This window comes from Zingiber officinale, chromosome 5A, assembly GCF_018446385.1.
Source record: "Zingiber officinale cultivar Zhangliang chromosome 5A, Zo_v1.1, whole genome shotgun sequence".
Lineage (NCBI taxonomy): Eukaryota > Viridiplantae > Streptophyta > Magnoliopsida > Zingiberales > Zingiberaceae > Zingiber > Zingiber officinale.
In genome coordinates, this window is record NC_055994.1 from 126,135,580 (window position 1) to 126,207,668 (window position 72,089).

The window sequence follows — 72,089 nt, forward strand, 5'->3', positions numbered from 1 at the left end:
GCACCATGTTCTAGACTCCCGAGCCGTTTAGTCGAGTTATAAGCGAGCTTGCCCTCGCGCTTATATTCCAGACTCCTGAGCCGTTCAACTAGGTTATAAGTGAACTTACTCTCATGCTTATATTCCAGACGTCTAAGCCGTTCGACCGAGTTATAAGCGAGCTTGCCCTCGCGCTTATATTACAGGCTCTCCGAGCCGCTCGATCGGGTTATAAGTGAGCTTGCCTTCACGCTTATATTTCAGATTCCCGAGCCATTTGGCTGAGTTATAAGCAAGCTTGTTGTCGCTCTTATATTCTAAACTCGCGAGCAACCAACCAGATTATAAGCAAGTATGCTCTCGCGACATGTCCTAGACTCTCGAGTAGCCAATAGAGTTATAAGCGAGCATGTTCTCGCGCCATGTCCTACACTCCTGAGCAGCAAACCGGGTTATAAACGAGCATGCTCTCGTGCTATGTGTCAGACTCCCCAGCAGCCAATCGGGTTATAAGCGAGCATGCTCTTGGACTATGTCCCAAACTCCTGAGCAACCAATCGGGTTATAAGCGAACACCCTTTCGCTCCATGTCCCAAACTTTCGAGCAACCAACCAGGTTATAAGCGAGCATGTTCTCGCAATATATTCTAGACTCCCGAATAGCCACCGGGTTAAAAGCAAGCATTCCCTCGCGCCATGTCCCAAACTATCGAGCAGTCAACTGAGTTATAAGCGAGCATGTTCTCGCGCTATATTCCAAACTCCCGAGATGTTAACCAGGTTATAAGCGACTCTCACACCATTTCTCAGATTCCCAAGCCGTTCAGCAGAGTTATAAACAAGCCTGTTTATGGACCGGAGTATCATCACGAGTCTTGGACCATAGTATCCCAAGGGCTCCGTGCCCTTTGATCTCTTAGGATCCGCTCCTACTCGGCATTCTCTTCACATCGCTCGGTCACCCGTTCGACATTCATTCGATTGTTCGCTTGACATTTACCTGATTGCTCAATTGCTTGCTCGGCATTCACTCAATTGCCCCCTCGACATTCGCCCGATTTCCCTCTCGACATTCGCCCAATCGCCCTATTGCCTGCTCAGGATTCACCCGATTATTTGCATGGCATTCACCTGATCGCCTACTCAGCATTCGCTCGACACTATTTTTTGTCGCTCGCTCGGTATTGTTATCGCTATCGTTATTCGATCAGCACTGCTATCGTCACTTGCTTAACATCGCTTCCGCCATTCGCTTAGCATCGTCATAGCTATTAGCTCAATGTTATACGACGAGCCCAGCAATTTGAATCTGTGCCCGAGAGTGATTCAAACTTTGCAATAGACTATCTAGTTAGTCAGACTCGCACCTCCTTCGACTAGACTTGAAGGGGAGCTTGTGATGCGGATGTATAAAAGGGGCCCCACAGGGATTAGAGGAGGAGGCAAGGGCATTGAGTTCTTTTGACATTTGGAGGGTTTTGGTTTTAAGAGGGGACATTGTTCACGCTAGGAAAGGAGGTTTTTTTCTTTGTGTTTGACCCGCCACCTCCTCCCTTCTCCACACCAACGCTGTCAAGGTCACTAACGCCTCCACGTTGCCACCCTCCTCATGCCGTCGGGATCTCTCGTTCACGCTGCTTCTCCCTCTTCTCTCTCGTGGGACGCCACCACCGTCGAACACAAAGGAGAGACCAACGGAGCCTCTCCTCTTCTCCCTAAGATTCACTCATGTCGGCCACGTTGTCGCCGCCTCCCTCGTGATCTCCAACGCCCTCGTGCCGCCCCTCTCTCACGCTCTCTCTCCATCGTCGTTGATGGGTGCACACCGTCAGAGCATCGCCTTCTACTCCGGTCACCTCCAAGGCTAATTGGCCCTTTTCTTCCTTGCACACACCCCGCCACCGCCGCAGATGCCCACCATTTTTGCTGGTCGCGCCTCCGCTAGTCGTCTCTGGCGCCACCTCCAGCGGCATCCATCGATCAACCCACGGGCTCTGCTGACCTCACAGTGCCATTGTCGTTGCTGGCATCCCCACCGCCAGATCCGACCGTCCAGTGTCGCTGCCACACATTTTTTGTGCTTGTTCGATCTTCGATTCATGCTGCCATATGATTTAGGTGTTGACCATCGATTTGCGTTGGCATGCACTTTGGATGTGATCCAACCTCCTCCGAGTCATCGCGGTCGTGCATCTCGTTTTTGTGTTCAGGCCTTCGAGTCGAGACTATGTTCTGGTCTTCACGTCGTTCGGCCTATGTGTCGTGTTCCGACCTGCATGCAGCTGTCATATTTCGGCTCGTGTGCTGCCTTCCCGATCCATGTCGCGTCCAGCTCCGTGCCGTCAGATCCAGCTCCTCATCTGACTCACATTCATCTATTCATCTAGGTCACGACAACTCGATCAGCGTCACGACCAACTCACCAGTCTACTAGAGAGTGCCCCTTGGGACAGGGTACGTTTTCCATGCTTATTCTCCACGCACTTCATTGTTCTATTATTTATTCGGCTCCTTATATATTTTTGGGATCTTCCTCGAGTATCGAGGTATCAGGGACCGAGGCCACCCGATCGCTGTCTATAGGTAGCATTGACTAGATGCTGTTGACGACTTGATTAACATAGAAGATAGTTCATCATACCCTCCCTTTCAGAGTCATGACATTTTTGTCAATATTTCAACTACATCATTTCGTTCGTTCCGACTTTTCAACTTTCAGGTAAGATCATAATACATGTATAGTAATTAATAATTTTTTTTTTTAATCACAACCACAGCATGCCTAGATAATTTGTTTTAATAAAAAAATAACCATTTAACAACAACAGCTAGAAATTAACCTTCCCTAATTTTTTTTAATATTTTAATATTTTTATTTTTTAAAAAAATAGAAATTAAAAAATATTTAATTAAAAAAAACGAAGAAGTGGCTCTCCGTGAAAAGCTCCGATATTCCGATATTCCGATATGCTACTGGCTAGGAGTTAAGGACTTTGACAAGGCCATTGAAGCTTAATGGGAGATATTGCTTAGATTAGTGAACTTAGATTTTAAGCATTTTAATTTAGTGACTGGATAAGAGCTGTAGTATTAGGAAAATAATTGGTGCTACATGTTTCTAGAAAGGAATTAAGATATTCGATAAATCTACTTGTTTGACGACCTAACTAGTAAACTGCAAATTATCATGCAGCTAGGATTTCTCTTGTTAGATTGAGTTTAGTTATCTATGTTAATTGGGTAATCTTTGTTTATTATTGTCCTGAAGTCTGAGGGAATCTACTCTTGCGAGTTGGGAGATGTTCCTCCGACTCTAACTGAAGTCTCAATTCCTAATCATGGCAAATCCATAGCTTCTCTTTGTTCAGGTCTTTTCTGTCAATGATGATTTGTGTTTCTGACAGAGAGGTTCTCCTTGATCATGTCTTTGTCGGCAATATCATTGTTGTTTCTGAGCTAAATCTCCTTTCCCACTTACAGATTTCATATGCACAAATATAGTATTTTTGAGTTTATCCTTGTACTCCTCCCAAACCTTTTCTTTTCCCTTGTTCCTTCATGGTTTTCGGCATGCAAGTGATTGTTTGATGATAGCGACACTACTCCAACCACGTCTAATAATGCCTATCGCCAGGCTTCATACTCTCCCACATCCTTGCACATATCAACAAACTTCTTTCTTCATATCTTTATGTTCTATATTGTTTGTTGCGAAACCAAAACATTATCTGGTTTCTCAAACTTGATTGATTGCTATGGATCACAAACTACTTTCTCTATTATAAAAACAAAACATATCCGATTTCCAACTTGATTGATTGCTATAGTAACAGTAAATATCCATTCGTCATAATTAGAATATCAATGTTATTGAAACACAATCTAGTGCTGCTAAACTACTGAATTGTAGCAGTTGGATCACTACTTAATGTGTCTTCTAAGTCATTGTTTCAGTAGCAAGCAGTATAAGAACACTGGTTCTATCTTCTCCAATGAGGCACGTTAGAGATTGGCATCTGGTCTTCAATTGGATAACTTTTTGCATTATTTAATATCAATGATCAAACCATGCTCACCTTTTTCAACGTTGTAATGCCTTGAAGCAGCTGTTCATGTCCTTTTTGTCAATTCACATTGGCCGGAAGGTTCAAACCTTGTTCAGACCTTGAGCTAGAAGATAACGATGACCTCCATTGTCCAAAGAAGACATGTAGGACATCATATTGCTGGCTACTCATAAGTGCTGTTAAATACCATCAGTTAAGAATCATAAACGTGATCATAAAAGCTCATCTTTTATCAAGTTTATCTCAAGAAAGATTTTGCATCTAAAATCCTTTTTTTTACTTTTCACTCTATTTCGGATGCCCTAGTTATAAATTATATAATGCAGTGAAACGGCATCAAATTAACAATGACAACCTTCTTCAGCAAGTATTTATTAAATTTTGAGGTGGAATTCAATCTTGCAAGGTAACGCACGTGATTCCACGTGCAAAGCGGGGAGTCTTCGATCTCATGCTACGCGTGAATTCAAAGATGAGGAAGACAGTGCGATAAATGAAGCCATCAGTTTGCTCGCATGGCGTGTCCATGCCTTGTTTATGTCAAAGGCTTCAGACTGTGCGCTTTGATTTCTAGTTTCTCGGCTGAACTCTGCGTTGTGTTCTAATTCAAAGAAAGAAAACTGAAAGATATATCCTTGGAAATTGAATTAACATTCGGTGAAAAAATCTACTATGTTTTTACTTATTTGGCTACGAAACAAGGACTTGTTCTATCAAGCTTCCAAGATAAGAGATCGTAGGGAGCCCTGTCTTTGCATGATTGAGTAGAAGAGTAGTTCAATCCATCCTTGCTCCATCACGTGGTAGCTCACGAGCGGACATCAAATGTTACCGGAGGTTGGGGAGTGTAGGACAGACTGACTGACTATCAGAGAGAGGTGAACAATATCACCAAGATTTAGATTGTTGAGGGATAGAGCTGTCGAAGGAGTTAGTGAATAATAATGACTCTGTATCGTCCAAAGCGCTGCATCTTTGTTTTTTTTTTTTTAAATCCCAAATAGAGAAAAATGGGCAAGAGAATGTGGATGTAGCTCGCCTCTGTTTGCCTTTAAAAGAGCAAGTACATGTTCTTGTTCCACACGCTCTCGGCTCGCTGCCAACTGCCCTCAAAAGCATCGCCCTGTTTAGTGATAAATCACGCCCCACCGTGTCATGGTGGACGTCGATCGTCGAATGTGCGCCGTCGGCCCGGCCCACGCCGCTGGCCTTCGCCGCCTCTCTGCTCGCGCCGCCACTGCCCACGCGGCTTCATCCACGACCCACCGCCTTGGCGTCCTCTCGCTCCGCCCCCTCGCTGAGAACGTCCTCTCCCACCTCCTCGCCGCATCCGTCCCGCTCTGCCCGGGACTCTCCGAGCCGGAGCTCGCCCGCCTCGAGGCCGACCTCGCCTTCTGCTTCCCCCCGGACCTCCGCGCCCTCCTCGCGCTCGCGCTCCCCTCTGGCCCCGGATTTCCTGACTGGCGCGGCGCCCCCGGTTCCGGTCTCCTGCTTCGCCTCCCTCGCGCCGCGGCCGCTCTCCAGGTCGCCCGCGGCTCCTTGTGGCCGCACTCATGGGGCTCCCGCCCTGTCGACCCTGCGCGGGCCCTCCGCCGGGCTCGTGCCGCTCTGCGCCGCGCGCCGTTACTGGTACCGCTCTTCGGCCGCTGCTACCTCCCCTGTTTCCCTTGTCTCGCCGGGAACCCTGTTTTCTACGTCGACGACTCCCGTATCTTCTGCTGCGCCCTCGACATCGCCGATTTCTTCCAGCGCCATTCCGCATTTTCTCCGCACCCGAGTTTCACTCCCCCTTTCCCCAGCCTCGAAGCCGCTCGATGGATCGAGTTCTGGAGCGACGCCGCTTCCGATCGCCGCCACCGTAACTCCTCTTCTTCGTCGTCGTCCGCTTCCTCTCCTTCTTACACTTCGTCGCCGCCTCCAGATCCGGATCGGTTCGTGGAGATCCGGACTCCAAGGCTGCCGGACTGGGTCGGGGGCTACTTGGACGGCATCGGCTCTGTCTTGAGGCAAGGCGGCTGGGGCGAATCGGACGTCCAGGAGATGGTCCACGTACCTGTCTCCATCGTCTTCGACGGCGGCGACGAGCGCGACGCTACGGCTGGAATATTGGTCGACCCCGAGGCGGCGCTCGACGCACTGCTCGTGAAGGCGAGCCGCTGCTCAGATTCACTCCACCAGGCGGGATGGTGCCCCGACGACGTCTACGACGCGCTGGGAATCGAGCCCCACCGGCGAAGGGGGAGGGAGGAACAGTCGGCGGTGAAGCTACCGCCTGCCATGGCGCTCAGGGTGGCGAAGCTCGCGCAGGCAGTGGCCCGATCCTAAGTGGCGGTGTCCGGATTCAAATTTGTGTCCTTTTCATTTATGTTTTTCTCTTTTGTTTTCTAATTTATTACAAAACTTAGACAGCGTCTAAAATCTAAAGAAAATGGGAAGGAGCAAGCAAGAGGCACATTGTGATAAATATACATGCATTATCAATCTCTGTGATTATTATCGCAACACGAGTGGTGGAGGGCTTTTTTTTCACAAAACAATTGAAGTTACTAGACGATGTTAAATTTCGTGGTTCGTGGATGATCTAAATCTATTGATACCAGTTTGAGGATGAATGCCAATGTCAAGAATTGACTTTGGAAATGGACTTCAAACAGAGAAGGCGCAACGACATCAAATAGGAATAAGGCCAAAATGGAGTGAGAGAAAGGATATGATACGGTAGGTTGTATGTGGATTTATAGATGACGTGTTAGTTGAAATTATGATGGAGTGGTGGTTAAAATAAGGATAAGTATATGCATCTAAATAGATTAATTTTATCATGACTCAACTCTTTACTATACGCTAGGGTTCTGAACGTAAAGTCAACCAACCTAATAGTCGGTCAGACTTAAAGGACTTAATTTTCCATTCTTTCGGTAAAAATCTTTTTGTATATGGTCGGCTGGCCACAAGGATCGGTCGAACTGGGAGGACTTATCGCTTCACTTGATGCCAAGATATACAAGATAAACCCGAACGATTCTAATGTCGGTCAGGCATACGGGGTTTAGCTCCCCGCCCTCTAGAAGTATCCTCTCAACACACAGCAAAGACAATCTTCCTAATATACAGCCGACTAAGATGAGATCCAGTCAGTCCAATAGCCAGTCGAACCTCCATTCTGTTGTGTTAGTCTCCCTTCGTATAGTCGGGTCGGTCATAAGGCCAATCGAGATTTTCATGGCTCAGTGTTCCTGTCTCATATATGTAGAAATGCATGAGGTAATTCTCGTTACAAACACGGTCGGGCATAGAACCAGCTAGACTTCTAGATCGCAGAGCATTTTCGAGACAAGTCTCATAGCATATGGCCGATCGATCCAAGGACCTATCGAATCTTTTGGGACTTCAATCCCCGCGCCTTCAGAGATAGACATCACAGTATACAGTAGGTCGGTTAAAGATCTGGTTAAGTTACATCCAAGAGATAATATTGTCAAAAATCATAACAATCTGTCAGAAAATAATGCTAATATTGATCATGAAATATTCTGATATCTGACATATACATGTAACGAAATCTTCATATGAGGATAGCTACTCAGTTTTTATCATTATTATGAAGATTACAAAAGACTGCTCATACATGTGTAATGGAAAATTCTACGGAGGAAGACTGTACACTTTCCATTACGCAATATCTTCTGACATTGAATATTCTTTGTCACCTCATTATTGTGAAGACTATGAGAGGTGATATAAGTTCAAGTTCTCTCTAATGACCAAGTACGCAAAAAACGCCCAAATGCTCACATTTTGACATACACACATATTGTTCATCTTCTCCATTTTTCGCTCGAAGGGTCTGCATCAAGGACCCCCTCTCTGGTTCTTATTTTAACGTTCTCTTTGCCCTTTCCTTAGTGTGTGTAGAGAAAAAGAAGCCTTTTTTCTCCAGTTCGAGGTCTTCTCCCAATTAACAACAGAGTCACCTGTCCAGCATGTCATCTCCATCACTTTCAGATTGGATTATGATATAATTTTAATAAAATATAATTATATTAATCTCAAACATTCTTCATTGTCTGTCATCGAATTATATGAAGAAAGATAAATTTTGAAATCAATTTATCGGTGATCGTCAAATGACTAAATAGTGGGAGACTAGCTATATCACATAGCTAGAGAAAGGATATAATAATGGCAAAAGGTAATGATACTCATTCAAGGTGTTCTTCATCACCTGTTCTTAGGTTATATTAAGAAAAATAAACAGATGACTACTAGCCTAAATAGTGACCAGTATATAAAAAACATAAAAACCTAACCAGTAATGATCCTTGATGATAACATGCACTTTATACATTAGCTAACAGCTAATCCCAAAACACCGCTAGAGGAAGGATATAAGAAGTTACGGGAGGTGAGATTGATGGATTCTACGAGATTGGACACGGGGCTTGACAACTATTGGAGAAAGAGGTGGAGTGTCATTGGATCTAGTTGATATATAGTAGGAAAAAAAAAACAAAATAGTTATATTTCCTTTACGTCAAACTTTCAAAGGAATAGTTATATTTAATATTCAATAATAAATTTATTATTTTTTATCTTAAAACTTCTCTGGTAAAATTTTATTTGTTATCCATTTACACTAAAAAATACTCATTTTAGCTAGGAAGACATATCCCGATTTAGGCATCTCCTTAATTTATTGCTTTTCCATTTTTTTTTTTTTTTTGCTGATGTGTTAAAAAAATAAAGAGTTAGCTTCAAAATTTGGAATCTAATTTTTTAGAATATTTATATCAATTTCCTTATCAAAATATATAATTAAAAAAATATTTTATTAAATTTAGATATTCATTTTTTATTATGTCATGTATTATCTTTTTTATTTTTATCTAAAATTTAAGATAAAATTTTTAAATAAAATAATTGATGCTTAATATCTTTCATTTTTTCTAAGTAGAATTACAAACAACAAGTAAATAAAAAGAACGCTTGAATTGCAAAGCTTTCCTTCACCCATTCCTCATAATATAAAAATTTATACAACTTTGTCAAAAATAAATAATAAAAGAAGTAAAAAAATTTTAAAAATAATAATAAAAATAATTAATATAATAATATACTTCCTTGGAGCCTATCGAATACGCTCATTAATTAATCAACAACCAGCGTCGTCTATTATGGCTCCATCGCACGAGAGGTGTTGGCTCAGAGGGCTCATCGTATGGCAGGGCGGTTGGCGTCTGCGTTGCATGCCACCGCACCACTCTGTTCCTCTGCTTTGTCTTACTGCCTTCCAGCTGAGCTGGAATCCGCTGGCGATGAACAATCACACGCGCGGCCCGTCATCCATCGCCATGGCTAGCACAGCTGCATGCCCCGACATGATGAGAATCGAGAGCGTGCGTGCGCGCGCTCCTTTTCATTTCCTGTTAACGGAGGCAGCTTTGATAGCCGAAAAGGTCGACACGACAGCGAAGGTGGCCGTGGGGGGAGAAAAGAGGGCCAGCACGCTGCCTGTCGTGCGTGTGGCAGGGCACGCAGTGGGTGAACGAAGTTGGCTAATTTCTTGCTTTTTTAGCTGTAGCCGCGCAGCTGTTGTTGCTGCTGCATGTTGGGTGGGTAAGTGTGCTCAGACGCCATTAATTAATTATCTACCGGCTAAAGAAGGGGAAAAAAACACGATAAAGAGGTAAAAGAATAGACAGTGACAGGGTGTGACCCAGCCGGTCGGTTGAGTGTGTGCACGCCGATGCGAGCGATGAGTGTTTGAACGAGAGAGGTCTTTTCGGGACGATTGTTAATCAGATTTAATGGTTAACACATAAAGTATTATTTTCATAAAATTTGGGATTAAAATTTTAATATAATCGAGGTAAATAATTTTCTTATGCATTAATTATTATTTCAAAAGTTATTAATAAATCATGATTTAATTTTTTCATATTAATCCTAAGACGAATTGATTAAAACGTTGGGTCGAACGATTGAATGAATGCCTTTTATCATCTTGAATGAGAGAGACAAAATTAGTACGGTCGAGTAGTGGAGTTGGATGGCTTCGCTTCATTAATTAATGGATCGGACAGATTGATTCATATCCGACGGAGCCGAGGCTGCGATTGAGGTATGGGTGCGTGACGCACAAGCGACCCCATGAAATTTAACACAAGATTATACACTCGGGAATGAAGCCGAGCTCATAGATATGGTTAAAAATTAACTGTCGTTTGAAGATTCCAACTGAAATTACTTTAAATTTAAAATTAGCACAAAAACTCTCATGTTTGGGCATGGAAAAATGGGCTTGGAATACGATTCAGCCCACCAACTGGGTTGTTGTTGGTTGGACATAACATAACCACTTTCTTTTAGTTATCAGCGCGCAAAAATGTCGACCAATAGACTCTGCTTTCTTATCCATTGCTCCGACAAACCATGGCCTTCGCGGTCTCCACCACCGTGGCCGCCGGAGTCCGTGCCGGAGCTGCTCCTCGGACCTTCACCACTGCCGCCACTACCCTCAACGTTCTCTCCGGAAGCAGCCAAAGGGTCCGATTTTCTCCCACACTCTTCCCCGTTCCACCACCGGCGGCCAGTCGTCTCGTCCTCGCCCGTGCGCAGCCACCGCGCCCGACGTGGCTCCCCGGCCTTGATCCGCCTCCCCATCTCGATGGCACGTCTGTTCTTTCCCTCTTTTTTTTTTTCTTTCTCGTTCAATTCCTCGGTTGCTCTTCCTGATGCCGCTCGCGTTCCAGGCTCGCCGGAGACTTCGGCTTCGACCCGCTGGGCCTCGGCGTGGAACCCGATAGCCTGCGATGGTACGTCCAGGCCGAGCTCGTGCACTGTCGCTTCGCCATGGCCGGTGTCGCCGGCATTCTTTTCACAGACGTATGCAAAACTCTTCTTTCTACTTTTTTTCATTCTTCAACGATGCTCTGCTATCGGTTAACCTTCTGCCATTTTATAGCTATTGCGCGTAACCGGAATCAGTAACATTCCCGTCTGGTTTGAAGCTGGTGCTGTTAAATTCGACTTCGCTAGTACTCCTGCTCTTTTCATTGTCCAACTCCTACTCATGGGGTAAGCCTCAAAACGCACTCAAAATCTTCGACAGTATCAATTTTCTAAATCTTCCCTTTCCCTACATGATCTTGCAGATTTGTGGAGACCAAAAGGTACATGGATTTCATTGCACCAGGATCCCAAACTAAAGAAGGCACCTTCTTGGGGATAGAAGCTGCATTACAAGGTCTACAACCCGGGTCAGTTGGTGCTCTGCTCCCTTTACTCGTGTACAAGAACTATCTCTCGTCTCATGCGCACTTGGTGTGTTGATGTTGGTTCATCCGTAACTCCTGCAGATATCCAGGAGGGCCACTGTTTGATCCTCTTGGTCTGGCCAAAGATATCGAGAACAAAAGCGAATTGAAGCTGAAAGAAATCAAGAATGGTACAATCATAGCTTATGTTACTAGCTAGGAATTAAGCTTTCGTTCTTCATGAATCTTTAGTTCCAACTGAGAGATAGATGAATACCTGTTTACTGATGCAGGGAGGCTAGCGATGGTTGCAATGCTTGGCTTTTTCGTGCAAGCAAACGTCACTCATGCGGGACCGATCGACAACCTTATTGTTCACCTCTCGGATCCCTTCAAGAACACCATCATTCAAACCCTTTCCTTATCTTCTTCCTGAAATCAATGGGGGGTTTTTTTTTGGGTGATGTTTTCTTCTGCGCGAAATATGCTAATTCAAGGGTAGTCAAGTTCCTTGTCTACATGGAACATCTTCTTGCTACTATGTGAACTACACTGGATGATGATTTTTTTTTTTTCCTTTTTTTATCTTTGCCATATTGAATGCTAAACTATTTCTTCAATATATTTTTTTAAAAAAAATTGGATAAACTGAACCTTTCATTTTATCAAGTTGATTGATGAAAGAAATTTGCCATTGAAGAATTCTTTTTTTTTTCTTTTAATTCGACGCAAAAATTATTTCATATCTTCTACCACACTAAATATGTCATAAGAGAATATTCACATCATTTTAAAAAATCAAAAAGGCAGCCACATTTTCTTTTTTTTTTAAAAAAAATGGGCATATATCCTTCCTATAATTTTATTTCAAAAATATCCTTTGATCAGTGCTATTGTAGAAGTTATTCGGTATTGTTACAATATATTTAAAATAGGTTTAGGATTTATGATTTACGTCATTTAGAAGCTATCGAGTAGTTACAACATATTTAAAATGATTTTAGAATTTAAGATTTAGGATTACACCACCTAGAAGCTACTGAGTAACTGCTACAATGTGCATACACTATCTAGTAATTGTTACAATTTATATTTAGGGTGAATTTAAAGTTTAAAGTTTAGAGTTATAATAGCTCTTATAATTGTTTTAAAATTATTTTGATGAAATTTAAATAATTTTATCTAAGTTGATAAATATTATTTTGATATAATAATGTGCGGAGATCATAAACTCTAAATCATAAATTTCAAACTCACACTAAATATGTTGGAACAGCTACAGATAATTCTACACATTATAATAACTACCAGGTAGCTTTTATACAATATAAATCTTAAATTCACTCTTAACAAGTTATAGTAGCTATCTGGTAGCTTATAGAAATTATCCAATAGTTACTATAATAATGTTGAATCAAGGGATATTTACATAATAAAATCAATCATAGTATAGTATGATGACAATCGAACAGATATGCCCTTATTGTCTAGTGTTTCAGGACATCTTTCTTTTAAGGAGGCAGCGGGGATTCGACTTCCCTTGGGATATTATATTTATGGATTATCCATAAGCCTAGAATGAATTCTTCTGGGATTGATGCTCAAGTGGTTAATGAGGACGGACTGAAATTCATTGGTGATATATCCATCTTGGTTCAAATCCAACTGAGCCCAAAAACTCACCACTCCATAAATATAATATAACTAATGATATAAGAAATTTGTCCTCCATATAGGAGATTTTTTTTTTTAAGTATGATTTGTAAAATTTGGACGCCCTGTTTTTAATTTTGTCCATTTTTCCCATATAACTTTCACTGTAAAGAAAATGTTCACTATAAACAGACGTCTCATAAATCATTAAATCAACACACACAAATAGAATTTATACAACCAAAAAAAAGGTATTTATAAAAAATTAATGGCCGAGAAAAACGAGAGTCTTTGTTTGAGAGATCATAGGAATCGTTTGTCAAGCTAATGCGCGATCTCTCTCTCTCCCCTCCCTCCCTCTTCTTCCTCATTAAAGCAACATCAGGACCAAGGAAGTAGAGGAAATCAGTACTGTAAATAGTAAATCCTGTTGGTCAAAATTTGATGAGTTAAAAATGTCAATCTTCTAATTATAATGTATGTATGTATATGCATGTAATTAATATATACATATGATATTACTAAAATGTTCTGGATGTCAGATTCTGACCATTTAACATTATCCTATTGTAAATATCCATTATTTCTTTCCTTTCTACTGCGCGTCATAATCAACATCATGTGACCTAGATTTGCATTGGCAATATTCATTATCTGATTTCTTAATCACCCCGAAGTTTGAAATTGTTTTTCAGAGAATTCCATTGAATTTCTTCTCTTTTCTAATTATTTCGCTTGATTAAATGACTAACTTTTAGGCAATTTTTCTAATTTGTAGGAACTTCAGATCCGAATGCATGTTGCTTAATTAATGAGATGGAAATGTATGAGATTGGGCTGTTTAACTAAATAGGTTTTAGTTAATTTATGTTTTCTCCTTAGTTATTTAATTTCTACATATTTAACAAATTTTGTATCCGTAATTCTTTAAAGACAGATAATTATATAAATAGGAATAAATAATTCATTAATATAAAGCTAAAACTCATTTCTCAGACTCAATTGCAGAGGGAGTGACCAAGAAATCACCGTTCAATGGCACAAGCAAACAACAATGGAGAAAACTCCAATCCTTTTATTTCTTTTTCATTACCTGAAAGCTCCAGCCTTTCATCTACTCCATCGCCTTCAATCTTCAAACCAGAAAATGGTGATCAGCACCACCAAGAACTAGAAATTGATGCCGATATCTTTCTTTTTGATACTCCGGTACTCCATGATCAGAGAGGTGTTACTGCGACACAGAATGATTTAATCCAAGTCTATGTTGCAAGACATGGAGAATCAGAAACGGATGACCAAATTCTGCTGCTCTCTAATATTCTTGATAATTCAGCAATGGAAAATAGCCTTCCTGATGCACCAACAGAACGTGATATTTATTATTTCAACACCGCTATTCAATGAGACGAAACAAGTCGAAGCCCTGAAAAATGAGAGCGGGAAGAAAGAAGATATGAACAGAGTACTTATTGACACTGCTGCACCTTTTGAGTCTGTTAGAGCAGCTGTCACGAAGTTTAGAGGGATCGCTGCTTGCAAAGCTGAAGAAATAAAATCTCACAGAAGTAATCTTTAATTCCATTCTTTTTAATTTCAAACTATCTTGTTCTTTTCTTTTCTTTTGATTACTTAAACAAATATTATTGTTCGAGTATTCGCAGAAGCAAAACCAGGCTCTACTTGAACTTAAGAAAGTACAGGACGAAATCGTCAAGTTCCAAAAGAGCTTCCAAGTTGAAGAAACAGCTGCAGCTCACGTTCTAGAGGAGCTTGACTACTGCAAAGGACTTGCAGAAGAACTACACCTTCGGTTGGAGAGAGCACAAACCCTAAAAGAACAAGCAAAGCAGGACACTGAACTTGCTGAGCTAAGGTTGCGAGAAGTAGAGCAAGGAATTGCCAATGTTGCAAGCATCGCGTCCAAGGCACAACTGGACGTGGCCAACGAGAGACGCAACTGCTGTTGAAATCAGTAAAAGAAGAGTCGGAGACGGTTCGAATTGCATATGTTTCACTGCTTCAAGAAAGAGACATTGCAGTTGAGAAAGCTGCTGATTCTTTTTCTGCAACGAAAGAGATGGAACTGACCATCAATGATCTGGCTCTCAAGCTGATTACAAGCAAAGAGTTGTTTGAATCAGCTCATGCCACGCATCTTCGAGCAGCAGATCAAATGATTATTGCAGCATTGGCACTGGATATAGAAACATTGGTGTGGCACAATTTGCTGAAGCATGCGGAAGAAGAATTACAGCAGGTTCACGAGCAAATGCTGTTGACAAATGACGTGAAGTCAGAATTATGCAGCGCTTCTGCACTTTTAGTGAATCTAAAGGCTGAGCTAGCTTCATTGGATCATGCTACAAGTGAGCTTGAGGAAGCGAGAAGCCACATTGAGAAATCTAGAGAAAGTGTGTGCAGCTTGCATATTCAACTTTCCACACTTCAATGCGAATTGGAGAGGGAAAAGGCAGACTTGAGCACTTTGAGAGAGAGGGAAGGCTTTGTATCTGCGTCTCTCTCATCCCTTGAAGCCCAACTCAACAGTGTGAACTTTGAATTGGAATTAATTCAAGAAAGGAAGGAAGTCACAAAGAAGATGGCTGGTGACGAGCAAGCTAAACTACAAGAAGCATCTGAAGAGGCAGAGCGTGTTAAACAAGTAGCTAACACCGCCTACGAGGAGCTAAGGAAGGCCAAAGAAGATGCCACGCGAGCCAAGGCGGAAGCCACACCAATGGAGCTGAGATTGGTAAGCAAGAAGCGGCAGCACTCACAATATTTAGCACTATTATAATAAATTAATTTAATTAAATTTAACCTAACCTGACATAAATGTAAAAGTTAAACATGGACTTTACAACGGATACATTAATAATTGCCATCATTTCGTACAGGAGTTATGGTTCATGATGAGCAATGCAGTCAATGGTGCAAAAGTAGGAGCTATAGCGAAGGAAACAAAAATCCCACTTGAGATTGTTTTTTTTCGAACAAAAGCCACATCCTTCCACTCAGCTTCTTATTATCTCAAATGGTTAAATGAACCTCTCAAAATATACTATATTGTGTAGGTTAGGTTAGGTTAGGTTAGGTTCTCCCATAATTAAGCTTCTTGCCTCGTGCATCGGATCAATGGGCACATCCTTCTAAACCCACCCACCCACCCACCCACAAAGTGACTCTGATTGCAATGTTTGATGATGTTGAATTCAAACCCTAAAACCACTAATACTCTACTCTGTCAGCAATGCAAACTGTTAAAAGAAAATTTGCACTATTTATCAATAATTGTTTACTCCAACTCTTCAATGACTGTAGCAATGCAACAACCCCTACTATTTAAAAATATGTCGATCGTAGATTTTAATAGCATTTAGTTATTATATACGGAACTATAGTTTGTATTACGAAAAACACAGTTAACCTCTGGTACACTTCCTGAATAGTCGTGGCAGGGCATTAATAGGGCGAAACCCCCAAATATCTCTATTACACGATGTTAAAGCTATAAATATGACATCGCAATCATAACACAATGTCAAGAACTAAAATATCTTCTATATTCTCATTTAGTCTCGTCTAGTCTCGTGTAACCTCGTCTTGTGTATTATCTGAATTCCGAATAATTCGACATATCATATGTCTCATTCAGACTTCAAAAGGACAAGTTATGGCTGTGTGAAGTTAGTCGGAAGGTATTTTTCTATGTTACGGCACTCCAGACGGTTGAAAGGCGCCGAGCCCCCAACTACCGCCCTGTGGCCCTAGGGCTCCTGTACGCGTCGACGCTGATGGATCCTTATTCCGATGTCCTGGCCAAAAAGATAAGCATTGAAACGCACATCCTCTCTCCTCCTCTTTCTCTCTCCCACTCACATAAATTTATAATATATAATTTTTTAATTTTTTTTAAGCCCTCTTCCCGCTCTTTTTAAATAATTTATTTTTAAAAAAAAAAAACGTACGCGTTTGGTCAATTTTTTTATTTACGTAAATAATGATTCTTATTGATTATGATTAATTAAACCGATTTAATTATTTTAACCCTATTTGTCTGTATTAGATAAATAAATAAATAAATAGTTAATATATTTTAATATTAAATTGTGGAAAAAAATTTTGCTTTACCCGTCACGCCGTGTTCCCTCGCGTCCTTGTGCCGCCACGTGCCGAGCTCTCTATTGGTGACCGGATGTGTTGCGTTGCGTGCTAGTGCTGTCACATCGCCTGTCGGGTGCTGACAGGTCGCGTCATGTCGGGTTCCCTAGCATGATTGTCCCGTCACATCAACTTTCGGTGCCGCTTGTGCAGTCATGTCGGCATGCGTGCTCGGGCGGTCACGTCAAACGTCGGGTGCTGAAAGGTCACTTCACGACGTGGCTCAACTCGCATGCTTGTCACGTCGCATCACCTTTCGGCGCCTGCGTGGGCACGTTGCGTCGTATCCCCTTGCGTGCTTCTCCTTGTTGGGTCACTCTGTGCTGCCTGCAGGAGGCTTAAAAAATAATAAATTATAATTATATTTGTGCGCTTGAGTCACTTCACGATTATAAAGATCCCTCCATTCCCATTGCGACCTTTACTAAAGTATCGCTCTGCCGATTGATTCCTCCTCTTCTTCTTCTTCATCTTCTGCTTCACCCTAGTCTCTCATTTTGGGAAACATGACCACCAGGAACAGAAACGTAGTCGTATTCTGGGATGTTCGGGCAAGTGAATTCCTGTCCCTCTCCATACAGACCGAACCAAACTCTCCTCCGACGTTCACCACCCCGGGCGGTACGCTGGTCACACTGATACAGATTGTGGGGCATGCGATAAGTGTGCACCGGACCGACCAGACTCTGACTCTCCGTCTCTACGATGGCAGCGGCACCATTACATGCATTCAATTCATCAATCAACATCCCGAATAAGGTGTTGTGACGTGAGAAATTGCAAACAGGCAGGCCGAATCACCTGTCGCGGGGAAGCTTGTCCGAGTCAAAGGGAAGATCGGACTGAGTCAGGATGGCGAACTACAGCTTACTAGGTGTTCTGTTATGGTCGAAGAAGGTCCGGATGTCGAATACCTCCACATCGTGAGGTGCACGCGCCGGCATGCGGAAGAATATGATAAGGCACGTCCATCTAATCGTCGTTGATCGATGCGCGGTTGCCACAGGCTGCTAGGTTACCCACATCCCTAAACGCCGAATGTTAGTGGTCCATCTTAATACTGTAGTGTGTTATGTTATTCTATATTATGCGATGTGATGGGATGCGATCAGATCTCCTGTAATGTAAACTCTGTGATGTCTCTTAAGGTGTCTATCTAATGGTACTGTAAGGTATTGTATGGTATTGTATTCTATACTATGCTACGTAATAGTACGGTATGTCTGATGGTATGAATTTATAATAATAAGCGTATGTTTGATGTATGATATATTATGCTACGTAATCAGCCTTGTGAGAATCATGATGAATTTATAACAATAAGCGTGCGTTTGTTTTCTAGGGCACATCAAAGAGATAATCGGAAATAATTACGCGATCATGTAATGAAAGCTAATCAAATATAATCTTCTATAATCATCTTTGATAATAAATGTATGAGAAAGGGGGAAAAAGCTCATTTATAAAAAACTAAATTACACAATGGTATTTTAGCACAAATGCACACAAGCACAAAGGCTCAAAAGCCCAAAAGGCCAAAAGGGCAATAGGCATAATGGCAAAAAAACCAAAAGGTCAAAGGCGTAACATCCCATGTAAACCACTACAGTACCATGAAACCCAATTAGGCCATTAAGGCCATATTAGCCCTAAGGCCTAAAGCCCTTAGGGCAAAGAATTTAGCCCTTAGATCTTAAACCCTTAAACTATTAACCCTAAACCTCTTTTCCAAAAAAACATAATCCTAAAACCGTAATTGGTAACCCTTAAATGATAATTGTTAATCGGTAACCCTAAAACGTAATCCGATATATCTTAACACTTAACCGCAAACCCTTAATCGCTTAACCCATAAGGATTAACGCTTAATCATTAAAAGGTAACGGCTTACTATTAACGATTAACCATTACTGCTTAACCCGTAACTCTTAAAACAAACCCGTAACGAATATTGATTAACTCTTAACGCTAAAACCTTAACGCTTAATGCTTAACCATTAACACTAAACCCTTAACCCCTAATGCATAACGGTTCACCCAAAATGCTTAACGGTTAACCCAAAACCCTTAACCAATAAAGTTTAACGTCTAACCCTTAACGCCTAATGCTTAACTCCTAACGCTTAACGCTTAACGCCTATTGCTAAACGCGTAACAAATAACCCTTACGGCTTAACAGAAAACGCTTAATGCTTATTACTTAAAGATCAACGCCTAACCCTTAATGCTTAACCCGTAACGCTTAACACTTACGATGAAATGTAGGTCACTGAATTCCAGAAGTTTCGAGTACTCATACGCTCAATTCCGACTTCAAACGGACAAGTTATGGCCGTTTGAAGTTAACATGGAGGCGTTTTTATCCGTTACGGCATCTCAATTGCCGAATGTTGCCCTGGGCCACCTCTACGTGTTGTCGCTGACGGATCCTGATTCCGACGGCCCGGCATAAATATACGCAATTAATGTGCACTCTCTCTCCTCCATTATTCTCTCTCACTCACATTAATTTATAATATATATATATATATATATATATATATATATATATATATTACTTTTTTTAACCCCTCTTCCCGCTCTTTTTAATTAATAAAAAATTTGTTTTAATTTTTTTTTATTTTACTTCCTCCTGCACGTTTTTATTATTTTATTCTTTTATAATTATTTTTTTATTTTTCCTTTAAAAACGTTTGGTTTATTAATTAAAATTTAATTAAATATTTATTTAATAATTTTTTAATATAGATATTAATTATAGTCATTAAATTTAATATAATGAAAATATCTGTTTGCATTAAATTAGTAGCATAAGTCGTGCAAATTTGCAATGGGACTCTAATTCGTGATATTTGGAACTGACACATTAAAAATTCAGAAATTGTACAAAATGTATTGTTAAATGTTGTGATCTCGTCATGTCTTCCTGTCTTCTCGTGTCTCCACGCGCGCTCACTGTCATGTCATCTAATGTCCCTCACGTGCATGGCTAATCTCGTATATTTTTGTTTAATCTTGTATATCCTTGTCTCGTCTCACCTCGTCACATCTCATTTCGTTTAGTACAGTCTCATTTCGTATTGTAGAGTGGGTAGGGCATATAGTGTCGTGTCGTGTTGTGTCGTCTTGTTAGTGCGTAATGTTAGCTGGCTGGGTTCCGTAGTGTCGTGTCACGTCGGGTCGTGTGGCGTGCATTGTCTCGTCATGTCGCACGCAGTGTCCCATCGTTTCGTGTTGCATGCTTGTGGGGTATCGTCATGTCGCCTGCAGTGTCCCCTTGTGGCTTGTCTGGTGTAGTGCCCCGTCACGTCGACAGTAGTGTCGTGTAGTGTCGTGTCGCGCGCAGTGTCTTGTCGCGTCGATTATTGTCATGTCGTGTCGCAGGCATGCATCGAGGTCTTGTCCAGTCCCGTCTTGTCTTGTCATGTCGTGATGCAGTGGAGGTGGAGGTCGCCATATTATTAAGACCTCTCCCAAACCCCTTCGTCACCAACTCACCTCACCCTCAACCTCCCTTCTCCAGCCAAAAATTTCCCCTCATTCGGTGTCAATCTCATCTTCACCAAGATGAACTGGTTTCAAGCCATTCATGTCAAGCTTCTAGCAACAGACTTCCTCTCCCTCACTATACACAAACCCCCAAACTATGCTCCTACCTTTTTCAGGAGAGGTATGCAAGTTTGGTGAGTAGAGACGGTTGGTGTCGTGGTCAGCAAGGAGCGCACCGGCGACTATCTCAAGTTCGTTGTCGACGATGGGACCAGATGTATACCATGCATCCTCGACGTCATTGACCGTTCGCATTTGGGCATCGCTGCTGAAGTGGAGACAGAGATTGCTCTCAGGGAGGCTGCGACTGTGGAGCTGGAGAAGTTAGTGCGAGTCCGAGGCATGATCACGCTGGGGGAGGAGGATGGACTGCAGCTTAAGGTGAGGGATGTGGTGGTAGAACGCGATCCTAATATGGAGGCACTGCACTGGATGGATTGCATCCGCTTTGCGAGAACTTGTTATGATCGTGCTGCACGGCCCTAAACGTCGGCTCTTGCTCTTCCATCGTATGATATGCAAGCTTCTATGACCGTCAGTATTGTACCGTGTTAGGTTATTATGTGTTATCGGTTGTTTGGGTTCGTGTGAAGTCGTGTGGTTGTAGGTATTATGGTATGGTGTGATGTGGTGTGTAATGTTACCATGTTTATGAGATATGTGTTGTATTGTACTGTACTGTGATGATATGTAATAATATGTATTGTTATGAAATATGATGTTATATTAGATTATGTGATGTTATGATTACTGTCTTATGATATTATGTGTTTATATAACTCTAAACAGTAAGTAATAAACTAGAACGGTATAAGACAATAAATAAATAACCCTTAACGATTAACGCCTAAGACATAACGCTCAACCCTTAATAATTACCGCCAAACCCTTAATATGAAGATCCGTTAACGATTAACCAATAACGATTAAACATTAACGATAAAAGCATAACCTTTAACTAATAACGCCTAACCCTTAACGCTTAATCCCTAATGATTAACCCTTAAAACATAACACTTAACCCTTATCGCTTAACACTTAACCCTTACCGAATCATGCTTATCATTTAAAGATTAACCTTAACCGATTAATGCATATCACATAACGCTTAACCCTTAACGATTAATCAATAAAGGTTAAAGATAAACCCATAACGATTAACGCGAAACGCTTAACGCTTAACAATTAACGATTAAAGGTTATCCCTTAACGATTAACGATTATCCCTTAACGATAAAAAATTATCGCTTAAAGAACTTTTATAAACTCGTAACGATTAACACTTAACCTAATAACGATTAACACTTAACCCTTACCGATTACTGCTTATCACTTAACGATTAACCCTTAACAATTAACGATTAACACTTAACGAATAACGATTAACGCTTAACGATTAACGAGTAAGGCTTAACCCATAACGATTAACGCTTAACGATTAACGCTCTACGCTTAACCCATAACGATTAACGAATAACGCTTAACGCTTAATGATTAACGCTTAACGCTTAACTCATAACGAATAACGATTAATGCTTAACGAATAACGATTAACGCTAAACGATTAACGAGCAAGGCTTAACCCATAACGATTAACGTTTAACGAAAAACGCTTAACGCATAACCCATAACGATTAACAATTAACGATTAACGCTTAACGCATAACGATTAACGAGTATCGCTTAACGCTTAAAGATTAACGGTTAACGCTTAACGATTAACGCATAACCCATAACGATTAATGCTTAACGCTTAACGATTAAAGGTTAACCCATAACGATTAACGCTTAACGATTAAGGCTTAACGCTTAAGCCATAACGATTAACGATTAACGCTTAACGCTTAAAGATAAACGCTTACCCCATAACGATTAACGATTAACCCATAAACCATAACGGTTAACGATTAACACTTAACCCTTAACGATTAACGATTAACGAATAACGTTAAACGATTAACACCTAACCTATAACGAATAACGCTTAACGATTAACGTTTAACGTTTAAACCATAACGATTAACGATTAACGCTTATAGTTTTAACGCTTAACGCTTAAAGATTAACGATTAACCCTTAACAAATAACGCGTAACGCTTAACGATTAACACTTAACTTATAACGATTAACGCTTAACGCTTAACCCATAACGAGTAACGATTAACGCTTAACGCATAACGATTAACCCATAAAGATTAACGAATAACACTTAACCCAAAACGATTAACGGTTAACGATTAACCCTTAACGATTAACGATTAACGATTAACGAAGCGAATAACGTTAAACGATTAACGTCTAACCTATAACGAATAACGCTTAACGATTAACGTTTAACGTTTAAACCATAACGATTAACGATTAACGCTTATAGTTTAACGCTTAAAGATTAACGATTAACCCTTAATGAATAACGCGTAACGCTTAATGATTAACACTTAACCTATAACGATTAACGCTTAACCCATAACAAGTAACGATTGACGCTTAACGCATAACGATTAACGCTTAACCCATAAAGATTAACGAATAACACTTAACCCAAAACGATTAACACTAAACGATTAACGTTTAATGCTTAACTTTTAATGCTAAACCCTAGATGGGAGATATTTCTCATTCGCCATTTTTATTTTACAATTAGGCAAACAAAAACATTTAACCGAACTATATAAGTTTCCTAAATATTTAAATTACATATCCAACATTTAAAATAATCATATCAAATCCGAAACTAAAATGAATTTTTAAAAATATATATTTATCATGTCTAAATTTATATAAAATTAAACTCTCAATCGATCAAGGATCTGTCCGGCACAATAAAAATTACGATCGACAAAATCGATTGCGTTCGAGGCTCAACTAACTTGTCCAAGCGACGACGAATTGTCACTAGATACATATATTTTTAGATTAAAATTGCAGGGCTTTTCACTTTGAAAGCGAAGGCCCTTCCAGAAATTCTCAAAGGCGCTGGGCCAAACCCAGGCCAAAGAGGGGGTTTGGAAATAGTTTTCAACCAGCAATTGTCGCGCCTCGGTTAAAACCTCACTAGCTGCGACATTGCCCCAAGCGCAAAGATGCTTTACGCAGTCGAACACGCTCCTCTTTTATAAGGTGCAGAGTTCGCTGCCTTTTAAAATACACAATGTGGGACTAAACAAGCTTACGCTCGCACACTTCTTCATTACAATATTTCTGCAATATTTAAAAACAATATTTATTTATTTATCCGATGCATTTAGAAACAATATTTAAAAAAAATAATGAAAAATAATAATAAACTTATTACGCGCTGCTATCTCATTTCTTAATTATCGAACACCTTGACACCAAGGAAGAAATCTTCACAGTGCTTTATGTACGGCATCATCGATCCTTTGTCTACTTTCTTCTTCGCTATGCAGTCATACGACGGCGGAAAATGGAAGCAGGGCTCCATGGACAGAGACCGCACACAAGGCGGTTCCTGGTTCCGGTTTCTCACCAGGATCAATGGCCGTAGTCCGCCGAGGCCGTGCGCCACGTACCCGAACGTCGAGAACGGGCTCGTAATCACCTCGTCGCTCATGCTCAACAGAAAAATCTCTGCCAACGCCTTCATGTTGTGCGTCAGCTTGTCCGTCCTCTGCTGTTCCTCGTGGCTTGGCTGGTACACTCCCACCACCTCGCCTGTGACCGCTGCGTGCTCGTAGTACCTGTCCCTCAGCTTGTCGAAGTACTCCCCCATCAAGCTCGCCACCAGGACAGCCTTCGGCTTCGAATCGGTGATCCCTGGAAGAGAATTAGACCCTTCCAAATCGACCTCCGGCAGTAGATTCTCCTTCACCGAACAGTTTACGATTTGGCTTAACATGTCATCGAACTCCACCTTGGCGAACGCGAATATTCTGATTTGGATCCCCAGCACATCTCTCGCGTTGGCGAGGTAAGCTTCGTGGTACCTGGTTATGTATCCCCAAACAGAGTTGGTTGGGTTGTAAAGGTATCTTCCCAAATGGTGGAAGACCGTCGATTTCTCCGGGAAGAGCAGGTCGAGTTCCTCTTGGATTTCCGGAATGAAGAAGAATGCGGGCGCGAAGTACTCGTTCGATCTCAGCAACAGCCAAGGGAAGTTCTTCAGTAACTGTTGACCCTCTCCGCAGTAGAACATCTTGTCGAAATCATCATTAGCATGCAACAAATGGAGGTAGAGATAACCGGGCAACGAAGAAGAAGAACTCGAAACGTTCATGTCGTTGCTAAGCACCTTGTTCCTGAGCAGTTTCCCGTAACTATGAGGGTCGTGCTCAAAAATCCTGTCGAGATTCTTGACGGGGAAATCGTCCCGAGGAAGAAGCCATGAAGTGTCAGGGAAAGGCTCGCAGAAGAGGTCGGCCATGTCGCGAGGGAGGTGGAGCAGGAGGACCTTATCGTTGAGAAGAGCGTAAAGGAAGGCGGAGACAATGCTGATCATCCGGTTTCCCAAGCCGTCGGCCGGCAGCCATACCACGTAGTTGCATTCCAGAGGTCCGGTGGTGCGGTTGGACGCGAGGTGTTTGACGGATTGCCGGAAAAGTTCGGTTCCGGGGCCGCATTTCTTATGGAGGGCTTCGTACCGCCGGAGTTTCTGGTCGAGGTAGGCTGAAGGAGTGTGGTTGGAAGGCTTCCGGTAGAGAGACGACTGGTAGCGGCTGAGGCAGGAGGATTCATTCAACGCCGTGGAGAGGAAACCTCCGTGAAATTTGTCCGTTAGACGAGCTTCTTTGGGAACGGAAGAACACGTGGCGTTGGTTGCTGAAGAAAGTGAAAAATATTTACAGAGCGATGACGTAAACAAAAAAAGTGATGCACGACAAGAAGCGACCGTTCAACACATTGTAATATATATGCAAATTACTTAATGCTTAATGCTCTGAGTTAATTGGACTTATTATGCAAGTCAACGTCATTAACCCATGCGTAAGGAAGTTGGAATCTTCAGCCCAAAAGAAAAAGACGTCGGAACGGTGCAGGATTAAAATAGGGATAAAACCGATAATGATCGTCCGTCTTCAATGATATCCGATGCAACTTGAAGATTCTAATCTTCCTTTCGCATGTTCTACGGCAAATTAGTTCTTCCATTTCAACTATTATAATTATGCACAGGAATAGAGTAGAAAATCTAAACAACATTAATTTAGCAGTTTATTTTGTCTAAGCAATTAATCGTCTTCCATTTAATTTAATTTTCAAGGAAAAGAAACAATAATGCTCGGCATCGATCCAACTATTGAAAGGTCAGAGGGAGATCGAAAGATGAATAAAAAGTGCATGTCTCACTTTTTTCTGGTGACGGGTAGCCGGAAAGAAGGACGTCGAACGGCGAACTGCGCCGAAAAGCGGACAACACCATGAGGAGAAGGAGAAGCGTGAACAAGGCAGCCGCCGCAAGGATGGGCCGCCTCGCGACTCCATACGCATAGCCAACAAAAGCACGACTCGTACCGATCTCGTTCTCGGTTTCCGGTGGCTCGTCGCGAGGCAGAGCCTGCCTCCGGCTCTGCTTCATCTTCTTCGCCGCCGCCTCTGCGCTTCTCGACGTTCTCGATTGGACTAATAAATAAACTGTTATTGCTCTCCTGCGCTAACTTTTTTTTTTATTCTTAATGGGAACGTGTGCTGGCGCAGGTGATGTTTTACTGTTTCAACTTGTCAAAGCTTGCCGCATGCATGTTCTTGGTTTGTAATTTTTTTTTTCTTTTTCCGTTTCTTCGTATGAACCCAAAACCAAGAACTTTCTTAACCACGATGTCTCGGCAAGATTTGTTGGTCTGGTCACATGGTGAAGCATTTAGTATTTCCTGAAACAGTGTGTGTCTCTAAAGTTGAGTTACTCTGGTGTTTAACAGACAATCTTCTTTGAATCACAGATTCGAAGGCTTGAGAAACAACTCTAGTAATTGGATCGAGGTTATGCCTGATAGATTAACAGTTCAACCCATCGTATCAGTCGAACTGATTAAATTTAAAATTATGTAATCGATGTAAATATTATAATATCTCAAGTATTGAAATTATATATAATATAATATAATCTATTTTAAAAATAAAATAAACTTAATAATATGAACAGTTAGTAAAATTATTTCCCAAATAGTTAACACATATATTTTAAAGAACAATTTAAATTTGTTTACCTTAAAATAAGTTTAATAAATTAATATAATATTTATCACTCGTTTAAACTTAGCCGAACTTTTATATTTTTCGTTCAAATTAATATATAGTAATTTTTCATTGGAGGTAGAGAATTTTATTGTTTAACAGTGCCATAAATCCATCTCTTCCTCCATTATCGACGATGATGGCCCGCGGTGGGTATCTGCACGAATATTTGTTATAATAAATTTTGGGATTAATTTATAGTGGATATGAAAATATTTTATTCTCATGGAAAATATCACGCTAGGTAAATGTACTCTATGATTATATACCACAGATGACATATAAATACTACTATTAATTAAATAATTCATATATAATAATATTAAAATCCATAGTTTAATAAACAAAAAAAAAATCAAACTCCAATATTATTATTATCATCTAGACGGATTCAGGGATAGGGCATCTCCATCCCTACCCCTGTTTAACTATGGAGATTTGAAAAATCCCTAAATCTAAATATATACTTGAAAAGACTCTCCGAATCCATCCCTATTTTAAGTTTTTCCCATGAATCCTAAATCTGTGAAAAAAAACTTATTACCCTACTTAAAAGTGTTTGTGTATGATAAAATCCGGAGAGACTCTTTCAATTATTTAGAGCCTCTAGATCAAGAGGGATAAGGTCTGAATTTTTTTGACAAATTACTAAATCACCCCTAGCTGAAGTCAAGGAATATTCAAATCTCATACCTAAATTTCAAAATTACTAAATCATGTAGTGAATTTTATTTTTCCCCTCTAAATCGTTTGCATAGTATAGCAATGGATTCAGACACGGTTTATTAGCACATTAATGTCCTTATAGCAATTGATAAAAACATATGCTCATATTCAAAAAAAAAAAAAAAAATATTCTCAATATGATGTATGAAAATAATATTTAAGTGCATGAATATAATCAAGAGAATTAGACGAATACATAAAACCTTATTTTAGGTTATTCTGAGTTTTTTAGGTTCATTAGTCAATTTTGATCGAAATCGATCTAAAATCGACTGATGGACCTAAACAGTTTGGAATAATATGAAATCAAGTCTTATATGTTCATCTAATTCTCCTAATTATATTCATGTTCTCAAATATTATTGAAATAAACCATATTAACAGAAATAAATTTTTGAACACTAAACCTTAAATTAGGTCAAAATCGATCGATAGATTTAAAAAGCTCGGATATATATTCGTCTAGTTAATTATTTTGATTATATTTATATCCTCAAATATTAATTTGACACAATTTTTAAAATTTATTTTCGATAAATTTAAATTCTACCAATCGATTATTACAATGTAACAATCAATTGATGAAATATTACATGACTATAGAATCATTCTCAATTGATTGCTATACTCAATTGGACATAATAAGAGAGTAAAAAATCGAATTAGATATGTAATTTGGTAATTGTAAAATTGGATATACAATGTAGATATTTGACATGTTCAGTTTGATAGTTCAGTATTTCTTTAAAAAAAATATTTATTCAGTAGCAAACTGTCACGTCTTGACGTTCAACTAATATAATGATGAGAAGACAGAATATTATATTTGAAACAAAAAATTATAGGCTTTGGTTGAATTCAAGAATGTGAAGCTTCCCCTTCCCAGCTCGTCGCGATCGGAGCAGGTGAAATGTTTGCGCACTCGCGCACGGCTTCGAATTCCAATGGATCCAGCTACGACAAAGTCAAATTGAAACGAAAGAAGCAAATGCTAACCAAACAAGTTAGAAGCCAAGACCTTTAAAACAGTTCAATAATATCGCCGTTCCAAAACGCTTCATAAAAAAATTAATCCTTGACAAGGATTTGCAGTCCTTCTGAGTTTGGCCACGATTGATTGCTCGTGTAATATATATAATAATATTTGGTACAACCTCAAATCATGCATGATTAGTGAAAAGATTTCTTACAAGTTAATTTCAATATTGACATTCAACAAACTCATTGACCTTCGTTCTATATTCAAATTATTGAAGAGACTGAAGATAACGATCTTTGTAGAGAGGAAGAAAATGACGAAGAACTAAATAATAATTGTTTTTAATCTTCTTAATTCATTTAAATGACAAATACAAGAATATATATATACATACAAAGTGATTTTATAATTCTTTTCACGATTAGATGCTAAGAATATGCTCTAGACACGGAAAAAAAAATATATACTTTAGCATTATAGTCTAAAGTTAATAAATAATATTCTTTCTTAAACATAAGATTAAATTTACTATTTCAACATCCCTTTAAACTTAAACTTTTGTTACTCTAAGTTTTACTTTTAATCTTGCAAAATCTTCTGATGCGGATGTATCTCTAGGCTTAATAGGAAATAGGAGTAAGTTGGGCGTTTAGGACATTTCGCATTTAAAGGTTTCAAAGGGGGGTTTCGAGCTTTTTCCGCCGCCAGCCAAGGAGGGTCTTCTCCCTCTTGTGCCCTTCGTCGGCATCGATGAAGCCGCCGACGCTCCCCTCCTCTCTTATACTTCCTTTCCTCTTCTTCTCGGCGTCGCCACCAGAAAGAGGGTTTTTTCTGCCGCCACCGCTAAGCACAAGAAGCAGAGGAGGCCCCTCGCTGAGGCCGACCGTCGGTCCCCGCCTCTTCTCCTCTCCCCCTCCTCCTCGTGAGACCACCGCGGGACCGACCTCGTTGCTACCACGAACGGAGTGCCACCCTTGCGACGGCCAACAGCCGCGCCTCCTCTTCTCCTCTTCCTCGTCTCCCTCTCCCACCGCCAGGCGGCAATTCCGGTCATTATCTCCCTTCCTTCGACACCGTCGCCGCTGGACTTACTTTGCTACCCGTGACATGCATTCACAGCTGTCTCCTCCTCTTCGCGCCGCTGCTGACGCCGCCTAGGAGGATCGCCTCCACCTCCATCGGGCGTAGTCACCGCCGCCGCAGCCTCCAGCGGCCGTCACCGTTGTCGTAACCGCCTCCATCGGCTGTTGTCGCCGCCTCCACCGACTCCAGCATCTGATGCCACCTCCAGCCGCCGACGACACCTCCAACGACTACCACAGCCGTCCCGAGCGGGCGCCGTAGTCACCCTCCGAGCAACCGCTGTCCGAGGGCTCAGGTATCGTACTATGCCTATATTCCGGCCTGCAAGCTGAGAGAGTATCCGACCTTCGTGCTGTTATTATATCCCGGTCTGCGAGCCGGTAGAGTGTTCGACCTTCGTGCCGCTGTTGCATTCCGGCCTACGAGCCGAGGCTATAGTCGGACCGTGCGTCGTCTTGCTGATCCATATCGCGTCCGGCTTCGAGCCACCGGAGCCAGCTACTCACCTGGTGGACATTTATCTACTATTCAGGGTCGCGATGACTCGACCAGCTCACCCATCCATCCGAGAGCGCCCCCCGGGGTCAGGGTACGTTCTTGTATTCAGTACTCGTGCATTGCATTTCTTTATTTATTATACAGCTGCTCATATATTCATGGGACCCACCTCGAGCATCGAGGTACCAGAGACCGGGGCAACCTGATCGCTGGCTACATGTATTGTTGACCAGAGGACTCCGGGCGACTTGGTCAACACGGGATACAGCTCACCCTCCCGGGCATGGGAATGCGGTCAACCTCCCAAATACGTCACACCGACAGGTCCGTCCTCTCAGCTTCCCGACAGGATCAAATTGGCGCCGTCTGTGGGAAAGCACCTGATCTGGAACGTGAAGATGGACAATGCCGGAAAATTCTACCATCCTCATGACCTCGGTTAGTTTGTGCGTTATCTTTTCTCTTTCAGTTATATAATCTGCCCTAGTTCCTCGATCGAGGACCCCGTGTCGATCGGCCGGGCGTATATTATCTGAGTCATGGGCTCGATGTCGAAGACCCCATGTCGATCAGTCGGGGGTATATTACCCGAGCCATGGGCTCGATGTCGAGGACCCCCGTGCCGATCGGCCGGGCGTATATTATCCAAGTCATGGGCTCGATGTCGAAGACCCTCGTGCCGATCGGGCGGGCGTATATTACCCAAGTCACGGGCTCGATGTCGAAGACCCCGTGCCGATCGGTCGGGCGTATATTATCCGAGCCATGGGCTCGATGTCGAAGACCCCGTGCCGATCGGCCGGGCGTATATTACCCGAGCCACGGGCTCGATGTCGAAGACACTGTGCCGATCGGCCGGGCGTATATTATTCGAGCCACGGGCTCGATGTTGAAGACCTCGTGCCGATCGGTCGAGCGTATATTATCCGAGACATGGGCCCGATGTCGAAGACCCTGTGCCGATCGGCCGGGCGTATATTACCCGAGCCACGGGCTCGATGTCGAAGACCCTGTGCTGATCGACCGGGCGTATATTATCCGAGCCAGGCTCGATGTCGAAGACCCCGTGCCGATCGTCCGGGCGTATAATACCCGAGCCACGGGCTCGATGTCGAAGACCCCGTACCGATCGGCCGGCGTATATTACCGGAGCCACGGGCTCGATGTCGATGACCCCATGTCGATCGGCCAGGCGTATATTATTCGAGCCATGAGCTCGATGTCGAAGACCCTGTGCCGATCGGGTGGGCGTATATTACCCCGTGCCGATCGGTCGGATATGAGTTATGCTTGAAGACCGTCCAGCGGCGATGTTAAACTCTAGAGTCGAACCGGCGACTATAAAACCCCGACTTGAAGACCGTCGAGCGGCGACGTTAAACTCTAGAGTCGAACCGGCGATTATAAAAATCCCGGCTTAAAGACCATCGAGCGGCGACGTTAAACGCCAGAGTCTAACCGACGACTATAAACCTCCCGGCCTGAAGACCATCGAGCGGCGACGTTAAACTCTAGAGTCGAACCGACGACTATAAACCTCCCGGCCTGAAGACCGTCGAGCGGCGACGTTAAACTCTAGAGTCGAACCGACGACTATAAACCTCCCGGCCTGAAGACCGTCGATCGGCGACGTTAAACTCTAGAGTCGAACCGACGACTATAAACCCCGGCCTGAAGACCGTTAAACGGCGGCGTTAAACTCTAGAGTCGAACCGGCGACTATAAACCCCCCGACCAGAAGACCGTCGAGCGGCGACGTTAAACCCCCGTGTTCTCAGACCAACTTATTGGATCTTCTATCTCCCCCGTTCGGGGTCGAGCGTCTTCACTGGTCTCAGACTAACTTATCGGATCTTCTATCTCCCCCGTTCGGGGTCGAGTGTCTTCACTGGTCTCGGACCAGCTTATCGGATCTTCTATCTCCCCCGTTCGGGGTTGAGTGTCTTCACTGGTCTCGAACCAACTTATCAGATCTTCTATCTCCCCTGTTCGGGGTCGAGTGTGTTCACTGGTCTCGGACCAGCTTATCGGATCTTCTATCTCCCCCGTTCGGGGTCGAGTGTCTTCATTGGTCTCGGACCAGCTTATCGGATCTTATATCCCCCCATTCGGGGGTGGAGTGTCTTCACTGGTTTCGGACCAGCTTATCGGATCTTCTATCTCCCCCGTTCGGGGTCGAGTGTCTTGTGGTCTCGGACCAGCTTATCGGATCTTCTATCTCCCCCGTTCGGGGTCGAGTGTCTTCACTGGTCTCGGACCAGCTTATCGGATCTTCTATCTGCCCCTTTCGTCCCCGTTCGCATTCGATTTCACGAGCTATGCTTCCGCTCAATTTTCAAGATCCACGCCTGCCCAACGTTTCTTTACCTCTCGCTTGGTCTCCCGGTCGCGTTTTATGGCAATTCGAGCGGCAGTTTATGATCGCTCAGCCGTCTGTTCGGCCACACTAAAATCACTTGGTCCAGCGCTCGACATTCTCGCGATGGTCTAGTCAGTATCTTATGGTCGACCGATCGACACTTTCTTGGTCGCACACTTGTCATCGTCAGCTCAGCGTCTACTCACTCGATTGACATCCTTCCGATCGCTCGATTGGCCTCTTCGCGGTCGCGTGCTCGGCATCGCTCATTTGCTCGGCATCCTCCCACTCAGCGCTACTCGATTGTCGGGCCAACATTTTACGATCATCCGATTGACCATTCTCCGAGCCGCTCGGTCAGCACTCGCGTAGCCATCCGATCGATATCTCTCGGCCATCTGTTCGGCCGCACTCTTGAACTACGTTGCACGCTCGGCATCACTCATCCACTCAGTCTACTCAGGATCTCATATGTCACCCGATCGACTATTATTTTCCTCGTCACTCGCTTAACGTTTTACGGCTCGCACGACATCGGTCCGGTTATTGACTTGTTGTTATTTTTCGCGGTTCGCTACCATCTCTTGCACAACACTCTCCCAATTACTCGGTTCGCATTCTTTCGGTTGTCTGATCGGCATCTTCTCGATTGCGCGCTCGGCTCGGTCACCCATCTTTCTACCTGATCAGCATTATCTCTGTTGCCTGGAGCACACTATTACTCGTCGCTCGCCTGATATTACTTGAGTTATTTGCTCGGCATCGCCACGGCTACTCGGTCGACTTGTAGCGATTATGTGATTCTGATTTCGCCTTCGGTAGTGATTCTGTTTTGGGCTTGATCTAATCAGTCAGACTTGCGTCTCCTTCGAATAGACTTGAAAGGAAGGCTTGTGATGCGGATGTATCTCTAGGCTTAATAGGAAATAGGAGTAAGTTGAGGGGCGTTTAGGACATTTCGTATTTAAGGGTTTCATGCTTATAGGGATCACTATTCACCAGAGAAAGGAGGGTTCGGGCTTTTCCCACCGCCAGCCAAGGAGGGTCTTCTCCCTCTCGCGCCCTTCGCGGGCGTCGACGAAGCTGCCGGCGCTCCCCTCCTCCTCTCTTATACCCCCTTTCCTCTTCTCCTTAGCGTCGCCACCAAAGGAGGGTTTTTTCTGCCGCCGCCGCCAAGCACAAGAAGCAGAGGAGGCCCCTCGCCAGCGCCGACACTGACCGCCGGTCCCCCGCCTCTTCTCCTCTCCACCTCCTCCTCGCGAGACCACCGCGGGACCGACCTCGCTGCTACCACGAACGGAGCGCCACCCTTGTGACGGCCAGTAGCCGCGTCTCCTCTTCCTCGTCTCCCTCTCCCACGGCCAGCCGGCGATTCCGGTCATTATCTCCCTTCCTTCGACACCGTCGCCGCTGGACTTACTTTGCTACCTGTGACATGCATTCATAGCTGTCTTCTCTCCGCACCGCTGCCGACGCTGCCTAGGAGGATCGCCTCCACCTCCTGCGACCGTCGTCGCTGTCGTAGATACCTCCGTCGGACGTAGTCACCGCTGCCGCAGCCTCCAGCGACCGCCTCCAGCGGTCGTCGCCGCTATCGTAACCGCCTCCATCGGCTGTTGTCGCCGCCTCCACCGACTCCAGCATCTGATGCCACCTCCAGCCGCTGACGACACCTCCAGCGACTACCACAGCCGTCCCGAGCGGGCGTCGTAGTCACCCTCCGAGCAACCGCCGTCCAAGGGCTCACGTATCGTACTATGCCTATATTCCGGCCTGCGAGCCGAGAGAGTGTCCGACCTTCGTGCTGTTATTGTATCCCGGTCTGCAAGCCGGTAGAGTGTTCGGCCTTCGTGCCGCTGTTGCATTCCGACCTACGAGCCGAGGTTGTAGTCGGACCGTGCGTCGTCTTGCGGATCCATATCGCGTCCGACTTCGAGCCACCGGAGCCAGCTACTCACCTGGTGGACATTTATCTACTATTCAGGTTCACGACGACTCGACCAGCTCATCCATCCATCCGAGGGGCGCCCCCTGGGGCCAGGGTACGTTCTTGTATTCAGTACTCGTGCATTGCATTTCTTTATTTATTATACAGCTGCTCATATATTCATGGGACCCACCTCGAGCATCGAGGTACCAGAGACCGGAGCAACCTGATCGTTGACTACAGGTACTGTTGACCAGAGGACTCCGGGTGACTTGGTCAACACGAGATACAGCTCACCCTCCGGGTCATGGGAATGTGGTCAACCTCCCAGATACGTCACACCGATAGGTCCGTCCTCTCAGCTTCTCGACAGGATCATCTTCAAATTTCAATACTTTAGTAAACATATTAACAATTTGATCTTGTGTCTTCACATACTTTAGTTGAATTTCATTTCTAATGATGCTCTCTCTAATAAAATGATATCTTATATTTGTTGGATCTGTTGAACTGGTTGTAAATAAAAGTTAAACTTTTCTTTTACTATTTACTTAGCATACTTTAGTTGAATTTCATTTCTAATGATGCTCTCTCTAATAAAATGATATCTTATATTTGTTGGATCTGTTGAACTGGTTGTAAATAAAAGTTAAACTTTTCTTTTACTATTTACTTAGCAGGAACACACATCCAAAACAAGTAGAAGCATTAACGAACTCCTTCGACAATATTAGAGGCGGGAGAAGCCTTTTATAACCATTGGAAACTCAAAATACGATTACAGAAATAAGTACAAGGTGTGTTATTGAAATAAGAGGACAATACCTCTATTTATAATATTATGGTCGAAACTGACCGTTTGTTGACATGGCGTCGGAGGTGCCTCAGTTCCAATGAAGGTGCCTAAGTTGCAATAAAGGCGCCTCAGTTCCAACAGAGGCACCTCAATTCGGCTAAACTGTTATCTGCTTCGCCAACGTTCGGCTGACCTAGCGGCATTGGAGGCGCCTTCGTGCATCAAAGGCACCTCAAGTGTGTTTGTTGGTGTAGTTAGCACCAATGATCAAACTCAGGTTTTGATGAATAATAAGTGGATTAAAGTTAGATGTTATGTGATCTAATTTTGTTACCAAGTGTATAGGACTTGATGGTGTTGGTGCAATATCCTTTAGGTCAAGGTTGACTGAGTTGACCAAGCTTGGGTCTTGGTCATAGTTTCGATGTTTGACAATACATGTAGAGACATGGACAATGCAGGTGCAGTTGTTCATGTGGGGAGATTCTGATCAGGGATTGATCAGTGTGATTGAAGGAGAGTCAAGTAGGTCAAGAGTGACCGGATACCTGACTAGGAAGTCCTAACTGGTATGTTAGGCAGCAGAAGTGAAAGTCCTGGTGAGTGAAGCCAGGCAGAAGGAAAGCCCTAGTGAGTGAAGCTAGGCAGATTGAAAATCCTGGTGAGTGAAGCCAGGTGAAAGTCTTAGTGAGTGAAGCTAGGCAGAAGGAAATCCTGGTGAGTGAAGCCAGGTGAAAGTCCTGGTGAGTGAAGCCAGACAAGGGAAAATCCAGATGGATCAAGGATGATCAGACATCTGGTGGAAGTCCAAGTAGGACAAGAGAGTGACCGGATACTTGGCACGACGAGTAAAGTCCAAGTGGGTCAAAGAGATTGACCAGACACTTGGTGGGAAGTCCTAGCAGGTCAAAGGAGTGACCAGATGCTAGGCATGATGTATCAACAGGTCAAGGTTGACCGGATGTTGGTTTGAGAGGCTTGGGACTTGGTTTTAGGCAAAAACCAAGTGCTGGATCGATCAGTGGATCGATCCAGGCCTTTCCTAGCGAACAGAGAGCCTCTGGATCGATTCATGGATCGATCCAGATGTCCAAATCGATCAGTGGATCGATTGGGACGCGGCTGCTTTGCGCGATAAGCGCTGGATCGATCCGTGAATCGATCCAGGCATTTTTCCAGAGCACAGAGGCGCTCTGGATCGATCCGTGGATCGATCCAAAGCCTCACCGATCGATTGGGAATATTCGAATCGATCGGGATCCGACCGTTGCGTCGTATTTGAGCTGCAGACGTGCGTTGGCTGCAGTATCTCTTCACCGTTTCATCTCAGATCTTCGCCAGCTCCTCCACAGCACTCTCAAAGCTCGTGATCGCCAGTTCTTGAAGGTTCTTGGAAGCTCTCCGAGTCAAGAGGTGGATCAAAGGCAAGAAGAGAAGCTAGAGTTAGGGTTTTCTGCATTCATTGTAAGCTTTGTGCTTGTATTTTGTTTCCCTTTCCTTCTTCTTGTACCGAGAGTCTTGTAGGGCTTATCCGCCCTCGGTAGTTACCGAAAAGGAGTGTTTCATAGTGGAGGGTGCGTGCGTGGTGTGGATCCTTGGATTAGTCACCTCCTTTGGAGGTGGATACCAAGTAAAATCCTAGTGTTAGCGTGGTTGTATTTGTTTCTGTATTTTCCGCTGCATATTCTTGAAGAAACAAGCAACGCCAAGCACCGAGCGAACGCGACGAGCTATTCACCCCCCCCCCTCTAGCTACTTTTGGTCCTAACAAGTGGTATCAGAGCGAGGTTGCTCTTCACCGGAATCACCGCCGGAAGGGGCAAACATATCAAGAAAAGCTAGAGGGTGAAGAAGTTGGAGCAAATTCTTCAAGTTCAAGACTTTATCAAGCTCAACTTCAAGATGCAATTCCAAGATGGGCTTGGATTTGACACAAGGGTAGCTCCACCATACACTTCTACGAGTTTCGATTCTTGGAAATCAAGAATCGAAAATTTTCTTATGATGGAGATAGAGCAATGGTTTGCTCTAATGGAAGGCTTCAAGGCTCCAAGAAATTCAAAGGGCAAAGTTCTAAAGAAAAGCAAATGGAGCCCGGAGCAAGTCCAAAGGTGCGAGGCAAATGACAAAGTGACCAAGCTTTTGGTCAATTTATTACCAAGCACCATTCTTTGCAAAATTGGAGAATTTGAAGATGCAAAGGAACTTTGGAGCAAATTGGCTAAGCTTCATGAAGAGATCCCCTCCACTGTACAAGATCATGAAGAATCCAGAGAGGGTGACTCTTTGGAGCAAGACCAAGAGGAGGACTCCAAGGTTGAGAGATGCTCAACCTCCGAAGAAGAGGAAATCCAAGAAGCTTCATCCTCAAGGGAATGCACCGAAGGAAACAAGGAGGGAGCATACTCCTTGTTTCATGTTCAAGATGATGAAGCCTCCACCTCTAGGATTGAGGGGGAGCAATTCTTGGTGACGCCGGATCAAGAAGAAGGAGAAGCTTATACATCCGGGTCAAGTGAAGAAGAAGAAGATGGTGCCACCTCCGAAATTCAAGAAATATCAAATGGAGGAGCAAGTGTCATCCCTATACAAGAAGGTATAAATGTTTCAATTAAAAATAAAAATCATATAATATGTTTTGAGTGTAGGGAAAGTGGGCACTACAAGAGCAAATGCCCTAAATTGGCCAAGAAGAAGGGCCAAGTGGCACAAAAGGGCAAGGAGACCATCCCCGGAACAAAGAAGAGCAAGGAGCACATCGTGTGCTTCTCTTGCAATCAAAAGGGGCATTACCGAAGTCAATGCCCTAAGGGGAAAAAGGTGGTCAAGGCTCATGGAGGAAGCTCTAGTCAAGGGGGAGTCTCTAAGGTAAAGAAGAAGGTAACATTTATTGAGTCTACTCCTTTACATTATGGTAAAAAGCATGATAGTTCAAATTTATATCATTTTAATGCTATTTACCATGAAAATAGAAAGCATGATAGCGTTAAAGAAAAATATATAGCTTTTCATGCTAAAACTACTACACCTAAGGCTAGGATTGTAGGTAAAAATCTAGGCGAAAACTCTAAGGATTTTAGATACAAGCCTAGAAACAAAAATGCTCATGGGTCAAATACTAAGGACTTAGTGAGAGAAAATCAAGTCTTGAGGTCAAGACTTGATAAAATGGAAAAGACCCTAAAAAGTATGGAAAATATCCTAAAAGGGCAAAATGAGCATAGCCTAGGTCTGGGAGCACATAGGTCATCTAATGGCCATAGAGGTTTGGGATACAAACCCAAGGCTAAGAAGGATGTGCCCTCTTACCATAGGGTTCCATATAGTTATGGAACAAACCCTAGGTCTCGTGGTCAAGTCAAAAATACTAGAGAAGTCATCCCTAAGAGTATTTTTACAACAAATGTGACTAAGACTTCTAAGAAGTCAAAGAAGGTCACAAAGAAGGTCACAAGGGAAGAAATCCCTAGAGTTGACCTAGAAAAAGTGACCAAGGCTTCTAAGAAGCAAAACAAGGTCACTAGGAAGGTATCTAGGGAGGTTATCCCTAGTGAATACCTAGAGCATCCAATGAGCACCAATAGGTTTTGGGTTCCTAGGAGCATCTTCTCTACCCCATAGATGGGTTAGAGAGTGTCAACTCCGATTAGAAGGGTAGTTAACCCAACTTTGAGGAAATTGACACTCAAGGAGCATCTTCAAGGTTGTGTTAACCTTTGAAAATGAAATGGAATTATTATTTACTCCTTGAAAGAGTAAAATGTGCCTAATGGTGGAAGAATTGATTTTAATCTTAAATGGCACATATTGGGAAATTCATAAGAACTATCAAGTTGGGATTTTGGTATGTTCTTAGGCAATTTAAGGCAATCCGGGCCTTAATTTAAAAGTGCTATTCTTGTGGAAAAATGGAATATGCCAACATTTGAGGAATATGCTTAATTTCAATTGGCATAAATTAATCAAGGGAATTAGAAATGCAAACTTAGGCTTTGGCATTTTCTTGAAGCACTTTAGGGCAATCTAGGTTTAAGTTGTAAGTTTAGCTAAGGTTTTAAGGATACTTAGATAGTTAATCTAGGTATATTTTATTAATGCTAAATCTTGTCATGATTGTTTGCCCATCATATGCCATGACATCAAGTCTATTTTTGCATTCATGTTTTATTATAAAAAAAAAATACAAAAATACAATGTCATGACATTCATACATCATGTAGTTATAGGATACTTTCTTTTGAAAAGTATTTCATTTTGATGTATGCCATAACATTATCATGCATTAAGTTTAATTCCTTGTAATTAAGGACAAATGGCATTTAACAACACTTATTAACGAGTGACATCCTAGGTGGATGTCTAATATCTCTAAAAATGCCTAGATAGATATGCATGATCCCTAGAATAGGGCAAAACTAAAATCTCACATCTCACAAGGACTATAAGGTGACTTGTATGTGTTTTAGTGCACATTAGATACAAGTGAGATGTTAGGATGATGAACAAAACTCAACATGTTGATTTAGTGCATTCTTTTGAGTTTTAGGTTCATCAAAACACATAGTTATGTGTTTTCCCATCATTGGGAAAGCTAATGTACAAGTCATGTGCATTAAGCCCAAGGAATGTGATGGGATATTGGCTTTGAAAATTATTTCAAAATGCTTTTGGAAAACCTTGGTGAAGGCTATCTTTTGATAGTAATCACCATTGAATAGTTAGACACAAACTTGAAGAAAACGCTAAAGTTTTAGCAAGCTTTCAAGTTTGTGTCAATCTTTGAAAATATGAGGTATTTTCATAGAAAATTATTTTTCCTTGATAGTATATGCCCTAAATATTGTCTACACGAAATTTCATGATTTTTAGATTTTTGTAGAATTTTCTAGGGATTTCTGAAGTTGACTGATTTTGAATTTCAGCAACTATCAGAGCTCCAATCGATCCATGGATCGATTGGAGTGCCTGAATCGATCAGTGGATCGATTCAGAAGGCAATTCTTGCGATCATCGATCCACACATCCTGAATCGATCAGTGGATCGATTCAAATAGGTTGAATCGATTGGAACCCAACTCCAATCGATCCAGGACGCTGATTTTGGCTGGGAAGGTCTGATTTCAGCACTCTAAACCTATTTTAGTCAATGTAACCATTTCTAACCCCTCAAGACACGTTTGTATACCTTTAGAGGGTGTTTTCATGTTGAAAACAAGGATGGATTGGTTAAGGAAGGCTAAGTTGAAGTTTAGGTTGAGGTTTGTTTCAAATTTTGAATATTTGAACCTCAAAACTTCTAAAATTTGGGTTTCCTAAAGTTTTAGGGATTCCAAGTCATTGTTGGTGCAATGACAGAAGTTACCACCATGTTTTTAGGGGGAGGGACTCTTTAAAGACATAAACATTATTTTTCATGAACCTTGGAAGGTGGTTAACCTTCTGTTAAGAACATGCTCAAGGTTGAGCGTTTGAACTTTAATGGGGAGTGGATATCCTCATTGTTCAAGTGGGTTCTAGTGGATAATGCTCAAGGATGGACATTTGCCTACATTGGGGGAGAATGTAAGGTTAAGGATAATGAAGGGTATGGGACCTTCATTATCGTGTTGACCACAACGAGTGAAGTTGTGAACAACGATGAGCAACTCTTCAGGGGGAGAGTTTTCAACAATGGGGCATTTGTTGAAGTGTGCCTAAAATTGAGGCATGGGTTGATGTGTGCTCAAAGATGGGTTGATGTGTGCCAATAGGGGGAGAATGTGTGGTTTAAGCTAGACTTTCATTACCTATGGGGGAGCTCATAGGGGGAGAATGAAGGGAACCAACATTCATACTTTTGGCATGAATGGAGTTAAGGCTATGGGATTAGCTTAAATCAGAATGGTCCTAACTTAAAGGTATTGTCAAACATCAAAAAGGGGGAGATTGTTGGTGCAATATCCTTTAGGTCAAGGTTGACTGAGTTGACCAAGCTTGGGTCTTGGTCATAGTTTCGATGTTTGACAATACATGTAGACACATGGACAATGCAGTTGTTCATGTGGGGAGATGATTGACATAGATGTGATTGAAGGAGAGTCAAGTAGGTCAAGAGTGACCGGATACCTGACTAGGAAGTCCTAACTGGTATGTTAGGCAGCAGAAGTGAAAGTCCTGGTGAGTGAAGCCAGGCAGAAGGAAAGCCCTAGTGAGTGAAGCTAGGCAGATTGAAAATCCTGGTGAGTGAAGCCAGGTGAAAGTCCTAGTGAGTGAAGCTAGGCAGAAGGAAATCCTGGTGAGTGAAGCCAGGTGAAAGTCCTGATGAGTGAAGCCAGGCAAGGGAAAATCCAGATGGATCAAGGATGATCAGACATCTGGTGGAAGTCCAAGTAGGACAAGAGAGTGACCGGATACTTGGCACGATGAGTAAAGTCCAAGTGGGTCAAAGGGATTGACTAGACACTTGGTGGGAAGTCCTAGCAGGTCAAAGGAGTGACCAGATGCTAGGCATGATGTATCAACAGGTCAAGGTTGACCGGATGTTGGTTTGAGAGGCTTGAGACTTGGTTTTGGGCAAAAACCAAGTGCTGGATCGATTAGTGGATCGATCCAGGAGCTGGATCGATCAGTGGATCGATCAGTGGATCGATCCAGGAGCTGGATCGATCAGTAGATCGATCCAGGCCTTTCCTAGCGAACAGAGAGCCTCTGGATCGATTCGTGGATCGATCCAGATGTCCAAATCGATCAGTGGATCGATTGGGACGCGGCTGCTTTGCGCGATAAGCGCTGGATCGATCCAGGCGTTTTTCCAGAGCACAGAGGCGCTCTGGATCGATCCGTGGATCGATCCAAAGCCTCCCCGATCGATTGGGAATATTCGAATCGATCGGGATCCGACCGTTGCGTCGTATTTGAGCTGCAGACGTGCGTTGGCTGCAGTATCTCTTCACCGTTTCATCTCAGATCTTCGCCAGCTCCTCCACAGCACTCTCAAAGCTCGTGATCGCCAGTTCTTGAAGGTTTTTGGAAGCTCTCCGAGTCAAGAGGTGGATCAAAGGCAAGAAGAGAAGCTAGGGTTAGGGTTTTCTGCATTCATTGTAAGCTTTGTGCTTGTATTTTGTTTCCCTTTCCTTCTTCTTGTACCGAGAGTCTTGTAGGGCTTATCCGCCCTCGGTAGTTACCGAAAAGGAGTGTTTCATAGTGGAGGGTGCGTGCGTGGTGTGGATCCTTGGATTAGTCACCTCCTTTGGAGGTGGATACCAAGTAAAATCCTAGTGTTAGCGTGGTTGTATTTGTTTCTGTATTTTCCGCTGCATATTCTTGAAGAAACAAGCAACGCCAAGCACCGAGCGAACGCGACGAGCTATTCACCCCCCCCCCCCCCTCTAGCTACTTTTGGTCCTAACAGATGAGTCTGGAGGATTTGACACCAGGCAAAAATTCAGTTAAGTATGTTAGATCTGATAGTTGGTCGAAAGTCCAGATAGATCAAAGAGTGACCCGATATCTGGTGGAAAATTCGGTTGGGTCTGCGGGACCTGACCTTGGCCGAAATATAGTTGGATTTGCAGACCTAACAATTGGCGAGAAGACATGATGGATCAAAAGAAAGTCAAGCAATTTTGTATGGTAAGTAAGGTAAGTTACTGGAGGAGAGTGATCTAATGAAGACGAGTCCCAATTATGGACTTTAGGCGCTGATCCAATTTAAGTCCATTTTAGATGCCTAAATTGAGGCCATGACTAAATCTTAGTCTTAGATAGATAGATAGGATTTAATTAATAATCACTTCATTTTAATTATGCTAATTCTATTTTATAGAATATCTTTTATTTTATGGATTAGGAAATATAAAAAAAATTAATATGATACTTAAAAATTAATAATAAAATAGTAAGTGTTAATTCAGGGGAAACCTTATAGAATATTTAAAATTTTTTTAAAAAATTCTATATTTTAATAGAGTCTTTCTATAATTTATCGAAATAAATAGGATAAAAAGAAAATCTATTTGGCCTACCCTATTTACTATTTTAATGAGAAAATGTTTATCTTCCTGAATCTTTTTCTTTTTCCGCCCTAATTCCTACGCCGCACTTTCTCCCGATCTCATCTCGTTCTCTCACGCCGCCACCCTCAACCCTTGCACCGTCGATCGCTGACCAAGGACGCCAAAGTCCACGACGGGTTGGCCGTCGTTGGTGCAGCCTTCCCGCAGCCCTCGTCACCGCTGGCAGCAATGGCAGCAAGTTACTTCTCTGATTCTTCATTGTGCCGCCCCAATGGCCCTCTCCCTTTCCACGCGATGGCAATGCCACTGCTCGATGGTTGCCACCCGAGCAACTGTTGTCAACACTGGCGTTGTCGCACTGGCAGATGGGGTGCGTAGGCCGCCACTACCCTTTTTCTCGTTCCCCCATACGAACCATCGCGAGCTTCCTTGCCGCCGGCGTTCTGCTTTCTCATGGCCCTCTGGTCGAGCTCCAGAAACCCCACATCAACCCCTCCCATGGCACCGCCCCATGGAACAACAGCAACCGCAGAGCCATCCTTGGCTCCATTTTCGCCTCCTCAAATACAGTACGAGGCGGCGCCAACTCCTCTACTAGCCCAGGCTATGGCTCCACAATCAATTTCCATTGATGAGATATTCACGCTTTGGATCGGCGACTTGCAATAGCGGATGGATGAGAGCTACATCTACGATTGCCTTATTCAAATCGGAGAGGTAGTTTTGTTAAATTAATCTGCAATAGGCAAGCAGGGCAGTATGAAGGTTTTGGTTTAATTGAGTTTGCAACTTATGTGGCTGCAGATCGAATTCTTCAAACATATAATGGTCAAGGGATGCTAAACTCAAAGCAAGTTTTCAGATTGAATAAGGCAACATGGGGAGCATGTGGGAAATGAAGCGATGGCATATAATACACAATTTTGTTGGTGATTGGGTTGTAGATGTGACTGATGATTTGTTACAATTGATATAGATTGAGAGATTGACTAATGTAGAATTAATATCTGACTGATTTTAGGTTGAAATAATCAAGGTTTCCTAATTGGTTTAGGATTAGGGTTCGTTACTCGATCTATGGTAGATTTAGGTTTGATTGTGGTATTTGTGTAGGTTTTTGATTCGAGACAGGAGTCCAAATTTTTGGACATTTGGCATAAGGCACAAATGAAGGCGGGTATTTTCTTTCTTGCTCTTATTAGTATGTTGACCTTAGTGCATGACTTATTACTTTGGTTGGTAGCTGTATTTATCTTGATTCTATTCACATTTGCTTCATGAGTTTGATTCTTATTTGCTTAAAATTTGAGTTTGATTAGCTTGTATTTATGCAGTCTCATTTTATTTTCATATCTTGTAGTTGTTTGTAGTTGTATACACTTATGGTGTGTATGATAGGACGATTGACATGTAACTATTCACATTATGTAGTATGCACACATGTATACAATAGGAAGATGCTTATATTATGTGATGCCATATCATGTAGTGTATGTGTGTACCATAGGAAGATGCTTATGATTTGTTATGTATATATCATGTAGTGTACACACGTGTGTGATGTGTACAATAGGATGCTTGTCAATATTACCATGTATATTTTGTTAGTAGTGCACACGCGAGTGGCCTGTGCTGATGATAGTTTATCATGCTAGATGTGATTGAATACCGTTGCATAGAGTTCATATACTCCATGTGGTTGGTTACCATTTATGTAACATTACACTATTTATTTCCGGTTGACCATGGCTCCCATTTGTGGTTGAGAGTCGACAGTGATATGTTTATTGCTTATGATGATGATATGTTTGGTACACTGTCATTTTGGATTGTTATGCCCTAGGTTGCCCATGGGTATCTGTGGTAAAGCGTTCTTCCACAGACAGAGAATCTGACATTTTGGACTGCCCATGGGTATCTGTGGTAGAGTGTTCTCCCACAGTCCATAATTATGTAGATAGGTGTCTTGGTCACTTATATTTATTGTGGTGGAGCATTGCTCTCATGTATGATAATATATTATTGTTATTTGTACTGACACATGTTTAGGCTAAGTAGGGCTCATGCTAACCATTTCCTAGCACTGCTTCTGGTATCATTTATAGTTGAGTAGGTATATAGTAGATACATTTATGTGATATCTTCTGATGACGAGTATTTCCCTTTGAGATTGTATTTCCTTTGATCTCCTTATATTATATTGATTATACACTATCTATATTATGCCCGTCGAGTTTTTTTTACTCACCATCCCTTACTTTCTCTTTATTTATAAGTTAACAGGTAGAGGATGTGCCACAGTCCCACATTACACTTGAGATTGTGGTTTCCACGATATGCCTTGTTGCTTATTATTTACATTTGGTTTTGCTCGTGGATTTTAGTCTTATAGTTATTTATATTCGGTTGTGATATTTGTTGTGTTAAGTTATGCTGATACGTAGTCCATTGATGTTTTCTATGTTGTGTGGGATTGTGTAAATCCTTTTATTGCATAGTTGGTTATCTTTTATCTCCAGCTGTGTTTATTTCCAGCTGTGTGGGCTATATCATGTTATATCGTATATTGTCACTAGGGGGTACCATTCATTCTGTCGGACAAGTATATCTTTGGGCATGACAAAATCAACCTCTGATGAATAGTATCTAAGGCGTCTCAAAGGAAGTCGGAGGTGTCTTAGAGCTATGCTTAGAGGCGCCTTGGACTAGTCAGAGGTGCCCTCAAGAAGATAAGATTGGTAGATAAAACTTTGTGGCGCGGATGCGCCCTTGAGGCGCCTCGGAGGCACATTTGAGGAGCCTTAGAGAGCTTGGAGGCACCCTCGCACATATAGAAATTGAAGTTGGCGGAAGTGATAGAGTCCGAAGCTTTGGGGATAATTTTTGAGCTTGGAGACACCTTGAATGAGCTTAGAGGTGCTTTCCACACTCTTTAAAAGGAGTATTCGGCTAGCAGAATGGATATAACTTATAAACAAGCTTAGATAACTATTTTGTTGTTTTGATTACGCTTTGTCGCTGTACTACTACTCTGAGACATTTGATCGCTGTCGGCAGACCAATATCGACACACGAGTGCTGCAATCTCTACATCTTTCATGTTGGTAATTTTAATTAAAGTCATTTATTTTATTGTCTAAAAGGTAAGTGTAGGCTGTTATACTTTCTTGTTTTCTATACTTGTATTCGATTTCTTCTTTCGGCAGTTCTGGAAGAGGTTTATAATGGATTCTCCATCAATACAGTCTGAGAGATCATGCGTTTTGGAGTCGGAGCCGTTGAAGGCTTTGAGTCAAGTAACCAACCGTGTTTTATTTTCTTTTCATATTCTGTTTGTCATTAATCAATTGTTTTTATTTTTCTGCTGCACACTCATATTTCAAAAAATTAAAAGTTTTTTTTTTTAAAAACACGTGATCCACTTCCCCTCCCTTTCTCATGTGCGTCTCGATTTTGTAGTGCTCAAATGGATTCTTGCTTTTATCCGTGCCACAACGTCTCTAAGTCTTTGGAGGCGCATTATAGTGAACAGAGTCGCTTCAAATCTCTTTCGTGGCAGTTGCTCTGCTTAGCATCCGAGATGTCTCAACTCTCAAGTCATCTGAGGTGCTTCGACTCTTCAAAACACTAGGGTGCCTCCAAGCAGTGGAGGTCCCTTGGATGGTCAACTTCTAAATTGACCAGCCACTTTTTCGCATGATTGGGTATTTTTCGGTTGTCCGGAGTTGAGCTCATTTGAATCTAACTTTGACCTTCTCCTTGAACAAGTTTTCTCTCGGATTCTCGTCCCTCAGATGCACCGTGCGCATCCTTCTTATTCAACATGTGTACTTTTCCATAACTCCTCGTCCCTTAAATATATCGAGCTTGTTGACTCACTCCTCATAACATTCTTCTTGTTCGCTACATTTTTTGATCGACTTCTTGTGTTCCTAAGTTCCTGCACACTTAGACACAAGATATTAAAACACACATGATCTAACTTAACTCATTTAATCGATATTAAAACTAATCCAGTGTACTTATAATCTCTCTTTTTTTATGTGCATCAACCCAAGTTAAAGTTAGAGATAGCAAACAAAAAATGATTTATGTTGATACAATTTGAAACAATTTAATAACAATTGAATACATGTAATTTTACAATTTAGTCCTCTTCTAAATATAACAATTTTCTTCTATTTGATCACATAAAAATATGAAAAACTAAAATAAAAGTAGCAGAGAAAAGACTTAAAAAAATTTTCTAGGGGTTTTACATAAATGATCCAAGATTGTATACTTTTATTGAAAATATTTTACAAATAAAATATTTTTTAAGAATTAGACCTTACATAGGCCAAAAATAATTTTTTTTTTATAAAATCTTGAAATTTTTTATCAACACCAAACAGAATCAATCTTTAATTTTTATAAAATCTTGAAAATTTTTATCAATATCAAACAGAATCAATCGGATCATAAAAAAATTTTTTATGAAAAAATTATTTTCCTTATAACCAACATTTTTTTTACATAAATTATTATTTTTAAAATTACATGTTTTAAAAATAAATTGATACTTCAAAATAACTTGACAATTTTTTTGAACATATAAAAAATAACGTTGATCTAAAAAAAATTAAGTTTTTAAAAAATTAATCTTCAAAAGTTTTAAATTTTTTAATATTTGATTTTTGTTAAAAAATTATAACATTTTTGTTTATCATAAAAAAATTTAAATTTAAAGGAAAACATATAGAAAGTTTATGAAGAGTAATTTTGCCAATACATCAAATAAGTTAATTTTTAATAATTAAATCTCTAGAAATAAAAAAAATAGGTAAGAATAAATTTTGAAATAAAAAACAATTTCATACCTACTAAATTTATCAAATATTTTCATGGAATATTATTTTTTTGATGCTTTCATAATTTGACCCTTATGATTTTTAGCATACCAATTTATTCCTTCATAATTTAAATTTTGTTGAAAAGATCTTGTTGGTAAAACATTCATATTTGAACCAATAGAGAATTTTTCTTATCATAATTTCAAGGTCTGGTCCCTTAACTTTAAATCCTCATTTGATAAATTTTCAAGTTCTTCATAAATTTTCTAATTTATTTTCGAAGCCAATTTTGACTTTTATTTCAATTCAATATACTTGGTTCTTAGTTTACATAATGAATTAGAAAGTATCTTAATTACATCAAAGGGAAGGTTATGCACCTCATTTACAATGTTAGATTCGTAGGTTGAGACTTCCCCTTGATCGTTGCTCTCTTCGGAAGATCTTTCATTGTCTTTAGGTAAGTGGTTGACCATTAGTGCTAATTTGACATATTCCTCGATCTCGAACTTTTTTGAAGATGATTCACTCTATGTTGCTTCTAGATTCTTCTGTCTTGTTTTCTTTAGTTGTATGTTTTTGAATTTGTCTTTTATCTTTAATCTGGGGCATTGATCTTTGATGTAACTATCTTCGTCATAGTTGTAGCATTTTATCTTTCTACTCCCTTTTCTTCAAAGATATTTTGAAACCTATCTCTTATAAAAATTGTTAGTTCTAAAAATTTTATTGAATTTCTTACCATAATATTTCTTTGCATTCGTGAAGAGATTACTCCGAATCTAGTTTGTTCTTCTTGGCTTTTAAAGCGATGTTGTTGTTTGATTTTTCTGTGTTTTTTAATCTTGCACATCAAGATTCTTGTAATTCCAAAGTCGAAAATAACTTTTCTAAACTACTTAGATCCAAGTCATTCGAGATGTAGTAAGAATCCAATATTGATGTCCACTCTTGGATTTTCTGAAAAGCGTTAGCGCATATCTGAGTGAGTCTCGATTCGTTACCGTTTCTTCAAGCTTGGTGAGTCCAATTATCAATTCCTTGAGCTTTGCATGCAATTGAGTCACCTTTTCTCCTTTTTCCATCTGGAGGTTGGTTAGTTGATTTCGGAGCAGGTTCCATCTTATTAGTTTAGCCTTCGAGGTGCCTTCATGAAGCTCCAAGAACTTCTTCCAGAGTTCTTTGGTGGAGTCATAGGCATCGATCCAATTGACTTCTTGGGGCGTTAGTACACTCAACAGATGGAATTATGCCTTGTCGTTGGCCACAAAGTCGATTTGCTGCTTCTTGTTCCATTCGTGCTCTTTCTTTTCTTCCCCATTTTCATCCCTGGGCGTTTCAAAATCATATTTAATAGTTAAAAGTATATCGAAATTGGTTTTGAAAAATAGCTCCATTCAACGCTTCCAAAGCGTGAACTTCTGTTCAAAGGTGAATGTTTGATCTAATCATTCTTCTTGTTGCTTTAGTCAGCGATTAGTCTTTTTAAGGAGATTGAGCTCTGATACCATTTGTCGAATCAGTTGAACCAACTAGAGGGGTGAATAACAAGCAAATAAAAGTTATACCTTTCTCTTGCTGCTTACTTAGCAAAGGCACACACATTAATTATATAAAAATAACATGTAACAGAAAAATTAAGAGACTAAGGATTTACTTAGTTATAATTTGGGTGGTTGTTAATTCAAGATAAGTAAAAGTACTACCAAACTCCTTTTTGGACAATGTCAGAGGCGGATAAACCCCTTACAACAATCGAAAGCTCAAAACACGATTATAGAAATGTAACGCCCGAAAATTCTCAAAACTATTTTTAGAAATATTCTATGTTTTTTCTGAAATTTTAGAATATTTTTATGGAATTTTTAGATTAGCGTAAGTAGCAAAAAAAAAATAATAATAATTAGCACCGTAAATAGCTCACGCGGGGAATTGAACCCGCGACCTTGGACCGAACCGGGACTTTAGTGAATCCGGCTAGCCAGGAGGCCCCAACAGGGGTGTGCTGAAAGAAAAGGGAATTAGCTAAATTTATATTAGAGTTGGTTAAATAAACCACTTAATATAAATAGCGAATTAATTAGAAGGGGTTTGTTTCTTTTTGGTTTTGGTTGGTTCGGCAACCTCTCTACCTTAGTCACCGCCGCCCCCTTTCCCTCTCCTTCTCTCTCGGCGCCCAAGCCCCAAGGGCTCTCGGATCACTTTCCGGCGACGACTCCAACACGAGGACGTTCCCCTCCACGAGAAGAGCACGTGGACGCGAGCAGTTAGTCGTGAAGAGCGTTCTTTCGGAAAACCTAGCGCTTAGATTTGTAAGAATCTTCGCACAAGAGGTAAGAAACCCCTCACCTGCAGTATAAGTAGTTTCCATTTGAATGCATGCTTTTAGATTAGTTATACTCGGATTTTTGTCGACATCTAGGGTGTATTTAACCCTCCTCACAGCTTTAGGGATTAGTCGAGCACCTCTAGATGGGCCGGACGCGTTTGCCCCCTTCAGTTGAGGTGTTAGACGTTGTCGGGTGCCTAGAGGTGGTCTCCCTACTAGAGAGGAGAGTTAGAGCTCACCAAATGCTCGATAAAAAGATTAGGACAGCTTTTGATTCAGTGGGCATTTATTCAGCTCAGTCAAATGCTGTATAGACGTATTGATCCAGTTAATTTGCTTTATTACAGCTTTCATGGGACTAGATGTCCAATGGGTGGGCTCCCACAGTCGCCTCTAGGTTCAGACAACCTAGCTCTAGGTTCAGATAACCTAGAAACGGCCAAATAAAACAGTACAGCTATTCAGTATTTTATTTTCAGCAGTGGCACTGTACAGGATCAGATATCCATTGGGTTGGACTCTCACAGTCGTCCCTAGGTTCAGATAACCTAGTAAACCCTACTAGATTTGGAACTTGCAATCCCGGGTCTAGGTAGGGATGCGCGCACAGCACGTACAGTTGCCAGGGCCCTCAGCAGCATGATTATTATTTTAATCTACTTATGTATACAGTTTTCAAAACTCTCAGTCACCTATGTGATCAGGATTTAATTCAGTATCAACTTAGTTTAGTTCAGTTTCAGTTTCAGTTTAGTTCTTCCTGATTGATACCATGAGTTAGTTCCATGCTTAGATTTTGATATGCATGCTATGTTTCAGTATTTGTGCTTAGTAACTTTGCTATGTCATGCTTATCTATGTTCAGTACGTATTTCAAATAGCATGTTTTCAAAACATAAATTGCATCGTGTGCATGTTTTGTGAGGTAGCCGGTTTCTTACTAAGCTTTAAGCTTACAGATACTTTTTCCTTATACTGCAGATAAAGGTAAAGAGAAAATGGACTAGCGGAGGCTGGAGGACAATGCGATGAAGATGTGTGTGGAAGGAGCTTGGAATAAAAGATCTTAGGGATCTAACAAACTTTATTTATGCATTAGAACTTTCAGCAAAATTAGTTAACTGTTAGAACCTTATTATTCTACACATAGTACATTTGCATGCCATGAATTAGTGAACCATGCGTGATATCATGTTTAAAATGTTAGCTAATACATGTTAAAAATGTTTCTAGCTGTTATAGACTTGATGTGTATGAGTTGTGCACGAAATAGTGCTGAAATCAGGGGTTCTGATTCGAAATCAGAAACCCAGATCGATCAGAATTGGGTTGTGCCACTGGATCGGTCAGCTGACCAATCCAGTCGCGAACAGAGAGTTAGCGTCTGTTATGGATCGGTCAGCCGGCCGATCCAGATGCGAACAGAGAGTACAGAAGCTCACTGATCGGTCAGCCGACCGATCAGTGAGCCACTGGATCGGTCAAGCCGACCGATCAGTGTACTCCTGGATCGGTCGGTAGACCGATCCAGCCGCATACAGAAGCAATATAGCTTATGGATCGGTCAGCCGACCGACCCAGAGTTTTTCTCCATGCCAGTATCAAGCTGGATCGATCACTGGATCGATCCGACAGCCCAATCGATTCATGGATCGATTGAAATGCCTGGTTACAGCTAGCAGGACATCCGAGAGGCATAGATTATCTTCCCTAGCATGTGTACAACTCCTAGGTACACCTAGAATATTAAGTTCAGATTTTACAGTAATCAGTTTAGTAAAATTTTAATCAATCCAGATTTCCGCAATAGTAATTTAGCACAGCATAATGTAGCGATCGACCTCACAGCCTAGTCAGTAGAAGGTGGGTCGTTACAAGAAATGAGTGCAAAGTGTGTTATTGAACTAAGAGAAAAATGCCTCAATTTTTAGTATTTTGGTCGAAACTGGCTATTTACTAACGTAACATTGGAGGTGCCTCAGTTCTAATGAAGGCGCCTCAGTCCCAATAGAGGCACCTCAGTTCCAACGGGGCCTTAATTTGGCTGAACTATTATCCACTTCGCTAATGTTTGGCTGACCTGGAGGCATTGGAGGCTTCTTCGTGCATTAGAGGTGCCTCGAGTGTGTCGATGTGGATTCCCGCCCTTATCTGCGCCACAACATCTCTAAGTCTTTAGAGGCGCCTCCGTTCACCAAGTCTCTTTCACGGCAACTGCTCTGCTAGGCATCCAAGGTGCCTTAAGTTCTTGGATCGGGTGGACCAGCTATAGGGGGTGGATAGATGACCTGCAATTTGAAATTCACAATTCTCTTGCTTTCTAACTTAGCAAGGGTACAAACATTAATTAATAACAAATATCATAAAAATAGAGGAGGTAAAATTTACTTAATTATAACCTAGATAGTTAGTTGTTAATTCAAGACAATAAAAAACTCACTAACAAAGATCTCCTTCTTCGATTAAGATTGGAGGCGAAGTAGTCCCCTACAACAGTCGAGTACAAGAATAGTGAATGAGGAAAATTAAGAATGGGTGTGTATTTTTACAACTAGCTTCAGTGCTCTATTTATATCTCAACGGTCAAAGTGATCGTTTTGTTGATGTGGTAGTTTGGGGCACCTCAAACAGTTGGAGGCACCTCTAAGTGGATAAAGTTTTATCCACGCAACAACGTCTTTCTGATCTACTAGAATGGAGGTGTCTCAATTCGTTAGAGGCGCCTCAAATCAAAGCTTGGAGGTGCCTTAGTTCATAGGAGACGCCTTAGCTCTGCTAACTTATCCGCTCGATAACGACTCCTGGCCATCGGAGGAACCTCAAGCTAACCTGAGGTGCCTCCAGTACTGTTCAACTGAGGTGCCTCAAGTTTCATCTAAAGTGCCTCGAGTACTGTTCACTTGAATGGTCAATCTCAGCATTGACCATTCTTTTCCTTGCGCTCTCTTGGGTAATGCTTCGGTTGTCCGGAGTTGAGCTCACCTGAACCCACTTATCTTTTCCTCGAGCATGCTTCCTCCCCGGCTTCTCATCCGTTGGATGCTTGGATACACCAAGTTCATCGACTCGCTTCCTATACCATCCTTTTCGCTTGCTGTGTCTTCTGCTCTACTTCTTATGTTTCTAACTCCCTGCACACTCAGACACACAACATCAAATACACAGGGTCCAACTAAACTCGATTGATCATATCAAAACTATCCCGAGGTACTTATAATCTTCTCCTTTTTGATGTGCGTCAACCCAAATCAAGGTTAAAACAAAAACAATAAAAATAATCATAGCATAATTTATTTAAAAAGATTTAAATATTATAATTAAAATAATTATAACATAGATTGGTACTGGAGTATAATTAAATTCTCCCCTAAACGTAACACTCTATTTAATCTTTCCCTTTGATTACATCAAAAATAAGGAAATAAAATAAAAGAGGAAGAGAAAAAATCTTAACATTTTTCTTGGGATTGTACATAGATGATCTAATGTTTTATAATTTTACCAAAATTATTTTGTAAATAAAATAATTTTTAAATATTAAAACATCAGATTAGCTAAAAATAATATATATATATTTTTTTAATTTTTAAAAAATCATAAAAAATTAAATTCAAAGTCAAATAGAATCATTTGGATCATAAAAAAAATACAAGAAAACTATTTTTATTATAATAAAAAATATTTTGTACTGAAATAGTTCTCTTTGAAGTTAAATATAAAAAATAGATTTTGACTTCTAAATATCTTACTAATTGTTCTAAACATGGAAAATATAATTATTATCTAAAAAAAATTAAGTTTTTCAAAAAAAATTTTTTGAAATATTTTTAATTTTAAAAATTTTATTTTTATTAAATAATTCATAAAAAAATTAAATAACCATAAAAAAATTATTTTTTTAAACAGATATCACCTTTATTTATCAAAAAAAAAAATTAAGAAAAAAAATGGAATAGAAAATGTTTTGGAAAATTATTTTTGGTAAGAATTCAAGTAGATTAAATTTGTAACAGTTAAACCCAAAAGAAAAAAAATCTAATAAGTTAAAATAGACTTCGGAATCCAAAATAAATTTTACCTAATATATAGATTAGATATTTTCTAGGAATATCATTTTTTGATACTTTTAGAATTTGACTCTTATGATTTCTAAGATATCAATTAAGTTCTTCATAATATCTAAAATTATTTTATGAGGCATATGAGTTTGAACATATAAAATCTATTTTTGATCTTAATTTTTCTATTTGTTCAGCTAATTTTTTATTTTCAACCTTAAGGTTATCAAAATATTCCTTTAAGCATGCATTTTCCCTTTTATTTTCCAAGTCAATGTTAATTCTTTATAAATTCATATACTTGGTTCGTAGTTTGCATAAGGATCTACTTTGCATTTTTATTGCATTATATAATTGATCGGAAAGTAAGAGTTATACCTCACGTATCATGTTGGATTTGTAGGTTGAGGCTCTTCTTTCATCAATGCTCTCTGCTGAGGTGTTTTAATCGTCTAACTCTTGGTGGCTGGTCATTAGTGCTAATCCGACATATTGTTCCATCTCAGAATTGGATGACGACAGCTCGCTCCATGTCGCTTTGAGGTTCTTATACATGGAATTTCTTGACCCTTTTTCTTTTCTTTTCCTTTGCTTTTCAATCTTGGGCAATTATCCTTGATATACTAATTTTCTTGGCAGTTGTAGCGCCAAACCTTCCTTTTCCTTCAAAGTAGTTTTGTTGCTTGTTTCTTATCAAAGTTGTTAGATTTAAAAAACTTTGAAAACTTTCTTACCATAAAAGCTTCTTTGTCTTCATCGAGACAAGACTCCGAATCTGATCTATTCTTCTTGCCTTGCAGTGCTAGGTTCTAATACAACTCCTTTTCCTTTCTTAGTCCTACATATCATGATTCATGAAGTTCTAATGTTAAAAACAAATCTTCTAAACTACTAACATCCAGGTCTTTGGAGATGTAGTAGGAATCGATAATTGAAGTCCATTCTATAGGACCAGGTGAGATCAGCTAGAGGGGGTGGGAGAAATTCTCTTACTTTTTTAACTAGGAAAGGATACAAGATTAGTTAGGCATAAACAATTAACATTTAAAAGAATAACAATTTAAAAATAATAAGTAAAAAGGTTAAGATTTATTTGGTTACAACGTAGGTGGTTATTAATTCAAGACAGTTAAAAGTACTAAAAGATCTTCTTCGTTGAAGACAGAGAAGCCTCTTACACACTTTGATATCTCAAGAAAAGACTAGGAATTGAATACAAGAGTTTTTGTATTATTCGTAGCATCATGGGATTTTTATAGCCCCTTGGGATGAAGTAGCCATTGATATTTGTTGCTTGGAGGTGCCTCCAAAAAGGTCCAGGGTGCCTCCAAGAGGATAGAGTTTATCATTTTCGCGATAGAGTTTTATTCTGTTTAAATGGTAGCTTAACGACTACTAGAGGTGCCTCTAACCAGATTGAGGGTGCCTTCCTGTTGGGTTCGTCGGGCCGCGAAAACCGTTTTTTCGCGTCGCGGAAACCCCGAGTCACCCAAAGCCATGGATCTCGTGCAAAGATTCGTAAACAAAATTTTTCGAAAAACCTTTTTTCTTGTATGAGTTTGTAAAAACTTTAGATCTACACAAAAGTTAAGATCATTACCCTTGTAGCGAAGCCCTTTGCATTCCCGCTTGTCCAAGATGTCGCTGGATCTCTAGTTGTCAAAGTAGACAACCTCTATATGTATCCACACAGACACAAGTAGAAGGAGATGACCAAAATACAAGGTGTGCTAGCACCAATGAAGTGTTCGGCCAAGGAATGGGAGAAGGAGAAGAGAGAGCACCCAAGGGAGAAGAAGAGTAAATCAAATCAATGAGAGGAAATTCAAAACAACCCCTTAGCCATCAAGTGGCCGGCCACTCTAGGAGGTGTAACCCCCACATTAATTCCAATTAATGTGGAGACCATTAAGAGTTGTAACCCCCATGAGGTGGCACTCTAGGATGATGTGGATCAACACTATTGGTCCACATCTTGCCACCTCACTAAATGACATGGCAACAAGTGTAACCTCCTCATTTAATGTGGGCCGACCACATTAAATGCTATGGAGGCTTGTAACCTCCATGAGGTGGCACACATTGATGATGTGGAGCAATCCTATTGGTCCACATCTTGCTAACTCACTAGTGATGTGGCAAAAAATCAAGTCAAACATGACTTTTTCTCTTCCTCTCAAATCAAGTCAAACTTGATCAAATCTCTCTCATGGTTGATCTAATCCAACCATATGATTCAAGCCAACTTAATATAATGAATCTAATTCATTAAATTAAGTTGATTTAATGAGTCATAATCTAAATTAGACTCATTGAATACATGAATCAACTTGAGTCTAACTCAATTAGCCCAATTTGGATTACTCTTAATCCAATATGATTCATCAAATGAATCTAATCCTCTTGGTTCATCATATGAACCAAATCTCCATCTAATTGTCCTTAGTGTGTGACCCTATAGGTTCTTGTAACGTTGGCAATGCCCTAAACCCATTTAGGAGCATAAGTAATGAGCGGTATCTAGCAACACATCATTACTACCCAAGTTACAAGAATGTCGAGATCCGACATCACCTTGTGACTACCAATTGTGACTCCTCACAAAATATGTGACATTGTCCTTCTATCCTAGACATCTAGATTGATCAATGTGAGGCATAGACCGTGTCATCCTCTAATCAATCTAAATCTTGAACTCCAAGTAGACTCACTCGATCAAATGAGCTCAACATCTAATGTTGACTCATTTAGGCATGGCCATGCACTTCGTGGTCTAACTCTATCAAGAATACCGATGTCGCTCCCGTCATATGGGAGAGATAGATCCCATCTACATCACTCACATCCCTCTACATAATTCGTTATATACCTAGTAATCGCCTTTATAGTCCACCCAGTTACGGGTGACGTTTGACGAAACCAAAGTACATAACTCCTTATGTAGGGATCCATGGTGACTTCAGGTCAAAGGACTAATAGTCATACTAATAGCCACATGAGAAAGTATATGACACTCATATAACGATTCATGATACTTTCTCATGGCGGGTCATTCAGTATACATTCTCTAATGCATACCCATGTGTCAGCTTGATATCTCTATATCCATGACTTGTGAGATCAAGTAATCGAGCTGACCTACATGCTAGTCTTATTGTATTAACATTGTCCCTGAATGTTAATACTCGACTAGGAATGATTTAGAGTAGTGTTCCCTATATCATCTCACTATCGATTCAACCAATCGATTGATATAGGTAAGAACCTTTCTACTCTAGGACGTTACTATACTTATTTTATCTGGCACTAATACAAATAAGCATAATAACCAAAAATCAAATGTCTTAATATATATACATGAATATGATATACATGAGTCCATACAATTATCAAATGATTGGCTCTAGGGCTCTAACTAACAATCTCCCACTAGCACTAGTGCCAATTAGTATAGACTCTAAGGCCTAATGACCTAGTGTGACCATCATGCTTCCTCTGTGCCAAAGCCTTGGTCAAGGGATCTGCAATGTTAGCCTCTGTAGGTACTCTGCAAATCTTCACATCTCCTCTATCGATAATATCTCGAATGAGATGGAAACGTTGTAGAATTGCTGTGAACTCTGCCAGCTCATAGCACTACCATTCAAGCAAAACACGAACCTCGACTGTGATCTTTAATCATCCTGATCGGTCTGGAAGCTAGCATCACTGTAACCCTTTACAGCTAGCTTATCATTGCCTCCATATATCAAGAAATATTCTTTAGTCCTTCTTAAGTACTTAAGAATATTCTTGACCGCTATCCAGTGACTTTCACCTAGATCTGACTGGTATCTGCTAGTCATGCTCAAAGCATACGAGACATCAGGTCGAGTACATAGCATGACGTACATGATCGATCCTATGGCTGAGGCATAAAGGATCTGATCCATGCGGTCTCTCTCCTCTCTAGAAGAGGGACCTTGAGTCTTCGAAAGACTCACGCCATGTGACATCGGCAGAAATCCCTTCTTGGAGTTCTGCATGGCAAACCGTAGGAGTACCTCATCAATGTATGTACTCTGACTTAGGCCAAGCAATCTCTTAGATCTATCTCTATAGATTTGTATCCCAAGAATGCGGGATGCCTCACCTAAGTCCTTCATTGAGAAGTAACTCCCTAGCCAGGTCTTGACAGACTGAAGCATAGAGATGTCCTTCCCAATGAGTAGTATGTCATCCACATACAATATGAGGAAGACAACTATGTTTTCTACAACCTTCTTGTAGACACAAGGCTCATCTTCGTTCTTGATGAAACCAAACTATTTGATCGCATCATCAAATCGAAGATTCCAACTCCGAGAATGGCCTCTAGCCATTTCTCGGAATCTGGTCTCATCACAGCTTCCTGATAGGTGGTAGGCTCATCCTCTATGAGCACAATGTCATCATGGTCAGACAAGAGAAATGAGTATCTCTCAGGCTAACGACGTACCCTATCAGACCTGCGAAGAGGTATGTCTACTTGAACTGGTTGTTGTTCCTCAACTCTTTGTGGAACAACATCATCCACAACACTTTGTGGTTCCAGTTCAACTTCCATCAAGGCATCAGTGCTATTGTTCGCATCTTGAACTTCTTCAAGATCGAACGCGCTCCCACTAGTCTTTCTAGAAACAAAGTCCCTTTCTAGAAAGATCCCAGTCTTTGCCACAACTACCTTGTGCTGACTGGGAATGTAGAAGTAATATCCCTTAGTTTCCTTGGGATATCCGATGAAATAACACTTGTCGGATTTGGGTCCTAATTTGTCTAAAACTTGATGTCGTACGTAAGCCTCACAACCCCAAATCCTCATGAAAGACACCTGGGGATCTCTCCCAGTCCATATCCTATATGGTGTCTTTATCACGGCCTTGGATGGAACTCGGTTGAGAATGAAAGCTGACGTCATAATTAATTAATTGTTATGTATCTGATGCATGTTTAATAATTAATTAATTATCATGAAAGAGACCTGGGCATCTCTCCCAGTCCATATCCTATATGGTGTCTTTATCACGGCCTTGGATGGAACTCGGTTGAGAATGAAAGCTGCCATGTCTAGAGCATAACCCCAGAGGTATGTCGGAAGATCTGTGTGACTCATCATAGACCGTACCATATCTAATAAGGTACGATTCCTCCTTTCGGACACACCATTCACCTGTGGTGTTCCAGGAGGAGTGAGTTGGGATAGAATCTCACACTCAGCTAAATAGTCATGAAACTCATGGCTTAAGTATTCACCACCTCGATCTGATCGAAGTATTTTAATACTCTTGCCAAGCTGTTTCTGTACTTCATTCTTGAATTCTTTGAACTTTTCAAAGGATTCAGACTTATGTGTCATCAAGTACACATAACCATATCTACTGAAGTCATCAGTAAATGTGATGAAGTATCTATAACCGCCTCTAGCAGCAACATTGAAAGGGCCACATACATCACTATGTATGAGTCCTAACAAATCAGTTGCTCTCTCGCTGTGCCCACTAAAGAGAGTCTTGGTCATCTTGCCTCGTAGGCATGACTCGCATATTTCATATGATTCAAAATCAAATGAGTCCAGCAAACCATCCTTATGGAGCTGGGATAAGCGCTTGTCATTTATATGACCTAAGCGACAGTACCAGAGATAGGTTTGGTTCAAGTCAGTCGACTTGATCCTCTTGGTATTTATGTTATAGATAGGGCTCTCAAGGTCTAGAATATAGAGTCCGTTTATCAGAGGTGCACTACAATAGAACATATCTTTTAAATAAACAGAACAACATTTGTCTTTTATTATAAAAGAGTATCCTTTCTTGTCTAAACAAGAAACTGAAACTATGTTCTTAGTTAATGCAGGCACATAACAACAATCGACTAACTCTAGTACAAGCCCAGAGGGCAGAGATAGAAAGTAAATCCCTACAGCAACAGCAGCAACCCGTGCTCCATTGCCTACTCGTAGGTCCACCTCGCCCTTTGTCAATGTCCTGCTATTTCTCAGCGCCTGCACATCAATACAAATGTGAGAAGCACATCCAGTATCTAATACCCAAGATGTAGAAATAGATAGATTGACTTCTATAACATATATACCTGAAGTGGAAGTCTCACTTCGCTTCTTCTTAAGATCCTCCAAGTATACCTTGCAGTTCCTCTTCCAGTGCCCGGCCTGACCGCAGTGGAAGCAGGTAGCATCCTTGGCGACCCCTCCTTTAGGCTTCAGTGCCTTGCCTTTGCCCTTGGTTTGGGACTTTCCCTTACCTTTGGGCTTGCCCTTGCCCTTGTGCTTCTGGACCATCAGAATGGGCTTAACCTTCTTAAGGTTAATCTCAGCAGTTCGTAACATACTAAGTAGCTCGGGCAGTGGCTTGTCAATCTCGTTCATGTTATAGTTCAGAACGAATTGACTATAGCTATCTGGCAAGGACTGCAAGATCAAGTCAGTGACTATCACAAATTAATATATAATTCAAAATTATATATTTTTCATAATTTTTCTGTAATTTTAAAATAATTTTTACAATTTTTTATGAGTAAAATTTCCCGGCGGTCCCGTTTAGCGATTTTGGGCGCAATCGCGGAACGGATCCCCTTGCGAGGCCCAGGGGCAGCGCCCCTACCCGCGATCTAACCATCGCGAGGGTTCCTATGCGATCCAACAGCGCCTAAACCCGCTGTCCCAAAATGATTTGGGTCGAGACATTGCCGTTTCAGAAAAATCTTCCCGGCGGGTTCGTTTTTAGCGATTTTGGGTGCAATCGCGAAGCAAATTCCCTTGCGGGGTTAGGGGCAATGCCCCTACCCATGATCTAACCATCGTGAGTTGCTCCTTTGCGATCTAATGGCACCCAACCCCGCTGTCCCAAACGGATTTGGGGCAAAACGAAGCCGTTTAAAAGAAAACTTTCTGGTAGCCGAAGCCTACAAGTGCCGAGACACTTGTGCTTCGCTTCTACGGAAAAATTACTCATAAAAACTCTAAAAACTCAATTTTTACAGAAAATCACAGAAGGTATATTTTTCATAAAAATACAAACGAACTCGTACAAGTCTTTGCACGTGGCTCTGATACCACTGTTGGGTTCGTCGGGCCGTGAAAACCGCTTTTTCGCGTCGCGGAAACCCCGAGTCACCCAAAGCCATGGATCTCGTGCAAAGATTCGTAAACAAAATTTTTTGAAAAACCTTTTTTCTTGTACGAGTTTGTAAAAACTTTAGATCTACACTAAAATTAAGATCATTATCCTTGTAGCGAAGCCCTTCGCGTTCCCGCTTGTCCAAGATGTCGCCGGATCTCTAGTTGTCAAAGTAGACAACCTCTATATGTATCCACACGGACACAAGTAGAAGGAGATGACCAAAACACAAGGTGTGCTAGCACCAATGAAGTGTTCGGCCAAGGAATGAGAGAAGGAGAAGAGAGAGCACCCAAGGGAGAAGAAGAGTGAATCAAATCAATGAGAGGAAATTCAAAACAACCCCTTAGCCATCAAGTGGCCGGCCACTCTAGGAGGTGTAACCCCCACATTAATTCCAATTAATGTGGAGACCATTAAGAGTTGTAACCCCCATGAGGTGGCACTCTAGGATGATGTGGATCAACACTATTGGTCCACATCTTGCCACCTCACTAAATGACATGGCAACAAGTGTAACCTCCTTATTTAATGTGGGCCGGCCACATTAAATGCTATGGAGGCTTGTAACCTCCATGAGGTGGCACACATTGATGATGTGGAGCAATCCTATTGGTCCACATCTTGCCAACTCACTAGTGATGTGGCAAAAAATCAAGTCAAACATGACTTTTTCTCTTCCTCTCAAATCAAGTCAAACTTGATCAAATCTCTCTCATGGTTGATCTAATCCAACCATATGATTCAAGTCAACTTAATATAATGAATCTAATTCATTAAATTAAGTTGATTTAATGAGTCATAATCTAAATTAGACTCATTGAATACATGAATCAACTTGAGTCTAACTCAATTAGCCCAATTTAGATTACTCTTAATCCAATATGATTCATCAAATGAATCTAATCCTCTTGGTTCATCATATGAACCAAATCTCCATCTAATTGTCCTTAGTGTGTGACCCTATAGGTTCTTGTAACGTTGGCAATGCCCTAAACCCATTTATGAGCATAAGTAATGAGCGGTATCTAGCAACACATCATTACTACCCAAGTTACAAGAATGTCGAGATTCGACATCACCTTGTGACTACCAATTGTGACTCCTCACAAAATATGTGACATTGTCCTTCTATCCTAGACATCTAGATTGATCAATGTGAGGCATAGACCGTGTCATCCTCTAATCAATCTAAATTTTGAACTCCAAGTAGACTCACTCAATCAAATGAGCTCAACATCTAATGTTGACTCATTTGGGCATGGCCATGCACTTCGTGGTCTAACTCTATCAAGAATACCGATGTCGCTCCCGTCATATGGGAGGGATAGATCTCATCTACATCACTCACATCCCTCTACATAATTCGTTATATACCTAGTAATCGCCTTTATAGTCCACCCAGTTACGGGTGACGTTTGACGAAACCAAAGTACATAACTCCTTATGTAGGGATCCATGGTGACTTCAGGTCAAAGGACTAATAGTCATACTAATAGCCACATGAGAAAGTATATGACACTCATATAACGATCCATGATACTTTCTCATGGCGGGTCATTCAGTATACATTCTCTAATGCATACCCATGTGTCAGCTTGATATCTCTATATCCATGACTTGTGAGATCAAGTCATCGAGCTGACCTACATGCTAGTCTTATTGTATTAACATTGTCCCTGAATGTTAATACTCGACTAGGAATGATTTAGAGTAGTGTTCCCTATATCATCTCACTATCGATTCAACCAATCGATTGATATAGGTAAGAACCTTTCTACTCTAGGACGTTACTATACTTATTTTATCTGGCACTAATACAAATAAGCATAATAACCAAAAATCAAATGCCTTAATATATATACATGAATATGATATACATGAGTCCATACAATCATCAAATGATTGACTCTAGGGCTCTAACTAACACTTCCATCACCTTGAGGGAGCCTTCCACTAGGCACGAGAGCTCCTTCCATCACCTTAAGGGTGCATTCCATTAGCCAGATTGACCAGTTAACCTTCAAAATTGGTTAACTCTTCTTTGCTCTTCTTTGGGTGATGCTATGGTCATTCGGAGTTGAGCTCACCCGAATCCAACTCTGACCTTCTCCTTGAGCAGACTTCCTCTCCGGCTTCTCGTCCCTCGGATGTGCCATGCCCATTCCTTCTCGTCCATCGGTTTACTCTTTCGTAGCTTCTCGTCCCTCGAATGTTCCGAGCCCATTAACTTGCTTCCCATGCCAACCTTCTCGTTCGCTACGTCTTCCACTCGACTTCTTGTGTTCCGAAGTTCCTGCATGTTGGGACCGAAGGAATGTTCATATATCTCCACAATGACATGATGTTGCCCACTTTGGGCCTAGACTCTCATGATTTTACTCTTGGGCTCTACCCAAAAGGCCTCATGTCAATGGAGATATCCTACACCCTTTTAAACCCATGATTTTTACCAAATCTTTTCAATGTGAGACTTTGATTGAATCCCAACACTCCTCCCCTCAAACGAAGGACCATAATTACTCTCATAGTCTGGGCCTCCCCACGAGCATCCAGTCACCTTGACCTGCTCTGGGCTTCCTCGTGAGCATTCACATTCAACCACTTTTGACCTACTCTGGGTTTCTCTGCGAGCATCCGGTCATCCTGACCTGCTCCAGGCCTCCTCGTGAGTATCTAGTCACTCTGACCTACTCGCCCCTTCTGCAAGTATCCGACCACATTGCATTTGGTCTGGACTATGACTCTGATACCAATTGTTGGGATCGAAGGAATGTTCATATATTTCCACAATGACATGATATTGTCCACTTTGAGCCTAGGCCCTAATGGCTTGGGTTCTACCCAAAAGGCCTCATGCCAATGAAGATATCCTACATCCTTTTAAACCCATGATCTTTAACAAATCTTTCCAATGTGGGACTTTGATTGAAACCCAACACCACACACTTAGACATAAGACATCAAAACAACACATGTCCTAACCTAACTTTGTTGATGACATCAAAACCAACTAGGGGTACTTATAATTTCTCCCTTTTTTGATGTGTTGATACTCGAGTTAAGATTATGGTTAAACAAACAAGTAAAATAGTATTTGACATTTAAGTGCAAATATTAAATGTAATAAAATAAATACAAAAGTATTAAATGTAATAAATGCAATAAAACCTCCTCCTAAACTTAACAACTATTCTCCTAAACTTAATAACTATTTCTCCTCATTTGATCACATCAAACATAAAATAAAAAAAATATATGAAAACAATAGTTTAGAAAAATATTAGAAAATTTTCTAGGGTTAAAAAATGGATTTTATTTTATTTACCTTTTTATCAAAATTAATTTTCAAAAAGGTACTAATTTTATCAATTAATTCATAGTTTTGACAAAAATAAATTAAAAATTAATTTTATGTTTCAAAAAATCTTGAACATTTTGTCAAAGTCAAACAGAAGTAATTAGATCAACATAAAAAATTTTACCTACAAAATATTTGCATTGTAATGCCAATAAATGTTTTTAAACAGATAGTATTATTTTTAAAATTAGTTTTCTAAGTCCTAAAATTTTTGCTAATTTTTCTCACCATCCAAAATACAATGGTAATTTTTCAAAAAATTAGGGTTTTCAAAATTATTCTCTAAAAAAATTAAAATTTAAAATTATATTTTTTGATCAAAATTTCATAAAAATAAAATAATTGTCGAATTTTTTTTGGAAATTTTTACTCTAATTGAAATCATAACTCATGATCACAAAAAAAAAAAATTCAAAAAATAAATTTTCTAAACATTTTTAATCATCGAAACTGTTTTTTAAAAGAAGAATTTTAAAAATAAATATAACAAATAGAAAATTTTGAAAATATTTATATGAGTAGATAATATCTTTATTTTGCATAGATTTTTTTTAACACAAAACATTAAGAGCAAGCATGCGGAATAATTAATTTAATAAACAAAGTTAAAACTAAAGTAAATTAAATTTAAAGTAGGCATAAAAATTAATTTAATTTAGACTAAACATGATTTAGGAACCAAAAATAAATTTCTACCTACTAGATTTATTAAAAAAATTTATGGAATATATTTTCTTTCCACTTTTACAATTTTACCCCCTATGGTTCCTGATATACCAATTAAGTCCACTATAATGTAGGAAATTTGAATTTTGTGAAAAATTTGAACATGCAAAATTTTTAAGACATTCTATTTATTTTATTAATTTTGCATTCTCATTTTTAACTTTATCAAATTCTTCTAGTGGGCATGCTTTAGCTAAGATAGTTTTTAGATTTACATTTTCCTTTTTCAATTTGATATTCTTAGTTTTAAGCTTACATAATGATTTAGACATTAATGTTATACCTGGATATAGTTGATCAGGAGGTAGAAGACATACCTCACTTACCATATCTGATCTGAAGTTGGATTCTCCCTTTTCATTGATGTTTTCTTCTGATGTAACTCCCCCTTCTTCAATCCTCTCCTCTTGGTGACTCACCATTAGTGCTAGTCCGGCATACTCCTCTAGTTCAAACTCTGATAACTTGTCCCACGTTGCCTTCAGATTCTTGTGCTTTGATTTGCTTGGCCCTTTATTTTTCTCCTTCGTTTTCAGCTTCAGACAGTCATCTTTGATGTGTCCTTCTTCTTAGTAGTTGTAACATTTGACTTTCCTCTTTCCTAGAAGAAACTTCTTAGCCTACGACTTGTTAAATTTGTTAGATTTAAAAAACTTTGAAAATTTTCTTACCATGAAAGCTATATCATCTTTATCTAACGATGTGTCAGACTCCGGTTCATTTTTTCTAGCTTTCAGTACTATATTCTGACTTGGCTCCTTTTCTTTTCTCATTTCCGTACATCTAGATTTATGTAATTCTAAAGTTAAAAATAGTTCTCCTAAATTACTTACCTCTAAATTCTTTGATATATAGTATGTATCTACTATTAATGCCCATGTTGAGTTCTAAGGAAGGTGTTGAGAGCATATCGGATTGAGTCCTGATTCGTTACTAGTTCTCTGAGGTTTGTTAGTCTGGTGATAATCTCCTTGATCTTTCCTTGCAATTGAGCTACTGTTTCTCCTTCTTGCATTCGAAGGTTTGTCAGCTAATTAGCTAGTAAGTCCCATTTTGCTAAATTACCCTCCGATGCCCCTTCGTGTAGCTCCAGGAATTTCTCCTACAATTCCTTGGAGGAGTCATAGGCGCCGATTCGGTTGACTTCTTGAGTGAAAGAATATTTAATGGATGGAACTCTGCTTTGCCATTTACTAAAGAGTCGGCTTGCTCCTTTTTGCTCCAAAATTGTTCCTCTTTTTTGGATCATTGCTGATCTCTTGGTGCTTTTAAACCATATTTAATCATAAGTAATATATCAAAGTCTATTTTAAAAAATACCTCCATTTTCTTTTTCAAGATCGCGAAGTCCTCCTCAAACTTTGGTGGATGAATGGTCACTCCGACCATTTGTGCTTTAGATGATGGTTAGTCCTTCTGAAACATCCTCACTCTGATACTAATTGGAGGACCAGGTGAGATCAACTAGATGAGGTGAATAGCCCTTGAAAATAAGTTAAAGAAATTATCTTGCTTTTTGAACTAGGCAAGGACACAAGATTAGTTAGGCATAAATAATTAACATTTAAAAGAATACTAACTAAAAAACAATAAGTAAGAAGGCTAAGATTTACTTGGTTATAACCTAGGTGGTTGTTAATTCAAGGTAGTTGAAAGTACTAAAAGATTTCCTTCGTTGAAGATGAAAAAGTATCTTACACACTTTGATAGTTCAAGAAAAGACTAGAAATTAAATACAAGAGTTGTTGCATTATTCATAGCATCAGGAGGATTTTTATAGCCTCTTAGGATGAAGTAGCCGTTGGTATTCATCGCTTAGAGGCGTCTCCAAAGAGGTCCAAGGTGTCTCCAAGAGGATAGAGTTTATCCTCTTCATGATAGACCTCTTAAAATGGTAGCTTAACGATTATTGGAGGTGCCTCCAACCAGATTGAGGGTGCCTTTCATCATCTCGAGGGTGTCTTCCATGAAAAGGCGCAAGGGTGCCTTCCATCACCTTGAGGGCACCTTCCACTAGGTGCGAGGGCACCTTCCATCACCTTGAGGGCACCTTCCACCATCTAGCTCGACCAGTTAACCTTCAAAACTGGTTAACTTTTCTTCTCTCTTCTTTGGGTAATGCTTCGGCCGTCCGGAGTTGAGCTCGCCCAAACTCAACTTCGACCTTCTCCTCGAGCAAATTTCCTTCCTGGCTTATCATCTCTCGGATGCACCGCGCGCGTTCCTTCTCGTTCATCGGTGTACTCTTTCGTAGCTTCTCGTCCCTCAAATGCACTGAGCCTATCAACTTGCTTCCCGTGCCAGCCTTCTCGTCCACTATGTCTTCCTCTCAACTTTTTTTATTTTTAAGTTACTATACACTTAGACACAAGGTATCAAAGCAACACATGACCTAATCTAACTCGGTTGATCATATTAAAACAAATTCGGGTTACTTACACGTTCTTGCATCCTCATGAAGGCATTAAGTGTATATCTTAGTGAATCTTGATTTATTACCATTACTGAGATTGGTAAGTCTAGTGATTAACTCCTTGAGTTTGGTTTGTCGTTGAGCAACCGTTTCTCCCTTTTCAAGTCGGAGGTTGCTGAGTTGGTTTCTAAATAAATCTCTTTCGACTAGTTTTACTTCAGAAGTGCCTTCATCTAATTTTAGAAATTTTTCCTAGAGATTCCTTGGCGGAGTTATAGGAATTGATTAAGTTGACTCCTTGAATTATCACAAAGGACTTGTACATTTTTATATATGAATTTATAGTCCTCCAAAGTGTGAGTCATCCATAACAATTGGGATACACACATTCTCCCATAGCTATATATTAGGCTTCGGTTGTGGAGAGTGCTACATAATATTGTTTTCTACTTGTCCAACTAACTAAAGAAGATCCTAAGAATTGACAACTATCACTAGTACTTTTTTGATCCAATTTACACCGGTATAATCGAAATTGGAGTATCCTACGAGATCAAAAGTTTTGATTCTAAGATACCAAAGACCTACATTTAGTGTGCCCTTAAGATATCAAAGAATTCGCTTGACGACACATAAAAGTAACTCTTTTGCACAAACTTGATATCTTGCACATATACCCACAGCAGATAATATATCAGGTCTACTAGCCATGAGATAAAGGAGGCTATATATAACACTACGATATAACTTTGAGTCAACTTCTTTACCGTCAAGATCACTATCTAACTTTGTGTTTGTGGCCATAAGAGTAGATATTTCTTTGGCATTTTTCATCCCAAATTTCTTTAGCATATTTAGATCGATAAATGTATATTCCTTTTTTTTGTTTGTTTAATTTGTAATCCTAAGAAAAATGTCAACTCACCAACCAAACTCATTTCAAATTCACCCTCAATATGATTTATGAATTCATTGAGATAATTTTTATTTATGGAACCACAAATAATATCATCTACATAATCTTAAGCCACAAAAATATCCTCTCTACTATTTTTCAGAAATAAAGTAGGATCTATTTATCCTCTATGAAATTCTTTTGATACTAAAAATGATGACAACCATTCATACCAAGCACGAGATGCTTGTTTTAGCCCATACATTTTAAGCGTATACATGTAGTTTCAAAAATCTAAATTTTCAAATCCCTGTGGTTGCTCAACATAGACTTTTTCCTTAATGAAACCATTCAGAAATGCTAATTTCACATCCATTTGATACAACGTAAACTCTTTATGAATGACAAATGCTAACATCATCCTAATGGACTCCAATCGAGCTACGGGTGCATAAGTTTTATCATAATCCAACCCTTCTATTTAATTAAAGCCTCTAGCGACTAATCTAGGTTTGTTTCTTACAACCATTTCCTTATTATCAAGTTTGTTCCTATAAACTCATTTTATATCAATAATTAATTTTTCTTTGGATTTAGGAAGTAAATCCCGAACTTGACTTATCTCAAATTGAGATAATTCATCTTGCATTGCTAAAATCCAATCCGAATTAAGCAAGATATCATCAATGATTTTTGGTTCAATTTGAGAAATTAGTGTTACTTGGCTTCCTTCATTTCTAAAGTAAGATCGAGTTCTCACCTCTTATGTAATATCTCTTACTACTTGATCTAAGGGATGATTAACATGGATCCAAGTATGTCTTAATTCTTGATTTGTTGTAATTTTGAGTTCAAGTGGTAGAGTTTTAATTTTCTCACTATTACTCTCTTGGTTTTCTCCCCCTTGTTCATCTTCCTTACTTAATGTTATTTTCTCTAACTCAAATTGTAATTCTTCATCATTTGCTCTAGTTGGATTTGATCGAGGATTTTCTTCAAACACAATATTTAATGATTATTCAACTAATTTAAATCTTTTATTATAAATTCAATATGCTTTGCTATGACAACCTACAAGAATGCCCTCATCTGCCTTAGCAAAGAATTTTTCTAATTGATCTTTGGTGTTTAGAATGTAAATCTTATATCCAAACACTCTAAGATATTTAATTATGGGTGGTTTACCAAACCATAATTTATGAGGTATTTTTCTTAGAAATCTATGTATTAATACTTGATTTTGAACATAATAAGCTGTATTAATTGCTTCGACCCATAGGTAGCTATGAAGTGAATATTCATTCAATATACTCCTAGTGACCTCTTGCAAAATCCTATTTTTTCTTTCAGTAACTCCATTTTGTTGAGGAGTCGTAGGGGTAGAAAATTCATGTTTATAATATTTTTCCATACAAAAACTTGTAAACCTATCATTTTCAAATTTACCTCCATGATCACTTCTTATTTTATTTATCTTATGATTCTTTTCATTTTCTACCCTTTTACAAAAAGCAATCAAGGTATCTAAAGTTTCATCCTTATGTTTCAAGAAAAATATCCATGTATATCTAGTGTAATCATCTACAATCATAAAGTCATACTTACTGCTGGAACCCCAAGGTTGTTTTGATATGATCAAATAAGTTAAGTTAGGTCCTATTTGGTTTAACCCCTATGTCTAAGTGTGCAGGAGCTTAGGAGTACAGGAAGTCGAGCGGAAGACGCGGCTAGTGAGAATGACGGTATGGGAGAGAGCCGATGGGCTCAGTGAATTCGAGGGATGAGGTGCCGTGGAAGAGTACACCGGTGGACGAGAAGAACATACGCGACGTTTGAGAGACGAGAAGTTGGGGATGAAGGCTGCTCGAGGAGAAGGGCGGAAATTAAGTTTAGGTGAGCCCTACTCCGGATGACTGAGATCACCTAAGCAAGTGGAACCAGAGTGGAAGACCCGGATCGAGGAGAGCAGAACCGGAGCAGAGGGCCCAGATCGAAAAAGTCAATCATATTGACTTTTATGGGTTCAGGCGCCCGGAACGCAACTCTTATCATATTCGACATGTCTGTTGACCGACGCGTCAGGGATAGAATTCTATCCCACTCCAGGCGCCCGAAACCCTTCAAGGCGTCCGGAACAGTGCTATAAATATAACTCTATTTTTAGTAGTTCAGACAACAACTTGTAATTCATTTCTTTTTGTTCTACTTTTATTTGTGAGCTGTTAACGTTGTAAGAGGCTACTCCGCCCGAAGGAGATCGTCATAAAAGTAGGTTTCATTTTCCTTGGATTAGCAATCTTCTGATTGCAAACCAAGTAAGACTCCTTGTGTTTCTGTCTCAGTAATTAGTCTCTTAGTTGTTTTATTACAAGTGTTCTTTATTAAGCTATAAATCGAGAAAGGGTTGAGTTTGTTTTTACAGGGCAATTCACCCCCCCCCCCTCTTGCCGGCCACCAAGGGACCATCAAGTGCTATCAGAGCAATGATGCTTCAGAAGGACTAATTGTTGACCGAAGCAAAGGAACCAATGGCCGGACCAAGCATTGTTTCACCAAAATTTGAGGGAGACTTCACACACTAGAAACACCGAATGAAGGTATTAGTAAAAACTGATTTTGAGATTCGTTTAATAATCAAATATGGCTTTGTAGCTCCTACGAATCAAAACGGAAAGGAGAAGGAAGAGAGTCTTTGGATGAAGAAAGAACAAAATGATTCCGTAGCAAATAACCAAGCAAAATATCACTTGGTGAGCGTGCTGCCGCCTCAAGAAGTCAACCGCATTGGGAGCTACTCGTCGGATAAAGAACTCTGAGAAAAATTCCTGGAACTCCACGAAGGCACATTCGAAGCCAAGCTCACAAGATGAGACATACTTTGGAACAAATTGACGAATATCGGTCTTGAAAAAGGTGAGAAGGTAGCCGATCTACACGTGAAGGTCAAAGAACTAATCACCGGACTCGAAAACCTCGGTGAAACGATAACCAACCGAGACTCGATACGCTACGCACTCAATGCCTTTTCAAGACTCCAGAATGGTCCTCGATAATCGACGCCTACTACATCTCAAAGGACCTGGAGGTAAGTACCCTAGAGGA

The 72,089-nt window shown here is 40.6% G+C and overlaps 3 protein-coding genes and 1 non-coding gene across 4 annotated transcripts; 2 read left to right on the forward strand and 2 right to left on the reverse strand.

Moving 5' to 3' along the window:
• The first annotated feature begins 5,064 nt into the window (after nucleotides 1-5,064).
• Nucleotides 5,065-6,548, forward strand: LOC121983212. The gene has a single exon (XM_042536166.1). It carries the CDS (start codon nucleotides 5,202-5,204, stop codon nucleotides 6,369-6,371), a length of 1,170 nt encoding a protein of 389 aa, XP_042392100.1. The 5' UTR covers nucleotides 5,065-5,201; the 3' UTR covers nucleotides 6,372-6,548.
• Nucleotides 6,549-10,432: 3,884 nt separating this feature from the next.
• On the forward strand, nucleotides 10,433-11,967 carry LOC121983213 (photosystem I chlorophyll a/b-binding protein 5, chloroplastic-like). The gene is made up of 6 exons (XM_042536167.1): nucleotides 10,433-10,720; nucleotides 10,799-10,931; nucleotides 11,011-11,123; nucleotides 11,201-11,305; nucleotides 11,405-11,493; nucleotides 11,596-11,967. The coding sequence occupies exons 1-6, from the start codon at nucleotides 10,479-10,481 to the stop codon at nucleotides 11,736-11,738; spliced, it is 825 nt and encodes a 274-aa protein (XP_042392101.1). The 5' UTR covers nucleotides 10,433-10,478; the 3' UTR covers nucleotides 11,739-11,967.
• Nucleotides 11,968-23,596: 11,629 nt separating this feature from the next.
• Nucleotides 23,597-23,753, reverse strand: LOC121983430. The gene has a single exon (XR_006112484.1). It is a non-coding gene; the product is annotated as a U4 spliceosomal RNA (small nuclear RNA).
• A 224-nt stretch (nucleotides 23,754-23,977) lies between these two features.
• Nucleotides 23,978-26,280, reverse strand: LOC121981645 (fucosyltransferase 2-like). The gene is made up of 2 exons (XM_042534258.1): nucleotides 25,976-26,280; nucleotides 23,978-25,447 (listed from the first exon to the last, which is right to left on the reverse strand). The coding sequence occupies exons 1-2, from the start codon at nucleotides 26,202-26,204 to the stop codon at nucleotides 23,982-23,984; spliced, it is 1,695 nt and encodes a 564-aa protein (XP_042390192.1). The 5' UTR covers nucleotides 26,205-26,280; the 3' UTR covers nucleotides 23,978-23,981.
• Between the last annotated feature and the right edge of the window lie 45,809 nt (nucleotides 26,281-72,089).

What these genes read in the sequence shown, in the direction of transcription:
- LOC121983213 (XM_042536167.1), top strand. Translation starts at nt 10,479, where the DNA reads ATGGCCTTCGCGGTCTCCACCACCGTGGCCGCCGGAGTCCGTGCCGGA. An exon ending in CCGGCATTCTTTTCACAGAC is followed by an intron (nt 10,932 to 11,010) that starts GTATGCAAAACT and finishes GCCATTTTATAG; the next exon opens with CTATTGCGCGTAACCGGAAT. An exon ending in GCTGAAAGAAATCAAGAATG is followed by an intron (nt 11,494 to 11,595) that starts GTACAATCATAG and finishes TTACTGATGCAG; the next exon opens with GGAGGCTAGCGATGGTTGCA.
- LOC121981645 (XM_042534258.1), bottom strand. Translation starts at nt 26,204, where the DNA reads ATGAAGCAGAGCCGGAGGCAGGCTCTGCCTCGCGACGAGCCACCGGAA. An exon ending in CTACCCGTCACCAGAAAAAA is followed by an intron (nt 25,448 to 25,975) that starts GTGAGACATGCA and finishes CACTTTCTTCAG; the next exon opens with CAACCAACGCCACGTGTTCT.
- LOC121983212 (XM_042536166.1), top strand. Translation starts at nt 5,202, where the DNA reads ATGGTGGACGTCGATCGTCGAATGTGCGCCGTCGGCCCGGCCCACGCC.